Below are 72,089 nucleotides of genomic sequence, written 5' to 3'. Positions count from 1 at the left end.
TCTGGCCGAAGTCGATCCGCTGCGCCAGCTTGGCCAGGTTCTGGGACATGGAGAGCGGGGGGGCGTAGGTCTCCAGGCCATCCAGTGACACCTCCTGCACCTGCCGCTCGCAGGACGACTCGATGCTCACGCGCACCGCTGGAGCCCCCGACATCATGCCCCGGTCTGAGTATGACACACACACACGCAGAAAGATCTGAGTCTACTCCAGTGATGTGTTCACACTGTGTGTTGGACCCCCGAGTCTAACACACACACACACACACACACCTCTACTCCAGTAATGTGACTGTGTGCTGGACCCCCGGCATCATGCCCAGATCTAAGTCTGACACACACAAGCCCCTTTTCCACCAAAGCATTTTGAGAGCTGGTTCGGAGCCGGTGCCTGCGCATAATCATAACACTAGGGCCAGTGTACGGTCTTGTAAAGTGCCCAGTGTTAATTCTGCAGCCAAAAGTTCTTTTTTTTACACAGGAATAAAATTGTGGAATGATTTACCGCTTTCACTCAAAACTGTAAATACTAGAGGGGCTTTTAGATATCAAGTTAAGGCTTATTTATGGATTAGAGTAGCCAATCTTCTTAATTAGAGTTGACTGATTATTCTTGTGTCTTATGTTTTAGAATGTTTTTACTTTGGATGATTTGTGCTCAATGTTTTATTTTTGTCTTATAATAGTTACATGTTTGTATGTCTTTTTTTTTAACACCAAGGACCATGTTGGAAATAAGTGTTTACACTTTATCATGTTATCCTTTGGATTATGGTTGTCTGTCCAATCCATAATAAATCAAATCAAATCAAAAAAACCAGTTCTTTGTGTTTCGACAGCCAAAGAACCGGTTCGCGGCTGGGAAAACTGGTTCCAAAGCGGCACCAACTCTTTGCTGGACTAGAACCGTTCTTTTACCACGTCATGTTTACGTCAGGGGCTGGGGCGGGTTTAGATGTGTTCTAAACATCTTTTCTGACCATCGCAAAGCCAGGAGAAACTGCAGAAACACGCAAGCGTTTTTATTTATTTATTTTTTTTATTTAAAACATAAGCAAATAAGAAAACTGTCACGATATAGAACAAATAAATGGAAAGAAAAAAGGGTACATAACTTATCAGAAAAGATTGCATATCAAACGAAAAGATTAAAAGACTTACATATTTCAATTGTTTTTAAAGTTGTCTTGGTACACGAGTTAGATATAATCCCAAAGCAATCATGTACTTGCAAGCGACGCGTTTCTAGCGATGTGTATAGTGACGTAACGACGTCGTTCCCTGGGCGCTCTAGTCAGTGGAAAAACAAACGGGTTCTGAGCGGGTTCGCAAGTTGAACCAACTCCGAACCAAATTTGAACCAGCACCAGTTCCGAACCAGTTCTTTTTCGGTGGAAAAGGGGTAACAGAGAGAGGGAGAAAGAGGGAAAGACGCAGGAGACACAAGATAGCATAACGTTATATACATTCATGTTGTAAGAGATTAAATGTTCTGCAGCATACTTACATAAATGAAGTGAAAACGTGATCTATTTCTCCGTTTTTTCTTAGTTTGATTGTTTGTGTTGTAGATTTCGAGCTATGCTACACTGCCGTTCTTCTTCGTCTTCTTCTTCTTGTTGTTTTCCGGCGGGTGTCGTCCAGCTTGTCTGCGCATTAGCGCCACCTTCTCCTCCGGAGTGTAAATCGGTTTTGCGATCTCAGTCCCTTGTGGCTTGATCCCACTGTTATTAACTTAAAATGTGTTGTTGTTTTTGTTGCATTTACACTTTTGTTGCATTTCAGCTTGACATCAAAGCTGCGAGGCGTGTGTCAAAAACAAATTAAATGATGCATCTTAAAATTGAGGCATTCAAATTGACTACTGGTCCCTGGAATTATTTTTTATGAATATGCTGGTCCCTGGCACAAAAAAGGTTGGGAACCCCTGGTTTATGTCATCTGAGAATGTGGGGAATGGCAATTCACAACCAGTGGTAGTTAAGAAAAAAAAACTTTGGTCTTTCGACCTTTTGACTTGAGAGCGAAAGGATCTTAGTCCCCGCTCTGGTGCTTTGAGTCTCAATATGCACGTTGTGTATATATGTTTTAACTTACACTATTTTAGGGTATAATACAGGGATAGGTAGTGTAGGCTTCGGGCGATTATGTTGATATGGTGGCTTCCTGAAGTGCATAAGGTGAACAGTACATTTTAAATTCACGTCCCCACCCACCTAATCCTAATAGTTTAAGTGAGACGCCCCTACCCCAAGGTAAGTTCAAAAATAACTAATCAACTGTATTCATTTAAACAATTACTAATTTATTTCCCTTCCCTTAACAAATAATATTTTTGCTGGAAGAGACAGCTCAAAGGAATAAAAATATGCCATAATCCAGTTTTCCTCGGTTTTCCTCCGCTGTAATCTCCACAACCGGAAATGGACGAGCATCCTTGCGTAAAATGCGGGACTTATGCGTGCATATAGCCCATTGACTCTGACTTACAACTGGGTTATATTGGTCACATGGTATACATTGGCTGCCAGTGTATAAAGAGCAAACTAGCACAGTGTAGTCCCACTTTGCCAGTATTCACCCTATATTTGACTACACAATTCCAGGTTTCTCAAAAGCAGGACATCACACTTGTAAACTTGTATAGCAGTAAAAAAAAAAAAAAAGAACCCCCTGGTGGTCTTCGATCACTTTTGATCACTTTTGATCACTTTTTCACTTTTGACTTTTGAAAAGTTTTGTCTTGAATTTTTAAAAAACATAACTTCATCGGAATTGTATGGACGGGATCTAGTGTTTACACCATGAAATTACATGTTTTATTAAAATAGTACAAGAAGTTGATATTTTTATGGACGATCTTATAGTTGAACACCTCCAGAGGGACAATGCAAAAAGAGCCGCAATGTCCTAGACAACCATCAATGTCCTAAAGACTTTTACTTGTTTTTTTATCTTTGCATTTGGAAATTTTTGTCTTTCTATCATACTTCTCAATCATTTGCATATCAAAACCAAATGCGTCCACCATAAATGCTCACATACGTTGATAGAGTAACTCGCGTCTGTGGGCTAGCTGGTTCTTCGTTTGCATCCTACGTAGACCTACATAGTCAAACAGGATTAACTAGTAGACAGTTAGTTTGGTTTTGCACTTTTCCATGGACACTCATAAAAGTAAATGTTTAACTAAACTCTGGTACTTGTGTTGTATTTCATCTGCCTCTGGTAAAGAAAGTGTTAAAGGGTTAGTTCACCCAAAAACGAAAATTAAGTCATTAATTACTCACCCCCATGCTGTACCAACCCCGTAAGACCTTCGTTCATCTTCGGAACACAAATAAAGATATTTTTGATTGAATCTGAGAGCTGGATCACTCCTACATAGACTGCCTAAGGGACTGGCTCTTGACGGCCCATAAAGTCATTAAAGAAAAGGTTTAAATATTCCATGTGCCTACAGCGGCTCAATTATAAGTTTATCAAGCGACGAGAATACTTTTTGTGCGAAAAAAAACATAAATAACGACTTTATTCCACTATTCTATTACTTCCTTATGGGCGCATGCGCGAGAACTGAGACGAGGACGTTCTCCTTCGACTACTTCTTGTTACCGGCTGCTCCGCGTATAAGATGATGTGCTGATATAGCTGGGCAAAACTTTCTGTTTACAAGCAGAGGAAGATGCGCGCTGTACATACGCTTTTCAATTAGCGTATTTTGCGCACTATAAAGAGCCTTTAATCTTCTCAAAAAACGACAGTGTTCCTTATAATCCGGAGCGCCTTATATATGGATCATCATCTTATACGGTAGGGGGCGGTAAAACTCCTAAGCGGTGAGCAGACGGTAACAAAAAGTAGTAGAAGGAGAACGTCCTCGTCTCAGTTCTCGCACATGCGCCCATAAGGAAGTAATAGAATAGTCGAATTAAGTCGTTATTTATGTTTTTTTCGCACAAAAAGTAGTCTCGTCGCTTGATAAACTTATGATTGAGCCGCTGTATGCACATGGAATATTTAAACCTTTTCTTTAATGACTTTATGGGCCGTCAAGAGCCAGTCCCTTAGGCATCCTATGTAGGACTGATCCAGCTCTCAGATTCAATCAAAAATATCTTTATTTGTGTTCCGAAGATGAACGAAGGTCTTACGGGGTTGGAACAGCATGGGGGTGAGTAATTATGACTTAATTTTCATTTTTGGGTGAACTAACCCTTTAAGTAAAACCCTTTCTGCTCTTCCTTGTCAGATATCCTGTTTATCTGTTGTACACACACTTGTGTGTGTGTGTGTGTTTTGGACTGAGTATGTATATACCCCATTCAACTACGCACTACTGAATGCAGATAGAGGAAACCAGCTTTCAGCCATCTGTGCCTTTCATGTAATGCTGATACTTGTTCCTTCCAAATGAGAAAGTCTTTAAAGGGTAACTAAACCCCTGGTCAGAGCCTGACTCCACCCACTAGCAATATTTGAAAAATGCTGAAAAAATGGGCAGACCCCAGCGGGGCCAGGGGGCGTGCACCTGAGACCCGCCGTGAGTGACAGCTGCTGTCAGACTCTAAAATAGAGCGAGACTGGAGTGACGCAAGTAGCTGCCTTTGCAACAGAGCGGACATTTGAAGTCGAGGACTTTTCTCCTTCACCTTCACCTGAAGTGGATGAGGTGAATTGTATGTAGACACAGGGCCAAATCCATTCGAGCCGCTGGCTCAAACTGCGGTCTTAACTCCCGCATCGCGACCGGCATCTGATGAGTTTTGTCGTCGAGTTGATCTCAATAGCGCACGCTCTGTGGGCATATATTCATATTGATATTCTGCCGCTATGTGAAAAAATCCAGCAAAATGCGCCGGCTCGTTTGTCGACCCCAGAGAATTAACTTTATCCTAACCATAAATGGTGATTAAAATATTCATGATCACTCACATCAAGACGCCAATGCGGTGGAGGAGTCCATGCAGGACGAGCAGTGTTTGGCACTGCGTGTGCAGCTGTGTGGAGAAGCCCATGTCCACCTCTATTCCGTTACTATCCTGATCACTGTACTAAACACTGATAAATCTATGCTAACTTGAAGCTATCCTAACTGTACTATGCTACTAGCTACACAAAATAATCTAAATTATCTATATAATGCTATGCTAAATAGATGCAACAATACTCTATCCTGATCGTTTTCAAAAATAATCTAAATAACTATATAAATGCTATGCTAACTAGATGCTAATATATGCTATCCTGATCGTTTTCATTTTCAATACTCATAAATCCAACTCCTGACTCGCTACAGTAGTTTTGACGGAACCAGATGCTTTTATACCAGGGGCTGCCAAGGGCGTGACAGAGTGGTGTTAGAGAGTTCCCTACGTCAGAGAGTACCCCTACAGCAGGAGCTTTCCGTTTAACCTGAAGAGGGCAGCACTCAGACGTTTTTACACCATATATTTGAAAATCAAAACACTTTATACTCAATTGTCAAAAAATGTACTCGAATCAATGAACAGCATTTATGAAGCTCCATTCTTACAAATCATTAACTAAAAAAAGTTGTTTTGGTGTTTAGTTACCCTTTAAACAGATGAACACCTTTAAAACAATGATAGAATAGTAAATTAATAATGGTTATAATAATAATCATCATCCACATCACAAGCAAAATAACAGAGACCTGTTCTTTATACATGGATTACATTGATTAGGATTAGTTAACAGTATTTTACTGTTGATGCTTTGAGATGATCCAGGATCGTTGTGTTCTTCGAAGTCAGCAAACTCAAACTTGCTCAGGAGCAAACAAGATTAGAATAAAGATTCAGTTACTTTCTTAACATAGCACCATACAGAACCAGAGAAATGAATAATTGAAAATACAAATGCACTAGTCTATATTAATACAGCCGATCTTACTCATTAGCCCCTTTCTCACAGCGAGTTGATCCCAGGAATTTGCCGGGAAATTGCCAGAACGCCTTCTGTGTGAACGCAAACAGGACCTGGGATTGATTCTGGGATTGATCCCAGGTTGGGGACCTAGTAACATTGCCGTAATCAGTCCCGGAACGCGCGCTGTGTGAACAAAAGCCAGGACCAATGCCGTAAAGGGTGTGTCACAGTGATGACGCTCGTGCCATCGCGCGACTCTGTTGCTCTTAGAAGAAGGTTTGTGGTCGTCATCAACAAAGAAAGGACAAACAAATACCCGCAAACTGGAGCGAAGTGACCAGAGACCAGGAGCTCCTCACTATCCGTACTGAAGCTGAGATCGTTCACCAGCGCGTGTACGGTATGCGCGTTTACATGTTTTCGACGCGTCCGTTATACGTCTCATCCTGATGTCATGTGTCTTCCCAGGATTTTTACGGGTTGTGTGTGAACGCACTCACAGATCCCGGCAAATCACTGGCAGTGCGAATGAACCAAAATCAAACAATTCCGGGACAAATGCTGGGTCACATTATCCGTGTATTTTCTGGAATCTCTGTGTGAAAGGTGCTATTGAGAGATTTATTCGTGAGGGAATAATTATCCTAATTTTATTGGAGCCTTACACATATTAAATAGTGTAATAAATTTGTTCCTGGTCCTTAAGAAATGAGAATTGCTTATTGATAACAGTAGACTATACTCTTGCCACTGAAAAAATATTGTAATGCCTGTTCAATTACACAAATTTGTGAAAATTTTAAATAATTAGGAATCGTGTAACAGTCACTTATACATATTATTTAGCTATTAGACATTTTATATAATTTTGCCTACTTTGCCATATTCTTTAAGTATCATGTTATGTAGCTGTCTTGATGCCAGCCAATCGCTGCATTGCTGATCATGGTTTAAACTTTTAAAGGTGCAATGTGTAAAAAAGTTGAGTATCTATTAACAGAAATGCAATATGACATCCATAACTATGTTTTCAGTGGTGTATAAAGAACTTACTTAATAAACCGTAATGTTTTTATACCTTAGAATGAGACCTTTATATCTACATAACTGTGGGAATCCCCTTCTATGAAGGTCGCCATATTGTGACGTCATGTTTCTACCGTAGCCAAACGCGAACAGACAGCGCTACAGAACGCGTTTCATCACTACCTTGAAAGAGAAGCAGCAGAAAGCTGGAAGCTAGCCATAAACACCGTGAGTAGTGACTTTTCCCTTGTGAGTGGTGTAAAATAGTTGGATTGTTTCATGTAACTTAGTTCTCCCCTGCTGTGTTATGGGTTTGTTATGTGGGGATAAATGTGCTGTTACATTCCTAAGACAGCTGATTAGTACTCATATCATTGACCGTAAAACAGTATATTACAGGAATCACTCTGTAAGAGTTCCTTAGATCTTGTAAGAGATCTAAGTCGATCGCAAAGAGTTTTCAAAATCAGAGAAAAAGCCTATTGTGTGTAGTAAATGGTGTCTATGGGATGCGGAGGTGCGCGTGCTGTTACAATCATGTCATTTTTGCCGCGCACACCTTTGGGCTCATGCGGACGCATCGCTTGTAAATGTAAACAAGGTTTTACGCTTTAACCAGTTCAGTACTGTCCACAGTAACAGCTCATATTAGCCAGCTAGACTTTTACTACCCTGTAAGAAAAAATATATAGGTACATACTTTCATGTGGTTCTTCTCCCTCGCTGTATTATGTGCAGTGCTGGGGAGTAGTTAACTACAAGTAGCGACGCTACTAACTTCAGAAGCACAGAACGACAGAAGTGGGCTGACAACTTGACACACCCCATGATGGAGCAAGACGTGACGGGAGATTTGGAGGATGGAGAAACTAATGTTAATAATTACCCATGGCCTTATTTGTCCAAGTTCATGTCTCAAAGAAATTACAAGTAAAGGTTACACTTTTGTGTGCAATCTTAGCAAACCAAAGTTTAAAACGCTGTCTACATCGACGACCTCAAGCACAAATTTAAGGACGCACATACAGGTGAGTAACGTTAATGGACATTTTAAATGTATTAATTATCCTGCTTTATTGCTCTCTATGTTACATCAAATTTCTATTTCTGATTTCATTACAATGGCCCGCCATGATCTGTCCGTCAGTTTGGCAATGAACATAAAATACCACTAACGTTTGCGCCATCGTGTTTGTCAGTTGAACAAAAATTATCTTAGTTTGTTTATCTCACGACAAAGGCTTTGATCTAATGAAATAGATGTATAGATTTAGATTTGTTATGACTGGTTTCAGAGCGAACCAAACTGTGCTCACGAGCAGCTTGTGATTTACGTTCTTCTTTCACAGTAAATTCTGCGAGTTCTCAGCTCCTTCACTACATGTGAGCGAGTTTAATGTGCATTTTTCAATTTCCAGTTATGCTGTTTAACGTTTACATAACTTCCAACATTTGTGTGGGCAGCCAGATAATTTGTTTTTAATGTTATAGAAGTGTAAAGGTCACGTCACAGTTTTCCGCCAAAATAAAAGTGTTTAATCCTTTCAAGTGGAGAAATTAAGACAATTGTTATCATTTAGCTACCTTAGTGTAGAACACTGATGGGCAGTAACGCGTTAGAAGTAACGCGTTACTGTAACCCAATTACTTTTTTTCTAGTAATGAGTAAAGTAAGGGATTACAATTGAAAAAACAGTAATTAGATTACCGTTACTTCCCCGTAAACAGCCTGCGTTACTGCGTTATTTAACGTGATTTTGTTTAGTCAGACTGTCTCGGACATGAGTCGTGCGTGAATAACAATGATGTATGAGCGCCACGACATCATCAGAGACGACTAGAGCGCGGGAGAGAGCAGCCGAGCTGCCAACTCTCACACGCTCACACGACACACCCCTGATTTCTCTGAAGTGTCAATCCCGTCGGTCAAATGCCTGAAAGATGAGTTTATCTATAAATCTAACCATTGAACCACATTTGTGATTGACTATAGCGCAAATTAGTTAAAATCTCCCGGAATCTGGAGCGAGCACGCATGGGAGACTGTGTTCCAAAGTCCAAACTTCGTATCGTGCGCACGACGAGGAGAGCAAGAGAGAGACTTGCGTACTATGCAGAGAGCATCCTGATCTAGAAACTGGACCCCCGTTGGAGAATGTCAAAATTCTACCTCAAATCTGAGCAAGCATGTCACAAGACAGTCTCACACGGTTAACTAAAGCAGCAAGCCGGTGTTCAGGAATATGAAACTTACTGAAAAAAAAACCCTGAACCCCCGTCTGACATGACCGCTGCGGCTACATGCTGATGGTACATAACCACTGTTTAACTCCGAAAGAAAAAAAAACCTGAAGCCAAAGTACGGCATGCAACAGCATTTTCTGTTTTGATCAACTAATTTTTACTCCTCTCTGCACTTTACTGTTAAAATACGTAAGTGTTAATGGACCTCGGCAATGCATATAGCAATGACCAGGCATGCCGCATGTTCATCACAGCCATTGGTATGACTTTCATTGATGAGCTTAAAGGGTACATATCATGCTTTTAAATCATTCATTTTTATATATAAATCATACCGTTGTGGTCTATATAAAACAGAACTGCAATGCTTGGGTATGAATTCCTCATTATTATAGCTCCACAGGCCCCTTTTCTACCCATTTTCTGATGTGCATCTTTGAACGACTGGTTTCAATGCGTCCCCTTTAAATTAAAAGGAGATGCGTCATACCCCGCCCGCTCTCCAGGTCGATGAGTTCACGGTCGGTTCAACTCCCCACGTTCGGCCATTATTGTTGTAGTTTGATTAGAGATATACGATTATATACGATACCTTCAAAGAACATTTTTATTTACACTTTAATAAAATGTCAACAGAAGACTTGTCCTTCAAGCCTTACATATTCGAGCCAGAGCGAGCGAGTTGATAAAGACTACGACGAACCTGCAGAACAATGAGAGTTAACTGTTTTGTGTTATTAGTGAAAGTCGACTATTTCTCTTGTTAAAACAAGCACACTGACAACATAAATGACTACGGTCTAATCTTACCACAAAAAAAATCTGTATTGACAATATGATACGTTTAGAAAAGCATCAGAAAACAACGCAGCTAAATGACCATTGATGAAACTCAAAAACAATAATACTGCAGACGTGTAACGTTACTTCAAAACAAAAACAAAGAAAGACAAAGGTACTGCTAAACCATGACCACCATGTGTTTTAAGAAAGTAAAGCACTTTATTATTATTAACGATATTTACAGCTTATCGAAACGCTCTGTTTGTCGTCTCCAAAGATATAAGGAATTTACCCGTCATTCAGACGAAGTCAATCGGCAAACCCTTCTTTATACTAGCGGAGGTTGTTGAAGTGGGAATCCTTGAAGTGCTTCAGGTCACTACATGATCCAACAATCGAACATTTTGACTTGCCCTCTCGTAACTTCTGCATCATTGAGCTCGGACTACAAAATCGGAGCGAGAAATAATAATGGCGGATTGCTCGAAGTGTTGGACCGGTAGTCAATGTCTTTATTTGGCAGTTCCGCTGCAAATACGGCGACGCACTTGCTCAAAAAACGTCATAGACAACAGAAAAATCTGAACAGGTTGAAAAAAATGACCAAAACAGAATATAAAGATATAAACGAAGCACCTGAAAAGAATAATTTCATCTTTTCTGTACTTATAAACACTCCAAATATAGAACAAAATGCATTTAAGGGCTAGAAAAGTGGATTTTGCATGATATGTCCCCTTTAAGGAAAAATTGCGATCAGCCAGGTTCTTTTCTATCGTATCTGACTCTTCAGTTGACCGATCAGTGATGGACCAGGAGCTAATCTACTGCGTCTACCTCCAGGATGGCAAACCAGTGAACCAGCTTATCCAGATTGTTGCCCTGGACCATGCCCATAGCCAGGGCATTTTGGATGCCATTCTAGCTGGACTGTTGAAGGTTGGAGTGGGTGAGGAGGACCTGAAAAAACGTCTTGTTGGCTTTGGGTGTGATGGTGCTGCCGTCATGCTGGGTGTGAACAATGGAGTGACCGCCAGACTTCAGCGTTTGTGCCCGTCCCTTGTCTCAATCTGGTGTGTGGCTCATCGTCTAGAGCTAGCTGCTCTAGACTGTGTCAAACAGGTTCCTCAGCTGCAAGACATTAAACTAACAATACGTGCCATCCACAAGCACTACACCTACTCTGCGAAGGCCTCACGGGAGCTTCAGGAGATCAGCAAGGTGATGGACATCTCCACTGTGAGGCCAGGCAACACTGAAGGTACTCGCTGGCTACCACACATGTCACATGCATTGGAGGCATTGATGAGGAACTACAGGGCCATCTTGGTACACTTTGAGAACCATGCCAGTGACCCTAATGACAGGGAAGCAAGTGCAGCCATGAAGGGGAGAGCAAAGCTTGTGCAGCACACCCTGAAACAGTACAATATGCTGCTATTTATCCACCTCATGCTGGATGTCTTGCAAGAACTAAAGCACCTCAGCCTCCTGTTCCAGCAAGAAGGCCTCACATTGCAGATGGTCTCAGATGGACTGCAGACAACATCCCTGGCTCTCATGGCCATGCAGGTTACAATTTTTTTTAGATTTGGCATTATTAGGTGCTAATTGTTGGGTGGAAAACTTTATTTGTCGTTGACCCATATACATACATATTTAATTATTTTATAATTACATAATTCTATATAATATTGTCACAACTTAACATTTGTATGGGTCCTTTCAGTAATTAAAATTACTAAAATGTTTTTTACCTCTTTTCTATCTGAACTGTAGACAAACCCAGGCCCAAGGCTACACCAGTTCATGGATGAGGTTGGGGCTGGAAGTACCTGGCAGGGTGTCCAGATCAGCAGGACCAATGCTGATGACGACAACTTCAAAAACCTTAAGCTTCGCCTCACCAACAGCTTCTGTGAGTTTGTGTCAGAGTGTTTCAAAAGTCTGGAGACTGGCGTTCTGAAGGCAACCTCCACACTCTTTGACCTGTCCAACTGGCCAGAAGACACTACTGATCTAGCAACAATTGGCACAGCTGAGATGAATGCCTTCATGGAGCATTTCCATCCCATGTGTGAGGACTTTGAATCCATGGAGGCAGCTAGGCGAGAGTGGCTTGACCTTAAGATTCTTGTTTCCCGTCACTACAGGCACCTCAATTCCCAGGTGCTGTGGCAGCGGCTGATTCAGGGTGCCATTGGAAGGGATGGCCAGTTTCAGCACATGAAGGTGGTAGCAGAGATCAGCCTTGTCCTCCCCATGAGCTCCTCCTGCTGTGAGCGTGGCTTCTCCAGCATGAAGAGCATCAAGTCTGACTGGAGGTCTTGTCTGACCAATGAGATGCTCAACAGCCTCCTTCAAATCTCTGTTCTTGGCCCTCCTGCACAACACTATGACTCTGTGAAAGCAGTGACCAAGTGGTGGAGTAATGGCTTCAGGGCACGAAGACCTCAGTTTAAAGACTGATTAATTATTATAATCAGATATCAGAAAGACCTCTGTATTAAGACTGAATTTCCCCAAAATTCTCTGTGTTCTAGAGAAGTCATATTACAGTTTTTTAAAAGGCATTTAACTCCTGTTATTTCTTATTAAATCTGTTTTTTAGATGAAGGTAGCTAAATAAATATAATAATATCAAACATTTTAATGGTGTTTTTATTGTGTGACTAACAATTAACAACTATAGATGATAATAACTAAGTACAGAAAACAACATTATTTTGGGACGGTTGACACTCACTTTAGGACGGTTCAAATTGTTTTTCAGGACGGTTCCAGGACGGAGGTGAAAGAGTTAGTCTGGAGCCCTGTAAGAATTATAATTCATGTAAGTTAAACTTTGAAATCTGAAATCAAATATATATATATATATATATATATATATATATATATATATATGTGGTGATCAGCCACTATTTGGTCAATTCCCAAATGTGGTGTTCCGCGAAGATATAAAATTGCTGCGACGGACATCTAAGCATGCGTGCTATCCCGGGGTCCGGAAGTGACGGCATTTTTGGGGCGCCGGTTTTGGTAGAGAAGGATGGAAAATATGTGGAATGAGCGCTCATCATTGTGAACTGGTTATTTAATACGCCATCGAGTGTGCAGTGTGAGTTACTCCACGCAGCGGTATACGGCGTGGAGGTGTTGCAGCAGGCTTAGCACACTTTTGGAGGCTGCTAAGAGGACGCTGGCGGCTCGCGCTACTTGTTGTAGCTTCCATTTGCGTGTGACATCGACTCCAGACGGATTGGATGGTGTCTCACTGATTGTTCGCCTTCCGCTTCTCGTCTGAGCTGCGTATTTTCTTGTGAACTCGTATGTAAATTCTAACTCGACAGCCCAGGTCTCTATTGAAGGAGGACAGCGTTCCAGCGGATCAAATCACGCGCTCATGTGTAGCCTGCCAGGATCTCTTTGAATTTGTACTGTAACAATGTGCCTCTTCTGACGGATTGAGAAATGTGTGTGTGGGGGGGTAACCTTACAGGACGAAAATCTATTTGTGTTTTCTTAATGTTTATGGTATTCAAAGTGACCGGTTCAATTTTTGTTTTGTATTATTGATTTTGTTTTCTTGTGTTTGGTTTCCTGTTGTGATTTTCGTTTATTTGATTGTCAGAGAGTAGGGGAATGCCTCGTCATCGCTCCCTCAATGTAATCACACTATTGTGTTAATTACATTTCACTAACCCCAGCCTGTTGCTGGTGTGGCTATTGAGAAAAGACGGCCCACCTGGCCGTGCCTGATCATTTCTGCCCGAACTCTTGTGGACTGTATTTGTGTGCTGATTATTGTTGTTGTATTGACCATCTTGTCTTTTCCCTTCAGAATCTGGGGATCCGTGTTCCTGAAGTCTTCTGGGTGTGGTGGTGGTTTGACAGCTTGCAGTGTTCACAGTGGGTGGCGTGATTGTGATTGTCGTGATGAGCACGAGTGATTGCTGTGTCCATCTGATGAGCAAGACAAATTCCCTAGGTTCTGAAGTGGTAGGAGTAGATAAGTATTGTGTGTGTGTGTGTGTGTGTGGCGTAGATATGTGGAGTCCATGTATACAATTTTAGGATTTATTACCAGAGACTGTGTTGTATTTTATTAAATGTTGATTCTGAATAAACTGCTTTATACTATCATCATTGCCTGGTTTCTGACGCAGCCACAACGTATCTGTGTGCCTTGTATTGAATTGGGGGGGGTTCCCGGACAGTTCCGGGTGGCGTAGTCGGATTCATTAAAAAAAATATCATCTTGCCACACACATATATATATATATACATACACACATAACGACATAAGAATATCTAATGCATAAGAAATATAAATATAAATATATTAAAACTATATAAACATTTACAGATTGTGAGCCCTACAACCTACTGCCACCTGAATGGCGCTGTGCCAATTCTTCGGCTGTATTTTGAAGATGGAGCTGACCTCCGCCCCAACCTCCGACTTTCACGGCAGTCCATCCAGTCCCTGATTGCTGCGGTGAAACCGGATTGCGACCATGGCTGGGAAAAGGATGTGGAGGTGCTGGTGTTCCTTTACTGGCTGGCCCATGCAGCATCATACCGGGTAGTCTCACTAGCCTTTGACATCCCATAGTCTACTGTGCACGACATTGAGCACAGAATGAGCAAGGCGGTCATCGGCATTCTGAGGCAGCTTATCGCTTTCCCCAGCGCAGATAACCTGGAGGCAGTGGGAGCAGGTTTCGCCCAGCTGGCAGGGTCTCCAGCTTTCAATGTTGTAGTTGGAGCAACAGATGGCTGTCACGTCCGCATCAAACCACCAGTGAGTGACGGCCAGTGCTATTTCAACAGGAAGCTGTTTAGTTCTGTACAGCTGCAGGCCATCACTGACCACCAGGGGAAGTTCTTCGACATTTTTGTTGGGTATCCAGGGTCGGTGCACGATGCCAGGGTGCTGAAGAACAGCCCTGTTTCCCCCTGCAGGAAAGTGTATCCTTGGGGATGGTGGGTATCCTTGCCTGAGTGCGCCCATCTGCCTCATGACCCCATACAGAGAGCCTGTACAGAATGCTGTACAGGGGCGGTACAACAAGAAGCATTCTCGTGCACGGAACATCGTCGAGAGGGCCGTCGGGATGCTGAAGACACGCTGGCGTTACATTTTTTTCAAGGCCCTGGAAGTCAGCCCTGCTTTTGTGCCAGATGTTGTTGCATGCTGCACGGTGCTCCACAACCTCTGTCTTCTCAAGGGGGACATAGTTGATCCAGAAGTTGCGGAGGATGACGATGACCCACCTGAACCATGCAACACAGAAGCCAGCGCAGGAGAGCACGTGCGGGACAACTGGGACAACTTAGCTCCAGCAGTGTCTGCACCAGACAACTCTGTGCCTGCTCTTCATGAGAACGATTACCTGTAAAAGGTTAAGACAGTAAAAATCAGTTCTTGTTCTCAGATTGACAGTGTTCCAGTTTGTCTATGTTAGTTATTATGTAAATAGTTAGGTGTGTGTGTGTGTGTGTGCCCACAGGGTGCTGTGATGCGTACGGTGCAGTAGTAGTAGTTAGAGAGGTGCATGGCTATCTGTGTGCACCCCTCTGTCTTACAACTCACTGCCGCTGGACAAAGCCTCTCCATCACCAAGACTCCTGTCGGGCCTCCTCGCGGCTGCACATGGTAACTGAGGATATTGCAGACCCAGGCTAATCGACAGGGGATCTCGGAGCTACAGTGGTGACACCCACCAACCACTGGCACACTGCCTTAGGCATACCAAAATTATACCATTGTATACCAAATCTTTGAAAGTGCTCTTCAATTGTTCTTCATACAGAGAAGACATTACATTGCAGAAGGCAGTAAAAATTAAGAAAGCAATCGTATCAAAGCTGCTAAACGCCAACAAGCTTCTAAACACACAAAAATATTATCATTATATTTTATTTAGACAACCCTCGGCTGGGAGTGCAAAAAAGTAAGTTTTATTTGTGTTTTATAGTGCTAATTAATTTTCATCATTATAGGAAAAACATTGACACTTTCTTGCCTATAGTGATGAAAAGATTGATAGTGAGGCTGTGATCAAATTTGTAGTAAACTTCATTCTGAGTTTTCATATCAGAATTATTATGATTTTTATGGACATTTTTCCATATTACATTTTGAATCCATAAAGTGCTAGATTTTTTTCCATCTTATTACCATGGTCTTAATAAGTTAGGAAAACCAGTTTTAAGTTAAAACGGGCAAACGTATGCCACATATCAACTCACATACCTAAATTCTTTTTCTTTTTAAAGAATCTATCCGACAGAATCGGAATACTGCCAGTGCTCTGGATGGAGAAGCAGAAAAATTCATCAAAATATGTCTACAGCTGGCATCTGATAGGGATGGGGGAAGGAGAGAGCGGGCCCTAAAACAAAAAAATTCCTCTTAAGGTATGTTTCAAAGGTTGTTTTACATTTACTTTTGAGATCCATCTTTAACTGACTAACCATGTGTCATTCAGTGTACCCTCTTAATTTCTTTTTTTCTGTCATTCTGTACCCCTTTTAGGATATCCGTGAGCCTGAGGGTTCATCTTATTTCTCGTTTTATGCATTTTTTCTTATCAATTTTATTTTTATCTTGTCAAAATGTTTAAATATAAATTCAATTTTTTTCGGAAATTTACTTGGTGTCATTTTTATTTGGGGCGCAACCTCTTGGAAGGATTAAAATAATTATATCTTTGCAGTAAAGTGAAATAGATTATATATTTTATACATTTTGAGGTGTGTTGATATTTGTTAAATGTTGAATTCATGTGTACATAAAATAAAACGCGTCAGACCGTGACATCATGTGACAACCACTGCTGTTACTGTTCAGTGTTACTAGAAGAATCATTCTCAGTTCTTCTGCTGAAAGTGAAGGTTTAGTCTTCAAAACATTTTAGTATTTTTTTGGTAACCAATAAGTTACAAAAACCTTTAAAACATGTATATAGCCTACTTATTTTAGCAAGCTGATACTACATTTGGCAAAATGCAGAGTAGTTTTATGTAGTTTTGCATTTCATATATTTGACTTGGGAAACCAGACTCGGGCCAGATGACACACGGCAGTGTTTTGAATGAAACTCACGACTCCAGGCAATCTTCCTCGTGCACTCAGCCAAGCTTACAACACTGTTCTCTGTCTGAAGATATAACCGACCGAACTTCAGCTCTAACTGCGGTTCTCGTGTCACACAATGATATGCTAACAAAAATATGTCCCCAGAACGTTCCCTGAACGTCTTCGTATAGGGTTCTTTAAACATTCGCAGCCAGGACGTCTTGAGGGACCTTCACGGGACGTTTAGAAAACTTTCGGGGACCTTTACGGAACGTTCACTAGAAGTCCTTTTAACATCTTAACACCCTTTTGAAGTGTAGCATTAGTCTGATAACACAAAACTGAACAACCAAGGAACAAACACATAGCCTAACATCAAAGGACCGTAGTCGCTGCAATGACCAAAATAGAATACCAAGTAAAAAACAAAAAGACCACATTTAATCAGCATTTAAAATAACATTCAGTGTGTTACCTGTGTGTAGCACCGCATGCATCAATGTGGCACACACGTCCCAGACAGCAAACTGACATTGAATCAACGTGGAAACGACATCTCTCATGACATTGAAACTACGTTGATTTTGCTCATCGAATTAACGTTGAACCAACGTCAGACGCGGCATTCTTCAAAGCTAAATGAAAATCGAAAATTGGTTTGCTTTCATAACGTTGAAACAACACGTTGATTTAAAGTTGATTTTCCGTTAGTTTTGAAAGAATGACGCGTCTGACGTTGGTTCAACGTTAATTCGATGAGCAAAACAATGTCAGATCAACGTTGTTTCGATGTCATATTTCCACGTTGATTCAATGTCAGTTTGCTATCTGGGGTGCCTCAATCAATCAACTATAAAACATTTATATAATTTATTAATCAGCAGTTAGTTAGTTAATTACATTTTCCACAGCAAGATAATAAAAAAACATATAATTTTTTAACACACAAACACATTTTAAGTTATTTTACAAAGTTATTGAGACATGAAAATTTGGCAATTAAAGGCTATACATTCATTTTAATAATCTGATTTTACTTTAAGGAAAAAAATGAAAACCAATGAAAATGTTTTATTTAATTTAATATAAAATAATATTTAATTAATCAAAAAAGTCTTATTCTTCTTCAAAAACGATGAGTGTTTCGTCGTCGTCTTGCACACCTTTTCTCTGTTCCTGCTGCTGCAAAATGAAAAGTATATTTCAGTGTCATACAATTAATTGCACATAATTTTTTCATTGACTTTTACATTTGTTGAAATTAAATGTTAGATTCAGCTGGTCAATATTCTTTCTTTAATATAGGATGATTTCAATAATGTAAGATAACTAAATAGGCTATAGCCTACTATAAATATAGTAATTGTATTTACTAAATGCAGGAAACAAATAGGCCTAAATGCAATAGTGAGTTTATTAGGATTAGTGGATTAAAAAATCATTTTACGTGAGAAAACCAGTTCTCTTCACACTCCATCACAGTAAGCCTGTTGGTTCGCTCGCAACCCGCATTAAACCACATGAAGAAGAACGGCGGCTGTTCGGCAATTGTTGAACGATAAGTGTGAGTATAACCATGAATCATTTTAATATTTTATTGTTTTATTTTATTGATGTTCTTAGGTAAATCAAACCAGTGATTAAATGGTCAACTTAACTTTTTTTTTTTTGTTGCTTTTACTAAGTTAACTGAACATGTCATCTCCCTTTTTTAAATTGTAAATTCACTTTAAAGAAAGGCTTTCTATCAAACAGGCTAATGAGTCTAAATCAACCCACTTCATGTCTTTAGAAAGTCTATAATTGCAAATCCTATCTTACTCGTGCTGTTCACTTTTCATAATCAACATGGGGAAAAAAGCATATAATATTTCAACAAATATGAAACTAAATGCGCTTTTTTAATGATATTTTAATGTTGTAAAGGTAACTAATCGTTCATTGCAAATATAATAAATTAAGACAAATAAATATACATAACACTCTCGAGTGTTACTCTTTTAAAAATAAGCCTACTTATATTGTGAGATTTTGGACAAAATCCTCTTACCTGAACATTTTTCTTTATTTTCTCACGATGTGGAGCATGCTTAAGGGTCACGGCTATCATGTCTTCCACACTCTGGGTCTTGTGGTGTGGATACACCTTACTGCAGGCACTTTCAAGTAATAGTTCACAGTAAATATAACTAAATCACAGACACATGTAGAAAGTATTATTCTTGATAGTATTAAAAATCCATCATGTTCTTATAACCATAGACCATTTTCCACTTATATATTTATATGCTAAGTTTGAATGAATATTTCAATCAAAGAGAATGAATCTATCACATTCAACTTGTGCATTTTGCAATCTTGGAGACAGGATCTCTTGAGTAATGTTTTGAACTTGCGTATGATCGCATCATTGATCAGCAGTTGCTGAAATGCCCGTTTTCCTTTTCTCCCTTTGTAGCTGTATTCAGCCCAAAGGGAATTCTCTCCTATTTTTTTAAGCATTCTTCTAATGCCACCCCCCAAACTGCCCGCACTCTGAAGACAAAGATATCAAATCTACATACAAACAACAATCAGTAATCAAAGAACAGTGCCAAGAAATTGCAGCATAATATAAAACAGCATTTGTTTCAGCACATACAATCTTTTTTTGCGAAACTCAACAGCCTTTAGCTTTTTGCAGAGCTCTTCCAATTCCTCCACTGATTTGCAAGGCTCCTCTAGCACCTCGAATAGGTCCGAAGCAGAGGTGTTTTGCTGTTTCACTGACTGCAGGCCAATAGCTGTTTTAATATCGGCATGGATTTGCTCAAGTTTCAGCAGTATTCTCCTCTTCAAGCCGTCAAATAGCTCTATGAAAACATTGTGAAAACTTTGTCTCTCTCTGATTTTTTTTCCTCAATTTTAGTAATTATAGCCATTCAGCATTACAGTATAATTAAAATCTACCAATTTTAACATTTATTTAATTAATGCTTCAAATAACATTATTGTAATCAATGCAACAAAAAAGGCCTATGCCCTTCAATATATATATATATATATATATATATATATATATGTATATATATATATCAAAAAGACAGATTAAACAGAGGTGATTCATACGTCATCTGTATACATTAGTCTTTCTTCGTACCTTGAATCTGCTGGGTTGTAGAACTGGACTGTGGTAGTGTTGAAGCAGATGGAACTGTAAACACATCAATCAAAAAGTTTCAATGTTACAATGCAGAAGTTTTCTGTTATCCTGCTCAACTAGGCTGCATTTATTTGATCAATGTGACCCAGCTGGCATTTTAACGTTGATTCACCGGTGAAACAACGTCAGGGACCAAGGTTGGATCAACATTGGATTATGTTTCGATTTTGCAAATCTAGTCAACGTTGATTTTGCAACGTTGTTTCACCGTTGACATCATGAATGTTGTTTCACTGTTGATGTCGCGACGTTGTTTCATGGTCTCCCCTTTCAATATGGGTGAGTAAAGGTTGTATGTCGAAGTTAAACCAACATTTAATTATGCTTCGGTTTTGCAAATTAAAACGTTGCTATCGTGACGTTGTTTCAGTCTTACCTTTCAACATGAGGGAATACAATTAGGCTATACATGTACTTTGAATTTGGAACACGATCATGACAATGCTAACTGATTTAGTGATTAACTGTATATTCTGTACCCTACACTAAAAAAAATATTAATGTCAAATGACTGACAGCAATGGCTTAATTACAAACACATTTAATAAAGGGTGCACATGCTCAGGATTGTAAAACAAGTTTTATTTTGGAAAACAAAAACAAGTCTAAAAATACTTTCTACATCTGAAAACTTTAACTTGCAGTGTTTTCAAAGTAAAGTAAAGTACAAATCTGAATCGAATACTTAAAAGACAGTTTTTGTTCAATTACAGTAAAACATTTAATATTTAAAATGTACAGTAACAGTAGAAAAAAAACTTAGCATCTCAATAAAATGCGACAGTCGTGTGCATTGCTCTAGTAGAGTCCCAGCTCGAGGTCCGTTCTGATGCCATCGCTTCCTCTTTTTCCCTCTTCACTTCTTGTCTGCTCTCTGTACGATCCTGTAGCCCATAAATAAAAGCAAAAACAGTAAAAACTGAATACAAAATAATTTACAAGATTTTCACTTTACTGATCAATAACAGTCGAGTTGAAAAAGTATACAACACTATCCATTCTAAAACACGTTATGTATTCAGATATAAATGTACAATATCAAACTTCACAAGCAGTTCTTCAGAGCCCCAAGGTGGAATTGATTGCTGCTTAATATTAAAGGTCACTTTGAAATTAATTTTTGATATGTTTTAGCTTACCTCAAGGGCATCCAGTGTCTTTGTTTCCACAGTATTTAAAGAGTTCAGATGCAAAAGCCTCTGAGTGCCATTTGAAATTTTCTTCTAAAATGATCATTTTTATCAAGCTTGTATATTTAAGTTCACTAATTTCACTTTAATGGCAATGAAGATTACCTATTAATTGTCATTTAAGTGAAATTACTGAACTTAAATATACAAGTTTGATAAAAATGGTCATTTTAGAAGAAAATTTCAAATGGCACTTAGAGGCTTTTGCATCTGAACTCTTAATTTTCAATTTTGACATTTTTAGGTCAAACCGTTCTTGTCTTTCAGTCATATAATGGAGGTCTATGGTCACCACCTCAAAGAGCAAACAGAGAAGTCCAAATTAAACATGATTTAATGACTCGTAAATGTAAGTACACATTGATGGCCTAAGACACGAAACGAGCGGTTTGTGTGAGAAAATGAACAGTATTTAGGCCTATATCGTTTTTCTTGTAACCACAGCCACGTCCAAGTGATCTGAAGGCATAATCGGTCTGCGCATGCGCCGGAAGTGATTCATTGTTTACATAGAGATTTCGGAAGTTTTAACTTTCACTGTGATTTAAACATATTTAGATATATAGGAAATCGCAATAAAACTTCCGAATCTCTGTGTAAACAATGAGTGTCGTAGACGCGCAAGAGATCACTCCCGGCGCATGCGCAGACCGAAGCGCCCATCCCTTAAGATCAGTCGGACGTGGCTGTGGTTACAAGAGGTAAAAAACGATATACAGTTCGTTTTCTCACACAAACCGCTCGTTTCGTGTCTTAGGCCATCAATGTGTATTTACATTTACGAGTCATTAAATCATGTTTAATTTGGACTTCTCTGAGCATGCTCTTTGAGGTGGGCCCCTTAAATTTCCATTACATGACTGACAGACAAGAACGGTTTGACCTAAAAATGTCAAAATTGAAAATACTGTTGAAACAAAGACACCATCTTGGATGCCCTTGAGGTAAGATAAAACATATCAAAAATTTATTTCAAAGTGAACTATCCCTTTAAACCGTGATTCATTTTTCAGGATTCGTTAAAAGTTCAAGAGAAAAGCAACTAATTTAAAAAAAATTAGATATTTTGCATTACTATAAATGTCTTTACTGTCACTTTTGATCAATTTAATGTGTCCTTTCTGAAGAAAAGTATTTCTATTTTATATATAAAAAAAAATCATATTGACCCCAAACTTTTGAACGGTAATGTACATTTTTATTAAATTGAGTAAAATCATATCATAAAAGGTTGATGAATGCATACCTGAAGTGATAGAAGCTAAAGATAAATCCTCCACCAAATTGCCAGTAATCATATCCTTGGTGAGTCTGGAAGGGGAAACAAGAAATGATTCAATGAAAAGCTCTAAAAAAGCCCTAAAAAAGTAGGACTTTTTTTACCATTCCATAAACAATCTTAAAATGTATTTAATACTACAAACGTTTGCCATTATAACACATTCACACAACATGAACAGAGTACTGTCATCTTTGAGACTGTTAGTTATTACATGATTAAAATGTAAACGCACATTTAAAGCATGGCAATCCCATCAGAAAAATGTGTATCATAGAAAGGGAAGCACACAAAAAAGCCAACTGGTACATCAAAATTAAGCCATAATATAATGTTACCTGCAGACTTTATCCTTTTATGACATGTCTGAGGGTCTTTCCCTTACTGTTTTCCAGGACTGATGTGACATGACCTTTCACTGCGGCACTTCATAGGAAGAAAGACAAAAGTACAAAAAGTTACTCTGACTTTCTATCAGTAAATGTCTTTCTTTGATGATGAGAATCATACTTTATTAATCCCAGTGTAGGTTTTCAAAAGAGTGTGTAAAATTGACAAGAAACAAAACAAAAACAACTTACTGTAGTTGGTGGATTTGTCTCTATTTGGATGTTCTCTCCCCGAAAAAATCGTATTCCAATGCTTGACCTAAAAAATATAAACAAATATAATCATCAGTGTTCTAAGAGGTTATGTACTTCTAACGAATAAATTACGATTTTATCACTTTATTCCGCGACTAATTACTCGTGCATTTGAGCTAACACAAACCACCACCAACAACACACAGCAGTGTCAGATGGTAACGTAAGATAAGTTAACGTTACATGAATAAACTTCATCTCTAACGCGCTTCACTAATGCAATACAAAAAAATCTCATTTGCAGGCTGCATTACTATGTCCGTTACCAGTTTGTAAAAATCTTGTCTACAGACAGTAAAAAAATGAAGATAATGATCTTCATTAACGGGTGATTATCAGCTTAGCATTAATCTAACGTTACCCACAAAGTAAATTTACACTCTATTCAACAGATTTCAATGAAACGTTAATACCTTTTAAACATTTATTGATATTTGTTAACATAATGTATGTATACGTTACCACAGTTTCACTCGTACATACATTACAGGAACATAACGTTTAACGTCCACGTTAGACTGTTAAAGAATGAAAAATGTCGTCTTACCTTAAGTGATTTCGCCCGTATTTTATAGACCACGTTACGACCCCTTCCTCTGTTCACATTCCAGCATTTTGTCCTTCATTGACATATCACAACTCAAATTCGCTCAAAATAAGAATTTAACAAGAATTTATGAAATAATCCGTGTCCGACGGGGTAGTATCAGCAGAGCAGCTGTTCATCTCACACGTCACCGACTCAAACAGTAACGGACGTATTTTCAAACCTAAAATAGGCGCGCATTTTGTCATTGGCCAGTTTCCTGGAAGACAGAAAGATTAACCAATCATGATCAAAGTAAACCGGTGAAACAACCAGTAGTTTCAGCGTGGTGACGTAGTAAAATGTTTAGTGTATTTAGTTTTATTTGCAGTCTGTATTTATTTAATTAATTTGTCAAATGGTGTTTTCATGACAGCATCCCAGTTAACAATTTTTGGTTCCCAGAACGTTCCCAGAACGTTACTTTCAGGTTCCCAGAACGTTCTCAGAACGTTCCCAGAACAAACATTTCTAACGTTCCCTATTGGTTACCTAGGAAAGTTTTCTTTACGTTAATAGAACGTTCCCTTTAGGTTAGGGGAACGTTCCGGGAACTTTTCTGGAACGTTCCCAGAACGTTCCCGGAACATTCCCAGAACGTTCCCGGAACGTTCCCTAAAGGTTCCCGGAACGTTCCGGGAACGTTCCCGGAACGTTCCCTAAAGGTTCCCAGAACGTTCTCCTAACCTCTACATCCCGATATGCCTGTACACAAATAAGTCTACAAAAAATATCTTCTATGTTGTTTATTTTTTCCAAAACATAAGAATCGTATGAAGATTACTACAATAAATGTAATGTATGCACAAAATTTTAATGCCACGAAAAGCCATGCACATATATTTTAAACAACATATTTATAAAAAAAAATTCAAAATTGCAGTTTGAAACCATGAAGATAAAGATTCTAAAACTAAAGAGATTAGCCTGTAATAATTTAATAAATGTAAATAGGACATATATGATCATATACTAATTAAATATCATGAGAAACTGACATTGTTTATTGTTCACATTGACCTGAATAGTAATATTATTTTTAAAAATTAAAACAATTGATTGTATGAATATAAAATCATTACAATAAATTGAATGTATGCAAAAAATGTATCTATATGAAGAGTTCAGATGCAAAAGCCTCTAAGTGCCATTTGAAATTTTGTTCTAGAATGACCATTTTTATCAAGCTTGTGTATTTAAGTTCAGTAATTTCACTTAAATGTCAATTTAATACGTAATCTTCATTGCCATTTAAGTGAAATTACTGAACTTAAATATACAAGCTTGATAAAAATGATCATTTTAGAAGAAAATTTCAAATGACACTTAGAGGCTTTTGCATCTGAACTCTTCATATACAAAAGCCGTGAACATGTATTTTTATAAACAACATGTATTACAAAATTAAATAAAAAATAATAAAAAATAATCATGAACATGAAAACATAAATTCTAAGACTTTAGGAGATTATAAAAATACAAGTTTATAAATGTGAATAAATGTGAATATCTCAAGACAATTATCAATGAGAAACTATATACACTTTTGTTTAGCACACATATTATACATAAATACATAAAAAGCCACAAAAAACGCAGGTATACACGCATGTGTGCGTTTGTGTGTGTGGTGTGCTTTTGTAAAAGTGTATTGTCTCAGTCCTTTGTGTCTCCTTCAGCAGGCATCCTGTTTTGGGATAGAAAAAGATCAAAGATTAGGACAGTGCAAAGCATAGACTGTAAAAAAAAAATATTTGGACGTAGTGTCCATGACGTCACCCCGTAGGTTTCTGGTTTCTGAAAAGCATTTTCGAAGCCTAAAGTTGATGGGGCTTAATAATTAATTCTTATTCATTTGTAATATTATTATGTCATTAAACGTTTTACGTAAATATGCTATGAAAGCAAAAAATGTTGGCAAACAGCAATGCCGTTTACATCTTGCTTAAACAACTGTATATGACGAGTGATGCGTATCATTTATAAAAAAAACTATTGACAGTTTGTGAATAGATCACAATGTAGACTGAGAATAATCCTCCGACCTCACTCATGTCGGTTTCGCAAATGTAAACAGACACATGGGGATCACACTTGGATGTTGGATCGTCTGAATATTACCTTTCTGCTCGTCTCCTCAGATCTCTTAACTTTTGTGCCATGCAGACCTTGATCTCAGTGCCTCCGATGCCTGGGTGCCTCTTTTTGACAGTCTGTAAGAAATGAGATTACATTAAAATTTGAAAACAAGTTTGTCATGACGTGACATAACTGCCAGATTCAAACTGTGCTTTCCAAGCTATGGCTGTCGCTGACAGACACGCTCAGCGCTTGTCATATAATAACTATTGATAAAAGATATTCATATAGATATATTTGCTTACCAATTATTAGCTGCACCTTTTGTAGGTCAAGACTCTTTTTTCACCAACAACCCCTTTTTTCCCGTTCATGTTGCCATCTCTTTGAAGACAAGATGGAGTCCATAAGAGTTCTGGTTAACTCCAAACTTGTTCTGCAAAGCAAAAAATAAGATAGAAAATTTTCGTCAGGACAGAAACTGTGATCTTTTCAACATTATTGCATATTAGATGAAGTTTTCACGTTGGAGCTGTGAGTGTAAATTTTAGCATACAAGTATTTATTGTTTGTGCTCGAGTCTTGTTACTCTTTTACCTTCATAGGTATTCCAGAGTTTAGGGGTAAAATGCGAGAAATCTCCTTTAGTGGACTTTTATGCTGCGGGCACTACTCACTGATCTATATAAATGACTTGATTGCTCACGACGTCATGTAAATTGAAGTCACCATATTCAATTGAATTAATAGGAAATCATCTGACTTGAATGAGAAACATGACCTAAAAAGTCAGTGTTTTTTATATTTGAATACTATACATTCTTACAATGTAAACATCTAACCCTAACCCTAAACATTTCTGATTATTATCAATGTTAAAAACAGTTATACTGATTAATGCGTTTGTGTAAACCATTGTAACAGTTTAAACCATTTTTCCCCTCCAGGATTCATTGTTAAATAGACCACAAACATATGAAGGGTAGTTTACACTAATGTTCAAACATTTGGGGTCAATGATAGATTTAAAAATTAATAGAACAAAAAAAGAAGAAATACATATTTTTACTCAGCAAGGATGCATTACATTAACAAATATATTCAAATAAATGCTGTTATTTAAACCTTTCTATTCATCAAATAATCCTGAACAACACAAAGCAGCACAACTGTTTTCAACACTGATAATAATCATAAATGTTTTTTATTTATTGAGCTTCCTCGGCTCACCTGTGTCCTAACGTAAACGTTACTTCTCCGACAGCAGCTTTCTTCAGAAATGTTGAAGTAACTTAGTGGAGCTTTCTCTCTGCTATGGGTTATTTCGTTACTACTGAAATCACAGAACATTTAATCAAAATGTGTTTAACGTTACCATTGAGCTAACGTTAGTTTCGGCCAATTGCTCCTAAAAGTCCTGAAACATCACCGATACGTTACGTTTACGTTTGTGTTAAATAAATTAGCTCACTTCCCAGTAAAACCCTTACAAAACCTCTCATTTACACATAAGAGGTGATTAAAAGAAACTTTAATAAATAAAAGTTCAACCGAGTTAACGTGGATGTTAGCCTTGCTAACGTTAGCTGCTACCTCTTTAGCCTTGCTAAGTTACCTCTAACGGACTTTTTCCGAAGACTACACCATGTTGATAAAGTACATTTTTAACAGAATCCTGTCAATTACAAGTAGAAGAAATGTCAAAAACAGTTGTGAGTATTATTCGTGTGCTTTTAGAGAGTAATCTCACCTGAAAAAAGCCGTGAAAAGTTGAAACAACAGCGAGACGAGAGGGAGTTTTGTTGTTTACCAGTAGCAGTGGTCCCGCGCCGTTTCCATGGCAACTCTGCGCGCCGGCCGCTCCAGTGTTTGAGAGACTCGAAAGTTCACGTGCACGGCATTGATGATAAACCACGTCAAAATCAAGCAGCACGTATATGTACATACAATAAAGATGTCCTGAAAGTGCTTTGTAAATAGAATATGAAAGCAGTAGCCTATTGATTATTTCAAATAACATTATTGTCGTTGAATATTCAACTGTAAACCTGGACTTTCACAGAGAGCTTTATAGGTTATTAAATTAAACCTATAAATAACCTGCAGGGAACGTTCTGGGAAGGTTCTCTTTAGGTTACAAAATTAAACCTAAAAATAACCAGCAGGGAACGTTCCCGGAACGTTCTCTTTAGGTTATAAAATTAAACCTAAAAATAACCTGCAGGGAACGTTCTGGGAAGGTTCTCTTTAGGTTACAAAATTAAACCTAAAAATAACCTACAGGGAACGTTCCCGGAACGTTCTCTTTAGGTTATAAAAATTAAACCTAAAAATAACCTGCAGGGAACGTTCTGGGAAGGTTCTCTTTAGGCTACAAAATTAAACCTAAAAATAACCTGCAGGGAACGTTCCCGGAACGTTCTCTTTAGGTTATAAAATTAAATCTAAAAATAACCTGCAGGGAACGTTCCCGGAACGTTCTCTTTAGGTTATTAAAAAAAAACCTACAGAGAACGTTCTTAGAACGTTCTTATTTGGTTCCCAAAAAAATAACCAAATGGGAACCATATGGGAACGTTATGGGAACGTTCTGTGTTTACTGGGATGGTTGGGTAAGCACACTTGTAAATCCACACAAAATCACATAAAGCAAAAAGTTTCTGCTCTTGAGGTTTAAATTATTGGAGAGTTGTCTATAATGATAATAATCATATTTTAACATATCTATTGAAAGGTTGTATTATCGGAATATCATTATGCTAATAATGATCATAATAATACTTTATAAGGCAGATATTTCTGTTGTATGTTGTTGAAAACATTACGTTGTTTCAACGTACCTTCAACGTTGATTAAGAAGTGTTTTGTCAACATTTTTCAACCATTTAGCATTAAACGTTATATCAACGTTGTTTCACTGTTGAAACAACAACTGACATTATTTCAACCATATTTCAACGTTGAAGGTCGGTCATATGCCAGCTGGGGAAAGTTGAAACCGTTATAATGTGAATTATTACTACATTTCATTTTTTGTACTGTAAATGTAAATTACTAAATGCAGTTTAATTACTAGCTGAATTAGGATAGTCTTCATGATCCTTCAGAAATCATTAATATGCTGATTAGCTGCTCAAAAAGCATTTATTATTATGAATGTTCTAAAGAGATGTGTTGCTGTTAAGTCCCAATCTCAAACTTCTTTCTATAATTACTCAGTTACTGAAAAATTATCGCAAAATGTACTCACAGGAAGGAGCATTGGGCAACATCAAATGAGATTGTCTTTGTTTTTTTCTTTTTGGCTGCAGCTTCTCATGTAATGTAAAAAATAAAAAAAGAACTGAGTGAAAAAGACTTAACATTGTTTAAACCTATAAAAGCTAAAGAACAGTGGTCTTACCTTCGTCAGTCTCAACAGCTGAAAACAGTGACAGCAATCATGTAGGCAATATTGACTTCTCTTTATATATATATATTTTAAGTGACATTCATTTTCTACTTACACTCAAGTGTAGTTTCTGCTAATGTTGATCTGTTTTTTGATTTTGTTTTCCTTTTCTTTCCTTGTAAGCTGGTAATTTCGTCTTCCAGGCCAAATGGAATAATGAAAATAAAGAATTAGGTTATATAGTTAAATAAATTCTCTTTTTAAAAATTCTCACTGATATTTAAAACCAACATAAACACCACCTTGAGACGACCCACCATTCTCATGAACTGCAAAACAAAATTTAATTAAACATTAATAGAGAACACAAATTTTGGCTTTTCATAATCATTCTCATTTCAGTTATAGTTTATATGCTTACAGCTTTGAGCCTGTTTTGCCCCTCTGGGCTGGCTGGGCAAGACTTCTTTCTCTGCAAAAAAAAAAAAAAAAAAAAATTTTAAAAATTACCTTTCATAATAAATTTGTCACGGTGTGTGGGTTGAAGGACTCACAGGCAAAAATCTCTAAATAGCAACAATTTACTCACAATAATAATAATAATAACAATAGGCAGGTACAAACAGAAGGGTTCAGACAGGCAGATCACACGACTATAGGCTATGTGCACAACCGTAGTTTCAAACTTCCGCTTTTGTCAGAAGTTGGCGTATCAGTTTCCGGTCTACGACTGGTCATCTGCATCCACTAATAAACAAAGAAGATGAGTGCTGCTGTTGTACGAAAAAAAGAGTTCTTAAACGCATCTAAGTTTCTTAGAACTGTAGTGGATCTAACGTCCGTTTCACACCCGTTTGCAGTGTGTTGCGGTGCAGGAGCGTGCTGTTAGTGCGTTCACATATAATGATGCGTTTGCACAGTGAATAACTGATCCGCCGCTGTACAACAAACACATACTTAATATTTTTATTTAAAGTCCAGAAGTTATGCTGCAACTTATTTTTAAAAACAAAAAGTTGTGTCAGCATTGCGATTCTTAGTATGCACGTTTAAACACAATTTAAACAATGTAAGTTACTCCATGCATTACAAGTTGCTCAAGCAAGTGGTCAAATATTTCCTATATTAAAATCGCAAATAATTTAAATTAAAACTTGAAATTGACAAAAGCAGCCGACTTGCCTTTTTGTTTGCATCTTAATTTTAAAACAATAGATCTTGCATGTCACAAAACTTATTTTTCCACCTCCACGATCGAGACGAGTTCATTCTGTCGCCTGGTTGAAGTAAATTGTAGTTTTCCTTAATTAAATGTGCATTAATGGTGAGATTACTACATTTTATTTAATTAAACGCATTTATGGTGAAATTACTACATTTTCAGGTCAATCATTTTGACCACCAGCGTTTGCAGCACAGCAGAAATAGATTCAGTGTGGAAACGATCGCTGTGCTGTTGTTATATGTACCACAAAGCCCTAACCTGTTTACATGGTGCGTTAGGAGACTGCTGTGCGGCACTTTGCTCGGCTTCAAGTCGCTAACAGCCATTTGAGCTTCCACTGCTTCCTGATAAACACCAACCTTCGTGCGCAGTGGCTGCACAAAATAGACATTTTGATTGACGCGCAAAAAATAATAAAAATGTTAAGTATGTGTTTGTTGTACAGCCGCGGATCAGTTATTCACTGTGCAAACGCATCATAATATGTGAACGCACTAACAGCACGCTCCTGCACCGCAACACACACTGCAAACGGGTGTGAAATGGAGGTTAGATCCACTACAGTTCTAAGAAACTTAGATGTGTTTAAGAACTCTTTTTTTCATACAACAGCAGCACTCATCTTGTTTGTTTATTAGTGGATGCGAATGACCAGTCGTAGGCCGGAAACTGATACGCCAACTTCTGACAAAAGCGGAAGTTCGAAACTACGGTTGTGCACATAGCCCATACAAGACTAACTACCGACCCAGACTGACTGAACAGAACAAACTAAATACAGACACTGATGAACATATCCAGGTTATACACATAAAGGTGATAATCAGGTGATGAAGGTAAACTAATGATGGTTGGCATGGAAACAAAAGAGTAGTGGGAAAACAAAAGACATGTGACTAAAACTGAAAACAAAAGATCAAAACAGACACAAACGTGACAAAATTTGGGAAGATCTTCTATGTATTCTACCATATCTAAATACCTCTAAATCGTCTAGGCAGGGGGAATGACTTTTCTCCCCCTATTCTCATCAGAGTCCTCAAGATGCGATGTTTCTTGGGCCTTTCTTGCCCGAAATCTTGCGAGATCATAACTATCTGCTCACAAAGCAGTATAACTTATTATAGAAATGTTTGCTTTTTTTTTTCTTTTTTTTTGTCTTGATTAAAAAGTTTGTAAGGTATTATTTTGCATACTTTACCTGTGTCAGAAAATATTCTGACTTGATGTTTTGACCAAAGCTTCTTGTCTGGGATGGCACATTTCTTTACCATAATCCCAGCGTTCACGTGAGGCCAGTAGCAATACTATACCTTTCAAATATAGATGCATTTGTTTTCATTTGCACATTTACAATAAACCTGTTTAATATTTAACATTTATGTTTATTTATATGGACTTCATCTTATCTCATTATTTAACTCCAACCAGCTGGATGGAGCCACCTCAACTTCATTGTGCTCAATAAAATGAAGCACAACATAGCGCAAATAATCCTCTATTAAACAGAAAAGTTAAAATATAATTTGTTGAAATATTTATAATTAGTAAATAATTGATCCATAGGACATGCTCTAACCTCATGAATAGATAATGATAATGGCTGTTTTGTATCAGATGCATTTGTTGTTATTGTTCATCCTCCTTGTTTTCTTAAGTTCTAGACATTCTCATTTAATTTTTGTAGTTAAAATGTTCTTCTACAGAAAGGCTTGGGTCTTGTGACATATTTGATGATTTGGTTGTAATGCTATGTGTCTTCAAATGAAACTAATAAATAACTATGTACATCTTTCAACAGTCTACAGACTATGAAGGATAGACACGACAATTATGATTCCACGATCTTCCAACATGCCCTCCTCTCAAGTGCCTTTCTGTCAACGCAACGCATTTGTGAGTGCCTAATAATGTTAGCTACATACGCTCCATAAAGACGGGAATCGCATGGTGTCATCAGGTATGGCCAGGGCCGGCGCGTACATATAGGCGAACTAGGTAATTGCCTAGAGCAGCGCTTTCGTAAGGGCGGCAAAATTTGTGCCAACCGGGAAGGAACAATTCACAAACTAGGTTATTTATATGATTTGCTGAGCTGCGGCTGCCCTGCTCTCTAACGCATTCTCTCACGAGTCATGACCATATATAGACAGTAACTGATTTAGCTTCCGCTGCCCCCCAGCGCCGGTGTTGTACCGAATTCCAGCGAGCGGCGAGGCCCTGCACTCAGTCACGAGTCTGGGTAGGAAGTTAATTTTACTGACTCTCTGAGACATTCGAGTCATTTTGTTTATTTAAGTGGCTTTAAATGTTATAATTTTAACAGCCAAATTCCCCGATCACATCCACCAACGCAATGTTGATCATATTCTGAATTAAGAAATCATAATACAGTAAAAATGATTTACAGGGAACATAAATGATTACTTTACCTTCCGAGTCTTACGCTCATTTGCCGCGTGACATACGCAATGAAGTCGTTCATCAATCACCTATCTTGCAGCAGGATGTCGAAACGAAATATGGCGGATTGTTGTTATTATTATGATAATAAAAATATGATAATAAGAGCCCGCCAGGAGCGTTCACAGCCGAGGAGACTGACGATCTTGTCATGGCCGTAAAAGTGACGTTGGGGTAAGTTATGTCCTTATAGTACTGTGTTTTGCCAATCTGTCATTACTACAGTTAGCCTGAAAATTTTGGGTAGCCTAAATGTGTAAGTTAGGAGTGTTAATATTTTTCCTTGTTATAATGTATGATTTGCAAAAATAAAAACTGCTGCATCTGTTTTGGTGAGAGAAGTGTATGCGCGTTGTGCACCCGCTACATCACTACACACCATGCCCTTAAAATAGCATTATTAACAACGTGCAAAGCGCCACTGACTTTAGACTAGGTTTTTTTTGTGTTATATGTATATGGCATGGCATGGGGGGCTGGCCGGCCGGCAAATTTTTTTTCACCTAGAGCGGCAGAAGTGCACGCGCCGGTCCTGAGTATGGCTGTAAATTGGTGAAGACTCTGCATAACATTGTGTTGTCCACACTTTCTGACACCACCTCACAACATTCTTCAGGGCTTAAAACAAATAAATTGTTTGGGCTTTTCAATGACACCACTTTTTCCTTGTTTTCTTGCTTCAGCTTTGATGTTTCCTCCAGATGGCTTTTCAATGACACCACTTTTTCCTTGTTTTCTTGCTTCAGCTTTGATGTTTCCTCCAGATGATTTGCTACTTGAGTTAAAGGGGTCATGAACTGGCTTTTTAAATGTTATTATATTGTTGTCTGAGGTCAACTTATAATGTTCGCTTGGTTTTTGCATTCAAAAACATCAAAATGAACAAGTAATAGGCTATTTTGTACCCTGGTTGTGAGCCGGTTTTTATGGGCGTGTCGCACTGAAGACTTGGAAGTAAACACCCACTGCTGCGAGTGGAGAACAGTTTTGCATATATTATAATGAGTTTAACTCACCCATCGGTGCACACATGGGGGAAAATGTCCAATGTTGTAAAATGGCAACCGGATTCGCCCATACTTGTTCAACCCAGAGTCCGAGTGTTGCACAATATTCCTGTCAGATCCAATATAGATGGCACAGCACCATTCTTTACTCTTAATTGGTCCAGTCTTGTTGACAAAACAATCCTCAGTGAAATGAAGCGAACGTGTTTTACCCTCATCAGCTGGAACGTCATTAAAAATAAATTTTATCTATGAAGTCCTATTGGAATCCACAGGAAGCTTATGCAGCGACTGTCTTCTTCCACAACCAGGCACTGCACAATATTCTGTATTGCTCGGTAGCGATCCAGTTTGTCATCACGAGGTAAGCGTGCATGTATGTTACTATGTGTGTGTACGCGAATCGGTGGGCGGGGCCAAACCTGCCGTGTTGAAGTAGGCGTGGATCTTCTTCTGCGGGGGTGGTGTTTTATCCTCTTTGTCGTCATAGTTCCCCACTTTTAAAAACGAGTCGTTTTCTGAGGCTGGTGTCAATAAAAGCTTTTATTGGACTAACAAGGACGTTTTCAGTTCTGAAACTTACAGGATATTCTTATAATATGATGACCTCTTAGATGTCAAAAGCTCAAGGAAAATTTGATTTCTCAGTTCATCACCCTTTTATGACATTTTTTCCAGAGCGGACCATGTTCTTCATCTGATGTAGATAGTTTACACATTTAAATGCACTGCAGTTGTCAAGGCAGCCACAGTTTTGAGGAAATCTTCTGAAAGGTGCAGCAATGAGTGGACGTTGTACACTAAAAATGTCTCCATATATCTCCCGTCCTTTCTCCACAACGTATTGCAGTAGTTGGCTGGCATAAGGCCCTTGTGCCTTTGTAAGTTCTGGATGCACAGAGCAGTGCTAAAACACAAGAAGTGTTCGTACAGTTGCCCTTGTAGTGCTCCCTTCAGAACTATCTTCCCTGTGTATAATGCAAACTGTCTGAATTCAGTTGCTTTCCAACGCTCAATTTCTTGCAACCCCCTTGGCTTTCTGGCAAATCAGTCAGGAATTGTTTTCTTCAGTGTCTCTAGACTATTGCTTACACGGGCCACGTCCCCTGTTGACATGAGGTACTCGGATCTACTTCTTGTCCACAATAGCAGCAACTTTTTCATGACCCCAAAGCAGCTCTGGTGCATGTAATTGATGGGGAATGATTTGATCATGTCGATTGGGAGAACAGAGAAAGGCGAAATCTTCTCCTCGTGATGGTGTTCTGTTTGCCAACACTCCCTGAAGGTCTGTCCTCAAGGTCAGATTGTCAACATCTGGATACGTCATCCGACCATCCCAGGATCCCTTCTGGGTGCATCTGTCGCACCCATAGTAGCCGGAGAACTGCATGACACGCTTGACCATGGCTCTGGCCAGAGCATCGCAGGTAACGCATCTCAGTTGGATGCTTGCCTTCCCAGGTTAGATTATTCTGCATTAGTTCTGCCAATTCCTGAACTGTGTCACTAATAAAGTCTTGTGTTTTAGGTTTGGATGCAGCAGTGGTGAGGCAGAGGGGGAAAATACATGCTGGTGACAAATTAATGGAACAAAGAACTGGCCAGAGGGACAAGTTTGAGCTTTTAAATAATGGTAGCCCATCAACGTTTAAGGAGAGGTCCAGTGACTGCAGATGGTCTGTCACAGCTGCAGGATATCTGCTCAGATGCTTTGAGACCTGATCTGCCACATTGAACTGTACACTCTCAACAGCATCTTTGGTAGTAAGTTCATAATGCTTCTCATTTGCAAAGAGTGTCCTTGCAGTATAGGGGAGTTCTGCATGCCCATGTATTTTGAGGATTTTTAAGAGAGCATCCACGGCATTATGTTTAACTTGAAACTTGCATGCCCATTTTGAAAGTTCTTCCTTGAGAGTAGTTGCATCTTGTTTGCTATCAGAACTTGACAGGGCTGGATCTATAAACATGCTAAAATTTTCCTCCTCAAAGAGCTGGTTGTGACTGTCACTATCAGCAATGCTGGCCATCTCACTGATCGTTTCCTTGTTGGCTGCTGCCTTTTGTGCCCCTGACACTCTAGCCCAGATTTTATTGTACTGCCTCTTACGCTCTATTGATGTCATCCATCTACTGTACTGGTGTCTCTGCCAATAATTCAATAAATTACAGTACATTCAGTACATTTTCAGATTTAATCTGTTTTTCCCTTAAACTATCAGCCATATAACTTGATTGGTACTGAACTTACCTCTTTGGAGGACATACTGGCCAGAAGTACAAAGGCTGAGAAAACAGAAATAAACAATTAAATAAATATACGTACACACACACACACACACACACATATACATATATATATATATATATATATATATATATGAAGAGTTCAGATGCAGAAGCCTCTAAATGCCATTTGAAATTTTCTTCTTTAATGATGATTTTTATGAAACTTGTATATATAAGTTCAGTAATTTCACTTATATATATTTCACAAATAACAATTAATAGGTAATCTTCATTGCCATTTAAGTGAAATCACTGAACTTAAAATACACAAGCTTGATAAAAATTATCATTCAAAATTTCAAATGGCATTTAGAGGCTTTTGCATCTGAACTCTTCATATATACTATTTCAAACAAGATAAATTAAAAGATGTAGCCACACTCTTGGCTTTTTTAAGCATCATAATACTTAATATTGTTTATATCAAATTTAATTGTTATTTTTTGTGATGTATGGCATAAAAAACATGTTCCCTTTCGTAGTCACTCTGAGTTACGTCGGAATGACGGAGAATGGGGGTTTCGCATAGAAAACTCTTCGAGTATTTAAAAACGAGCCAATGGCATGAAAATGCCTTGGGTCTGTGGAATTTGCATAGCGTATCTCCGCCCCACCTCATGGGTATAAAAGGAGGAAGCGGATGATTAAAAAAGTTCGTCGAGACAAACTTTAAGTTGGCTTGTGAAAGTTTGGAACAGAAAGTTTGAAGAAGTTTAAAGTAGTTTGAATTTTAAAGTAGTTTGAAGTTTAAATTAGTCTAAAGTTTAAATTAATTTAACGTTAGATAGATAGATAGAGTTAGGATAGATAGATTGATTGAGTTAGAAAGAGATAGATAGATAGATAGATAGATAGATAGATAGATAGATAGAAAGATAGATAGAAAGATAGATAGATAGATTTTATTTTATTTTATCAGTGATAATATTTTATATTTTAAAATGTTCATTTTAACTTTTATAGACCTTATGTAGCCCCGTCCCTTTTCAGCGCTAATCTGTCTTTTGACTTCCTCTTGCATACATAGGTATGAATGAACTGCTCATAAAAAAAAAAAATCCCGGTCGACATTTGTTAAGACATCTACTTTACAATGCTTATGATAAACATTACAATGCTCATGATAACTTTTGTTAACTCTACAATAAGTAAATCCACTTCACCAGCTAATTACTCCTTGACAACGTTGCCATAGAAATATACAGAGCGACCGCAAAAACGGAAGTTCAAAGACAATATTCTAAAGAAGACGGCGCCCATGTTTCTCTGGTGCATAATAAGTTCTATAGCAACAACTAGTAATAATAAGGAAATTACACAGCTTATGTGGGGAATGGATGGACGCATTTGCTCCCTCTAAAATGGACAAAACGGCATATTGGACATGGTTAAACAATATCTCCAACACAATCAAAATTAATCTATCATGACTGCACTATTGAGGTGAAATGTGAAGAAAAAAAGTGTTGCGTCATTACAGTTAAGGATGCTCACGTGACATGCAAGATTACTTTTTTCAGTGTTTAGCATTACCACCAATCACAGAAGTCTCTACTGAGCTCATAATGCAATAACCAATCAGGTTAGTATAGATTAGTTACCGATGAAGAAAGGTAATACGCGGGAGTTCCTCGTTCAACACCTCAGTCAGATTGCGAATTCTGTCGTGGGAAAGTGCAGATACGATGTAAGAAAGATTTTGATTTATAATTTTGTTTTTCATGCTACTAAAATGATAATGTCTTGATTTTCTTATGCATAAAAGCAATTAACTACTTCATAAACGGTTCTTGACTGTGCGACACACAAAAGACGTTTACTATATGATTGTAATGACTTTTAATAATTTTATCACGAACAATGTTCGACAATAATGAATGATGCTTTTCACTTACAAGTTAAATTGTTGTTTTGAAAATAGCTTCAATCTTTTGGGGAATGCTGTATGCTAGATGTGTGAATTCTTACATTTAATTAATTAATTAAAACAAATACAGGATTTGGTCTGAGATTGGCTCTGAAAGAAAATTTTTATTTTCTGAATTAAATTCATGATTTGTTTTATGAAGTTATGGAGAAACGACAATAAATTGAATTACAATAAAAAGACAATAGAGCGGATGAAATAAGTGTAGAAATTAAAATGTGCAATGCTAAGGAAAAACAGTTACATCATCTGAAATAGCATTATTTAATGCAGCTCACACGGAATGAGTAATGACTTAATAAGTAAAGGACTTTTTTCATGCTTCGATTTAAACATGAAATGTTTAATACTTTACTTTTGAAATAATTTCAAATTTAACTTAAAATTTAAATGTTATTTGAAATCTATCCTGAAACCTGTAATTATTTCAAGACTATTTGATGTCTGAATAAAAAACAATTTAACAAAATTTAAATGTTATTTAAATATTAAATATTAATGCCACTAGGTGGCAGCAATTCACTTTTATTGAGTGAGTCATTGAGAATCAACCGGTGCTTTTAAAACTCGTGTTTTTGGTATGGGTCTGTGTAATTTATGCAATTTTATTAAAAATGTATGTAATTTTACTCCTAAATTGAAAAAACACGATTCTAAAACTCTTGAGGGGATTTTAATTTCATACCTGTTACCATGTTGTCCTGAGTCGCGAAACACTGGATCACAATGTGATTAAAAGTGCAAGCTTCACTTTTTTACAATCAGGATAGGATTAATATTTGACAGGGACTACATTCTGTTACATGTATGACAAATGTATGACTTTGTTGATAGATCTCAATTAATGTATTTTGCATTATATTTGTGTAATTTCACACTTGTTGTAAGATTTTAACTTTTTTGTTTCAATTCTCCCACAGTGTTGCATTCAAATAGGTGACAAAGGTCCACGAATTTCTCAATCATTATATTGTATCACAACAGGTAAGCAAAACAGTGTTACTATTCTGCAGGTAATTAGAGGGTATGCATTATTGTCAAAAATATACGGATGATAGACAAGACAACACTTTGAAACGTGAAATTATATTTTATTTTCGAACAAACTACAGAACAATAAAATAAACTAAACTAAACAATAACAATTAAATAATTTTCCCCAGAAAACAAACACTTTAAATAAATTTAGAAAAATGGTTGAGGGAGCAGGCTATTCTCCAGGCTATTCTGAGCTCTCCCTGTCGCGGATCTGCAAGACCCGTCTATTAAGGTGCTTCAGCACAAGTTTCATAGGTAATCTTGTAATTAGGTCGTCTGGGTTGCCAGAAAAGACTGTAGATGGTACAATGAACACTTCCGATTTACTGCTGAGGAAGTGGCAGGTCTCATTTACGACAGTGACACCGTCAACCGCAGTATGTTTTCGCTTCGGAGCCAAGAGATTTCTTCCCTCCAGAAGCCATTTTCACTGAGTTCAACTCTTCCAGACGAGCGTCCTCTTCAGTGTTGGTGTGACGGCAGTACCCAGCGAGATTCTGCATTGCCTGCGATCTGTGCAGTGGTCTGGCAGACTTTGCGCTTCTCCCTGGTCGCCTCAGCGCTGAAAGAGTAAATTTCCTCCTCTCTATTGAAAGAGCTGCACGTGGCACGTCTTTTTAAAGATGGTTTGCCCGTGTTCTTCTGTCGTCTTCTGATTCCTGTCGTCCTCTGATGGGCACGATCGCTGCTTTGTGTGTCTGGGCATTCAGCATGCAAAGGCAGCGTTTGTGGATGAGTCATGTTCCTTCTGTGGGAACATGACCATCTCAACACTTCGATCTAGACTCAATGATCTTACAGTGAGAGTCCCTGTGTCCGCTACCCGTTCTGCTTCCTCTTCCAGGGGAAGCTCTTCGGCTCGCGGACAGGGGGATCTGACGGTGACAGTGTGGAACAAACCCCCGACGCTTGTTCCTCGGGCCACACCCATCGCACCAGTGTTGCAGCCAGCGAGCACTGAAACGATTCAGACGTCCGCCTCTTCGCAGGTACCGTCTGTTTCGTTCGGTGCTCCAGAGGATGATGCGATGTTGAACGCAGCATCACAGGGTGGGCTAGACTCCTCGGGAAGTGAGGATGCGGCTGCGTTGCCTCCCTCGGGAGCGCCAGCGTTGCCAGTGTCTGATCCCGAGATGACGGCCATGCTGTCTCGGGCCGCCGTGAGCATCGGGCTAGAGTGGAACCCTTCACCCTGCCCTAATCGCTCTCGGATGGATGATTGGTTTTTGGGCAAGGCTGCCGCCTCACGGCCACAGCCGACCCCAATTCTTTTCTTCCCCGAGCTACATGGGGAACTGACGAAGACTTGGAAGGCTCCTTTGACCTCCCGTGAGCGCTCGTCAGCTTCCCCCGCCTTTCCTCCCCTCGACGGCGCGGCTGCCCGTGGGTACGCATCCTCTCGGGGCACTCCTAAGCACCCTTCCAAAGCCTATAGGTTCTCGTCGTCTATAGTGGCATGATCCTATAGAGTGGCGGGACAGGCGGCCTCCGCCCTGCATGCGATGAGAACCTTGCAGGTTTTTCAAGCAAAGCTTCTCAGAGACATGCACGAGGGTGGCACTGACCAAGGGGCTTTCAACAAACTGCGAGCTGCCACTGACCTCGCTCTCCGGGCGACTAAAGTGGCCGCTCGCTCCCTTGGTCAGGTGATGGCCACCAGTGTGGTCCAGGAGCGTCATCTTTGGCTCAACCTGGCAGATGTGCGGGACGCTAAGCGGACTCGTCTGCTCGACGCCCCCCTCTCCCAGGCTGGCCTCTTCGGTGGTGCGGTCGAGGACTTTGCCCAGCAGTTCTTGACCGCCCAGAAGCAGACTGAAGTGATAAAACTCATCCTGCCCCGACGGCCAGCTGCTGCCTCCACCCAGCCGTCGGTTCAGCTGCCCCAGCCTGCTCGCCACCGAGGACGCCCCCCTGCGGCTCCCCTCCCTCCTACACGACCACAGCAGCAGCCTTCAGTCTTCATCGCGTCGTGGAGGAGATGGGCTGCTCAGTGTTGGCATCAAGTTTTTCTCAGGATGTGGTAGCAGGCCCCCTCCTTCCCCCGGTGGAGGGCCGTGGGAGAATCTTTTGTTCTCAGCTCCCCGCTGCTCACCCAAAAAAAAGGTCGACCGTGCCCCCTTGGTGTGACGGCCCACTCCACTCGGAGTGTGGCTTCCTCTTGGGCTTTAGCGCCTCGCTAACAGACATATGCAGAGCTGCAGGCTGGGCGACACCGAACACATTCGCGAGATTCTATAATCTTCGAGTGGAGCCTGTGTCCTCTCGTGTACTCGCTTCCGCCAGTACAGGACCCGCTCAGGTGTCTTCGCTTGCTCACCATTCCACTCCTCGGACTGGATGAGTGCGATATTCCTCAGTTGAGTCTTCCGCTGAAGTCCTGAGTCCTCCAGCACTTCTGATGCTGGCGCCAGTGCATTTGCTCTGGACGCCGGCTAGGTGCCTCCGTGTGTACGGTTCCCCCCGGTAACTGTCACATGTGTATTCTCCACTGTAAGCCTCTCTGAGCATGTGTCTTCCCTTGGCAAGCCATCTGCCATTCCTGGAGTTAAGCTTCTAGCCACCCTTAGGTTGGTGACTCCAGTGTTCCCCCATATGAAGTCCCCTTGGGCCATATTTGTATTCTTAAGTCCTCCCTATGGTAGGCGTACTGCGGCATATTCCTCCCGGGATGTGCTCCCCAGTGTATCTTGGTACTCCTGTGTTAAAGTAGAACTCCTGGTTCATAAGCTAAGTTGTTAGGAGTCCAGACTTTCGCAGGGCACTGGAAGACAGCTGTGATAGCTGTGACAGCTGTGTGGCGTGATGGCACGGACCCCCATTCTCCGTCATTCTGACAAAACTCGGAGTGACTACGAAAGGGAACGTCTCGGTTACGGATGTAACCCTCATTCCCTGAGTAGGGAACGGAGACGTTACGTCTCCCTGCCACTTCCGCTGTACCGCTGGGTAGACGCCTGAGTTCAGTCTCGGCTCCTCAACGAAGACATACTGCGGTTGCGTCCGCTTCCTCCTTTTATACCTATGAGGTGGGGCGGAGATACGCTATGCAAATTCCACAGACCCAAGGCATTTTCATGCCATTGGCTCGTTTTTAAATACTCGCAGAGGATTGGCTTTCTATGCGAAACCCACATTCTCTGTCATTTCGACGTAACATCTCCGTTCCCTACTCACGAGGGTTACATCCGTAACTGAGACGTTTTCAATTCTAAGTTGATCGTTTTAAAGTGGACATTTCAAGCTTTTGCCTACATAGGCTATATTTTGTTTCAGTTCTCGCGCTTCAGTTCACGGAGATCATGAATGCGCGCCTGGTTGTTTTAGTTTATTTTACAAAAGCACAACGTTTTCTTGTTATTGTGAGTTTACACAAATAAAAGTAGTAGCGAATAATGTATTATTATTTTCTGTATGACCAGAAATGATAGAGTATTTTAAGTTGTTTCCACTGTTGATAGGAAAATGCAAGTGCGTGCCCACGATCCCCTGCTGCCATCCAGTGATCGCTCCACACTCCACACAAACACTGGGATATGCGTGCATATAGCCTAAAAGTAATTGCTAGCCTACATGTTATATTAATGATGATAATTATTATTATTATTATTTGCGGACACGGACACCAAACACACCGTGTCTTCTACACCGCGTTCCAAATTATTATGCAAATTGGAAATAAGTGTCATAAAAATGTAATATTTAGTTTTATAATCAAACTCATGGATAGTATTGTGTCTCCAAGTTCTTTGGATCACGGAAAAAAATCTCAGACACCTGTGATAAGTAGTTTGCAAAGTGAGCCCAATTAAAGGAAAACTACTTAAGAAGGATGTTCCACATTATTAAGCAGGCCACAGGTTTCAAGCAATATGGGAAAGAAAAAGGATCTCTTTGTTGCGGAAAAGAGTTAAATAGTGCAGTGCCTTGGACAAGGTATGAAAACTTTAGATAGTTCACGAAAATGTAAGCATGATCAATGTACTGTGAAGAGATTTGTGGCTGATTCAGAGTACAGATGGGTTTGTACAGAAAAAGGCATAATGAGGAAGGTTACTGCCAGACAAATGCATCGGATTTAGGAGAGCACTGCTATAATGCCATTACAAAGCAGCAAACAGGTATTTGAAGATGCTGGGGCCTCTGGAGTCCCGCAAACCTCAAGGTGTAGGATCCTCCAGGGCTTGCAGTTGTACATAAACCTACTATTCTGCCACCCCTTACCAATGCTTACAAGCCGAAACGTTGCAGTGGGCCCAGAAATACATGAAGACTAATTTTTAAATAGTCTTGCTTACTGATGAGTGCCGTGCAACCCTGGATGGCGCAGATGGATGGAGTAGTGGATGGTTGGTGGATGGCCACTATGTCCCAATAAGGCTGCGACGTCAGCAAGGAGGAGGCGGAGTCATGTTTTGGGTCGGAATCATGGGGAGAGAGCTGGTAGGTCCCTTTAGCGTCCCTGAAGGTGTGAAAATGCCCTCTGCAATGCATCCAGAGTTTCTGACTGTCTTCTTCTCACTTTCTTCCATGGTACAAAAAGAAGAACCATGCCTTCCGTAGCAAAATTATTGTCATTCATGACAATGCACCATCTCATGCAGCAAAAAATAATTCTGTGTTATTGGCTGCTATGGGCAAAAAAGGAGATAAACTCTTGGAGTGGCCCCCACACTGACCTCAACCCTATTGAGAACCTTTGGAGCATCCTCAAGCAAAAGACCTCTGGAAGGCTATTCTGACATCGTGAAAAGATTTTCAAGCAGAAATCTCCATAAACTCCCAACTTCAATGGATACAGGAATTGTGAAGGTCATATCAAAGGAGGGGTCCAAGGTTAACATGTAACTTGCCCTGTTAAGATGAGTTTGATTGAAATAGCTTTTGATTTCATTAAATTTGACCTCCTAATGCTGCAAATTCATCATATTACCATTCTCAGTTCTTTACAACCAATAAAATGTTTTCAAACTCTTTTGTGCATAATAATTTGGAACAGTGCATTTTGAGTTTTTTATTTTTTCAAAAAATACTGTTTTCGTTGGGTGTTTTGTTCTATGAAATTCAACTTATACCCTAGTGGTTGGTGACTGGAAAATTATACTGACTGTCATTTGCATTGACTATTTAGGAAAATCAGTGTAAAATATCATTTGCATAATAATTTGGAACGCGGTGTAATTGTCAGTTGATTGTAAATGCGCAAAACCTGTTTCCATTGCAGTTTTGCACAATATTCCTTTTTCGAATTGCCTGAAAACCCTCATGCGAGCATAAAAACTTCTTTACGAATACGATAAACGAGAGTTTTTGCGAAATAGTGTTTCCATTGTGCGTGTAGGCCTATTCAATTTGCAATTTCAATATGCGCAATTTGAAGGGTAATGGAAATGCGGATAGGTGACACCATTAAGAACTGAACTGAGCTGAACGAAGACATCAGAATGGCTATATAGATTAGGCTACCTGAAATAACTTTTTTTTTTTACAACAGAAACGAATCAACACTGAAATTACTTGGATTATAATACTATTTTGTTCTAGATCTGCAGAGACAAACTTTGTTTAATTATTTTCCTATCCCTGTAAACTTGCTTTGAAACAATCCATATTGTAAAAAGTACGCTAGGCTACTATAATAAATGTGACTAAGTGAGAATAAGTGAGAATTGTGATGAAGGCACTTGGATCGTATCACTTTGTTAGGTTAGGGCCTAGGCCTACTGTACATCATGGTTTGTGATTTAAGTTGTTATTGGTGTAGTAGCCTATCATACAGCATTTGTTAAATTTGACCATGAGAATTGAAATATAGCCTAGCCTATATTTCTCCTATACAGTAGGAGCACACAACGATCTTTTGATATTTCAGAGAAACAAAAACTAATTTTATTTTATTGAATCATTTTTTTCAGTCTATCATATAATTGTTGTGTATGATAAAAATGTTGGTTGAGTATTAAAAATTATTTTCAATTAAATTATAAGTTCAAATGCTCAATCTGTGTTTTCCTTGTTTTTTGTTTTTTTTAGCTGTTCAATTTATATTGTTAATCTTTTAACTCAACAAACCAAATTGATAAAGTATCATTTTAACTTTTGAAAACTCTATTAACATTGTTAATAGTAATATTGTCTTTTGTTAATAGGACAATTCATAATTCTTATATTTTATAGCCTACTATTTAATTAAATACTTTTCAATTAAATCATTTTAAAAAGTCTTTATAATAATGTTGTTTTAAACTTTAAAACATTCCAAAACATGGAAATAGCGCAATGCCTTGCCCCGCCCACTTCCGGCATCAGAATGTCAGGCTGGCGCTGTCGTCCTCACACTGCTATGACGTATGGTTCTGCGGTTAGAACTATCTCAAAACTGAAGGGTAGGCCTAATGGAAACGCAGCTACTGACAGGAAAGGGGCCCAGGCAAAGTACACCCAGCAAACACATTTACGTTGCGGCAACGTCTGTGGCACATTGCATTTCTGCTATGGCAATGTCGCTGTCTACGTGCTACGAGCACCATGGCTGTCAATGAGATATCGCTGTCTGTGGTGCTGAAACATTTTACTTGACTGGAAAACTGTTTTCTTTGTTCGTCAATACAAACTTGTAAAAAATGTTTCTTTTCTTTGTGTTTTATGTAACATATACAAGATTACTTGGCACAACAAGTGACACATTCTTACATATGCATTCATCAAATATTTTACTTTTTTTTTTAACGGTTTTAATTTTAAAATGACTTGGTAGCAAAGGGCCCCATAATGAAGTTCCGCCCCCACTGTACTGACAGTCTAGCTCCGCCCCTGGAGACAACCATTTTATGATCATGCACCAGGAGCGCATACCATTTTTCCTGTCGTTCGTCCGTAAGTGGATTCGAACTAAGTGCACTTGCACCATGCATTTAGATCATGCACTTAGATAAAATAGGGCCCTATAATTATGATTTTTCATTGCAACATGCAGATTAAAAAAATAATAATAATATAATGACTGGCTATATTTAAGACGTTTGGTTTAAGAATTCAAGAAGTGTGACTGTGGGTAGTTTTTTTTGTGAATAACACTAAATCACTTACAGCATTATCACTTTGACAGTCCTCAAGGTGACATGGCAGCAACTGTAATGGGACTGATGTGCCACAGGTCATGCAGATGTTTTTGGGCATGCTATTAAATTCAGGTGCATCATATGGTAAAGGGGTTGTATCAATTTCTTCTTGGAGGGAGACGATGTAGATGACATTCTTCCGATTGCTGGAAGAGGCCTTCAAGATTCTTGCTGTGTAGCCCTGGGAACCCTGGGGCAGCGAAGTGGTCTTTCTTTGCCCGCTGCCCCCTTTTAAACAGACACATGAAAAACTATTCCATCAATGTTTGGTAAAAGCATTAAACAATGCATTTGGATATCTGAAACTTACCAGAGGCTTTTTGGAGCAGCCAACCACCTCTTAAACTTACAAGCTTTGGGTACTCCTGAAGTTGTACTCTGGTTATCTGGAAGTTAGAAGGCATATATTTAAGCAAAATACACAATGACAGCATCAAAATCAATACAAATTGTAACTCTTTTCTAAAAATGAACAATAAATTAATATAAAAAATATTTTAGATAATGAATTAAAAATAAAATAAAAACAATTATACATCAAGTTTTACAAGATATCTCACCTCAGTGTGATCAGCATCATCTGAAATGTTTACTGTTCTTCTCCCTAGGCCTGCTTGTAGGAGAATTGTTTCATCCTTGGGAGTTTTTTCTGAGTTTTTGGCCAGCAAACAGAACTGAAGTTCTAAGAACTTTACAGATGTAACTTTTGCCGGTTCAGGTGCCATTTTTCTCAATCTTTTATGGCTTCAACGGTAAAGTGCTGGAAACGTTCTTAAAGACAAAAATAAATAATTGAGTTTGGAAAGTTACAAATAAAGATCTTGTCTGAAGATGCTATATTGAAACAATTATGTTTGATGCTGCTTACTGAGACCAAATGGAGAGGGGACCGACTGTCTGTAATAAGTTTAATATGTGGCACAAAACTAGAGGTTTGCGTGAGTGAAAAGTGGGGCTGTGAAACAAATCTCTTGAAAAACAGAGCAATCTGTTTTCTCTTCCACTGAAAATGATATGATGCTCTGTATTTCGCCCTCACATCCGTTTGTCAATCTAATGTAACACTCCCTTCTTCTCTTAGCACGGCTATAGTCCCTGCTGGTGTAAATCAGACCTTTGTGTACCATCCTATTGTGGATCAGTACAGTTTCCGGCACTTGTCTCTCTGCTGAGATGAAGGCATTTATCTCCACGTCTAGGAGTTGTTTAGTTGTGCCACTATCCAAGACCGTGGTTTCCTGCCACCTCAGACATTTCTGCACTCTTATACTCGCTACATTTTCGGCAGAAGTTTAAAACACGATCACTGATTGAATATTTTGTTGCGAAACATCCCATGGCTTTATGCAACAGAAACTTGTTAACAATCTGAATCGCAACACTTTTGGTTCCATGGACCAACTTCAAAAGGCTGCCGTTTGAGCTTTCAAACACAAAAGCAGAGTGTGCCCAATGTGGACCCCACAGCTTCACTGACTTTGCAAGGTGAGTGAGGAGATGAACATTGAAAGTCATGGCTATCTCTCCATGTAGTAACTGAAATTTAACAACAAACTCAAGCAGCATGATGTCTGCTTTGTTTACCTCTTTATAGGTGATGGACTCCTGTAAAAGGAAAAAGACAGCTGAGACCAGCAGACTGAGATGCTTTATGTACCGAGAATCAAGCACGCCCTCAAGACACGATAAACAATAAAAAAGCAACCAAGTTCTCCATTCTGATGCCTTCCAGTATCTGAACTCCTCAATTGGCCTAGGCAAGCGGGTAATGACATGTGGAGGCTGGATGTTTTTGATGCGATTTTCGATTACCCGTAAAGTGTCTGGTCTGCCAATGTAATAGGGCTGGTCACTACTCTGACGTAAAAGCTCTGTGATCTGTCTGGTTACACCAAGAAGGACAGCATGCATATAATCAGGTACGAAGCCCCATACAATGTCAAAGTAGGGCATGTTCACAAGTTGTGAAGGACCTTTAACATCTCTGACAGGCCTTCCTTCAACCAAAGCTACTTCCATATCTTTTAGCATAGACTTTGAATCTCTGCCATGTCCTGAGGCTATCCACCCGCTTCGAATGTTATCACTCGATTGAATGGGCGTTATCAGTGGTTATCAGCTCATATATATGGGCCAGTAGGGGCCTGCTGCGCCTACTGGTAGGCTCAGAAGGCTGTTATCATCCATCCACATGGTTAATCACCGACAAATACAGGAGAAGACTCCAGCTCCAATCCCAGAGGAATCCAGCTCGCCGGTAATCCGAAGTCTACTGAATGACGCAGCTACGTTGGAATATTTTGCGCTTGATTTTTGATAAGGTAAGAGCATTTAAATGATAAAAAACGAGCATTTAAACGGTAATTAATTAGTCATTAAGGGAAAACAATACATAAACAATACATAAAATGTGTTATAATGTTGCGTGACGTTATGAGATAACCGTATGATATATTGCGCTTGGTATTTTCAGGTAAGAACATTTAATGATAAAACCGATCATTTATACCGTAATAATTAGTCAATAATGGAAAAAATACATAAATTGTGTTTTAATGTTGCGTGACATGAGTGTTGACATAAGTTAAGCGTATTATGATTATTTTGTAAACGTTAAACAGGCTAACCTTAGGCCCTATTACGTTATTACGTTACCCTATCATTACGTCAACTAACTTACTTGTTTAATTGAGCATTAAAGTTGCTAAATAAGCATGTTTTTCCGCATGAGGCTACTGGGGAAATTTAGTTTCTAGTTAAACGTAAAGTTAGCCTGAAAAATTACTTTTTCAACACAGTAATAATGCCTCTATTATGTAATATTATGCCTGTTGTATTGCAAAAAAAAAATTGTACGCTCGTTAACGCCCAGGCCTAACCTTACTCTTGACATGAGTGAAATATTCAAACACATGACGTATTTTATTTCTGTTTGGGAACCTCGGGATCATGACTAGAATGTAAAAACGTTTTGGGGGGTTGAAAAAAGTTTGGAGGGATTTGTTCCCACACGAGGAACAATTACATTCATGCAAAAGACGAATACGTTACTGACAATCTATTAGAAGTATAGACTGTGGTGTCGGTGTGTGTCTCATTTATTGCTGTCCGTGACATTGAACTCGAAAAAAAAAATCTATTCATCTATCTGTCTTCCTGCCTGTGTAACATTAAAATCTATTTACCTAACTTGTTCTCTCCCTTTACAGTTACAGCATCAATTGCCAGTGGATTGCAAGGACTTCTGTGGTAAGTTTGCTTTATTACTTCCATGCTCTGTCTTTGAACAATCCAAAATTTGGATTGGGCCTTTTTAGAGAGAAGGGCCCATTCACAAATCTGTCTTGTGCAAGTTTTTTCTGTTTATGTTTTAGGTTGAAGATGGCCCAGAGAGCCTTGCAGTTGCTAATCTAGAAGCATTAATCAAGTGTGTCTGAGAGCGATAGTATGAACTGCAACACTGTGTTTTTTTTATTACTGATTTATGACTAGCTTTTTCTTTCTTTGTTGTTATTCAGCAAGAGAGAACTCCCATTAATGTGAGGAAACCCTAAAGGAATTAAAGGAAACCCTGAAATCCTTTTTTAAGGATGGAATGACACGAGTTGGGTCAGAATTAATTCCAAGAGCTGCATCTACTGGTTTGGACACCACTGTCATAGAAGTAAGTTTTACTTACTGTAAGTGCCACACTAACAAACAACTTGTCAAATAAATATATCATTCTGCTGCACTGCTTGTATAAATGAAGTGTTTTGTTAACTTTCAGTTTAATTGGTGTAATACTCTTTTGTTATTTTTTTTTTTTTTTTCAGAACTGGATCGGTAATTACAAAAGATCAGAAATTACAAAAGCTTCGTCTGAACCCCGGCAATCAAAGGCCAAAGTTCACATCAGAGAGCTGTCGCCTTACAATCTTTTTTGTAGGGACATATTCAAAAACAAAGGTGAGAGACAAAATATAATGGCTGGATTTAATTATACTAAATGATTCGTTTGTACATAGTAGCCCTGTTGATATCAGGGGTTTACAAGGGACATGAAACAGATTTTCAAGATAGTATTTGGCAAGAACTTCACTCACACAAGTTGCATTCATCAACGCAAGACTGCTGTGTGTATTGAAAAGAATCATCAGGTCATCTACTTTACATGTTATCTGGTTTTTACAAAGTTGTTACAGAGAAATGGGTTTCACAACCCAAGTAAAACAGTGTGTTGGACAGATTTTCGTTTTATGAATTTACTTCAAAAAAGGGAGGCTGAATCTCAAGTGTGAAGCTTTCTACTGTGCATCTATTTTTTTCCTCAGGCACAATGAATGACATTAAGGGCAGGTGGGCATCATTGTGTGAAGATGAAAAGCAAAAATACTTTCAAGAGGCAGCAGCACTGAGGGCACATGGGCAGACACAGGACCTTAGCCCTGAGATTAGGGATGCCCGAATTAAAATGCACCTTAAGAAGCTGAAGTTAGAGGTTTGGAAATCTATTCACATCGAGGTGGTCAATTGAAGCATTAGGAGTCACAAATGACTATTAGAAAAAAAATGATTGCATTTGGACTCTATGTAAACAACTAATTTATAGTTAATGTAACCCTGGGTGGTCTTTGGCCACATATTTGACACATGTGACAACACTGTTTTCATATATTGCCAAGCCCTGTAATGAGTTGTTTCTTCAGTGTGTGTTGAATTTTTAAAAGTAGGTTTTGTGTATAATCAAGTATTTACTATTTTTGTGGTTGTCTTCTTCTTTTAAATATTGTAAAGGTGTCCAAGCTCAACATGACATCATGACTTTTGCGTAAACATATACGCCACTTTCTAGTCAGGTGGCGTGTTATCTCCACGGATTTTGCGCTATCCGCGTGTATGCGTATATGTCTACGCCATTAACGTCCGCGTCATTCCGCGTGTCCGAACACGCCGTCAAATCTCCAGTCATAAATGCCATTAACCCCAGTGACGGTTAAGTTTAGGGATGGGGTTGAGGTAAGTCATATCTTTTTTTTACCTAGGATGGTAAGGGAACAGTCATAAATGCCATTAACCCCAGTGACGGTTAGGTTTAGGGACGGGGTTGAGGTAAGTCATATATTTATATAACGTTAAGTCAACGGCGTTCATAAACACGCTGAAAGGCGATTATGCGTCTTGATAGCACGCCAAAAATGGAAATACGAATTGGCGTGTCATACACACGCTACTTCATGAGATCAGTCTGCCAAGCTTGAGGATTTGGGTGTGGAAACAGCCATTTTATCATTTGACCGCCAAAAGTCCACATTAGAGGTGTTTGAACTGAGCAGCAAAGGAGCCACTGATTTCCTTGATTCAACGGAGACAGTGAACAACTTTGCACTGCATTTCAAAGGTGTTGGTTATATAACAATCCCCCAAAAATGGCTCAGGCCTGTAATAGTGCAAATATACATCATAAAGTTTCTTTCTGTCAACAGTAGAATGGTTTCTTTATTCAGATGTCAGATATCCTCTCTAGGATCATATTCCCAGGATTTTTCTCTTTATTGTCCTTTGTCTCTGTTTCATCCTTTCCAGCTGACCACTCAGAGCACAGAGAGTGTTTAACTAGGGGTGCAACGGTACAGATAGCCCACGGTACGGTCCGTACCTCGGTTTTTGGGCCACGGTCTCGGTTCGGTTTCGGTACATGTTTTGTGCAGAAAGAGACTGCTATTTCATCCCAAAAATATGTTTTATTTTTCTTATGAGCATAAACAGAATGTCACAGTAATAACATCAATGTGTATGGAATAAATTAACACTCTAGTCTGTACTGAACCTCTTCAACTACCACTTATGAAATACAAAATGTAAACGAGGAAACTTTAAAATATTCAAGTGGATCCCAAATCCAAACCTTGATAACTGGTAAATGAAGTGATCAATGTGAAAGAAAAAGTGCACTTTTACCTTTAATATAACTTAGCTTGTGGTTTGAATAAAAAGAGCAGAGCAAAATAATATAATTTAAAAAAAAATACTGCATTCAGGATACAAAGTGCAATGTTATTTACTCATCCACTTTTGAGAGATTCTTGTGCAAAAATATACTGCAGTCAAACGTTTGACTGGGTTTGCGTTATGCATCTGTGCTGGGAATGTAGAGAGTAGGCTACGTGGAGCCGAGGTGAGGCGTTTATTTAGTAAGCGTGAGCGCGCTGGGGCGGGCACGTAACTTACATTCGCAGCCTGACTCATATGAGTATTCAATGTGCGGCGGCTCGCTAACAACAGTGGGTTGTTTTGAATGAGATGACCCGTGAACGGGGAGCGCTTTATGAATGTCTATGACGCGCGAGCAGCGCCGGTCTGTTCGTGTGTCTGTTAGAGTGAGCGCTCGTGAGCGACACACACATTACCTGATTTATACGTGGTTGAACTGGCCGTGTGACAAACAAAGCGGGCATAAGCTGGACACGAGCGCGAGTTCGCGGGCGAATTTAATAATGCGGAGCGTTGTTAACTAATTGATCCATAGCTATATAGTAAGGCGCTCCCGAATATAAGGCACACTGTCGTCTTTTGAGAAGATTAAAGGCTTTTAAGTGCGCCTTTTATAGTGCGGAAAATACGGTAAAAGGATCAGCACGAACTCTATGGCAGTCTTGGCAGAACCGAAGTCCCGCGGGACACGAGGTTAGATTGTCCCGTGCAGGGCTGACCGAACGGTCCGGGATTTTACCGTGTACCGTTGCATCCCTATGTTTAACTATAGACTTTCTCGAGGATGCAGAGTGGTGGAAAATGGGTTTGGTATTCTTGCTAACAGGTGGAGAGTGTTCCGTAGCACAATTATGATCAACCCAGACAAGGTGCTTAAGATTGTCTTACCTTGTGTGTGTCTCCACAACTATTTTTGTGAAGTTCGGTCTGACTCCTACACACCCCCACCCCTAGCTGATAGAGAAGATGCAGACCACAGACTCGTAGAGGGTACCTGGAGAAAGGATGGTCTGGGAGCCATGCTCCCATTTCAACCAGGAAGACCTTTGCTGCGTCCCAATTCGCTTACTTATACTACGCCCTAAAAGTATGTACTCTTTTTGTGAGGAAAAAGTACATACTTTTGAGTGTGTAGCAAAAGAGTAGGCAAGCTTTGGGACATACTATCACGTCATCTTTAACGGACAGCTCTGTCGCGTGCTCCGTGCATCCTGTCACCGTAAACTGCCCTGTCAATCATCTTGTCACAGTTAAAATTCTCCATTCTATCTAATTTTATTTCCTACCGTTTCGGAGAGCACGTTCATCTGCCATTTGTGGGTCTTTCATGCTCTCCTCGTGTTTGCAATTTGAATATCATTTTCGTCATTTTCTTCAGGTTAGATACTGATAATTAATCACTCAAAGCTCTTAATCTAAACCTCTCTACACAACCGCGGGTACTCGCGCATCCTCTGTATCGACTACGTGTCTGTAGTTTTTTAACACTTTTTACTCGTGTTTGTAGTTCTAACCGAATCCTCGTCCAATGGTTTGTGGGCAATATCAGCCGTTAGAGTGTGCATCGATCTACACTTCGGATTCTGACCGGAAAAAGTAGACCATCCGGGTATCTTTGAAACACTCATTTCAACATACTACCATTTGGGATGTACTAATTCTTTTTTCGAATACTATTTAGGACGGATAGTATGCGAATTGGGACGCAGCACCCGAAACAGCTCCATGACTGCCAAACAAATTAGAGACAAATTGAAGAGCTAATTTGTTACACCTGCAGGCCAGGTTCCCTGGCAGGAAAACTACATTTATGCTATGTTTACACGGAAATGATTCTGAAGAGAAAACGCGAAAGTGGCGTTGCGTTATCACTTTTTATTCTACGTTTAGACGAGCGTTTTGGGTGTGAAATCCGCGTGCAGATGGTGACGCAAAAGTCTGTGAAATTTAATGTAGTATGCACTCCAGGCGGCTAAGAGTGCATACTACAACAACACCAAGTCCGCGCGCCTGCGTACAACCTTCACAGTCAAGCAGACTTTTCCGTTTTTACCCTTTACACGGGAACGCGGCGGTGGAGTGTTTTTCAGATTTCCACTCTGGAGGGTGGTTTCACTTTTATGCGTTTTCAAGCCCCAAAATCGCCGTCGCCGTGTAAATGAAAAGCACATCCGAAAAAATATTTTTTACGTTTTCAACCAGAATCGTTCTCGTGTAAACAGGGCCCCAGACTCTTATACACAAATGGGAGGAACCTAATTGTTCTGGGCTGAGTTTCCCAATAACGTTGTCTCTTAGCACGCAACGAAGACTCTAAAGGTCTAACTTAACTGAAGGTATACCATTTCTAGGTGTGTTCCTCAAACCATGCCTTATGAAGTCCCTTATGATATACATTCTTATGTGCGACGTTACCTGGTGCTGTCTATGGCAATGGTGTTGAATTTGTTGATATCGATGGCTCGAGAATCAATTATTCTCTCGTGCAGGGGCTGCTTCACTGTGTTATGTGAGAAAGTGGTGTTCTTTTAAAAAGAAGCACTTCAGAAAAAGTGGAAATTGAATTTATTGGGACTCATGGGATATTATAAAAAAATCAAAAATTACAAATTGCAAACTAAATTAAACCCTGGATATTTTACATAATTTCGGAAAGAGTGCGCGAACGCACAACCTCGTGCTCAAATGTGTCAACCCACTACAGTAACTGTCCGTATGCTTTCCTTTCATTGCATTAGAAAGGGCCACTTATATATACCCAGATAGCAAACTGACATTGAATCAACGTGGAAATATGACATCGAAACAACGTTGATCTGACATTGTTTTGCTCATCGAATTAACGTTGAACCAACGTCAGACGCGTCATTCTTTCAAAACTAACGGAAAATCAACTTGAAATCAACACGTTGTTTCAACGTTATGAAAGCAAACCAATTTTCGATTTTCATTTAGCTTTGAAGAATGCCGCGTCTGACGTTGGTTCAACGATAATTCGATGAGCAAAATCAACGTTGTTTCAATGTCATGAGAGACGTCGTTTCCACGTTGATTCAATGTCAGTTTGCTATCTGGGTATATATATATATATATATATATATATATATATATATATACAGTATATATATATCATAATATATTTGCTATAATTTCTTTATTTACTCCACAACCAGGGTTGTTTTCCCTGCAGCTGAATTACATTATTGGTGTAAATAAAATTTTTCTGTGATTGGATGACCTACTCAATAAAAGCGCAAAAACGCAAAACATTTAATCAATAGCTATGGCAAAGAAAAAAAGAAAGAAATTGGAGAGCCCCCAGCTTTAATCCAACTGAAATGGACATCCTTTTAGACGAGGTGGCACTCCACAAAGACGTGCTTTTTTCGAGTTTTCAGACAACTGTGTCCAACAAAATGAAAAAAGATACCTGGGAACACATTGCCATGAAAATGGATGACGCTGTCTTTGATTTAGCACAACTATTCGCTGTATCGCTGCCATAGTTTGACCAAATTCCCCACCACAGTCATTCTCTTTAAACAGACAAATAAGCCTTTACTTTCAAATGGTTTGCCAGCTGATGTACCTTTGGATAATATAATTAAAAATCTAACAACAATCAGTGTGATGACAATTTTATTATTTGCATAAAAACTTGAATTATCCTATTTGAACACTGGGTGTATTATATTTAAAATAATATTCATATAGACTTAGATGAAAGAAGGTTTTTGCAGTGGTGCCCACTAGCTGAGTGAACTGCCAACAGTGATAAGGTATAGCTAAGAGTGCTCCAGACCAACCTTCCGATCGTATGACTCACAGAAGGTATACTTAATGTTTCGGAAAACACGTATTAACGATTAGGTACAGCTTAAGGTATAACTTAAGAACGACGTAGTGTTAAGAAGTTTTCGGGAAACTCAGCCCTGTTTTATTTACACAGTTTATTGTGCTGTGTTTAACTTTACTATAATTCTAGTGTTACACTTTTTTTCCTACATTGTAAACAAAAAAAATTTCTAGGAGCTAGGTTGCTGATTTTTCAGGCTGTTTTATGATTCATTCTGAGCTCTGTAAAGATGGTATTTTAGTTTGACACAAAATACATTTTTTTAATTTTTTTAAGTTATTTTGCTGGATGACATTACTGTAGTTCCCTTTCGTAGTCACTTCGAGTTACGTCAGAAGTGACGGAGAATGGGGGTTTCGCATAGAAAGCCAATCCTCTTCGAGTATTTAAAAACAAACCAATGGCATGAAAATGCCTTGGGGCTGCGGAGTTTGCATAGCGTATCTCCGCCCCATCCTGTGGGTATAAAAGGAGGAAGTGAACGCAACCGCAGTATGTTTTCACTTCGGAGCCAAGAGACTTCTTCACTCCTAAAGCCATTTCTCACTGACAAGACTCTTCAGCCGACCCCAATTCCTTTTTCCCCGAGTTGCATGCGGAACAGACGCGCACTTGGAAGGCTCCTTTGACCTCCCGAGAGCGCGCTCCAGCTTCCCCCGCCTTTCCTCCCCTCGACGGTGCGGCTGCCCGTGGGTACGCTGAGATTCCTCCGGTGGAGCGCTCTGTTGCGATGCAACTGTGTCCGCAGAGCGCGTCCTCCCGTGGGACTCCTAAGCACCCACCCAAAGCCTGTAGGTTCTCGTCGTCTATGGCGGCGGGTTCCTATAGAGCGGCGGGACAGGCAGCCTCCGCCCTGCATGCAATGAGCACTTTGCAGGTTTTCCAAGCCAAACTGCTCAGAGATATGCACGAGGGGGGGACTGACCCAGCGGCTTTTAACGAGCTGCAAGCTGCCACTGACCTCGCTCTCCGGGCGACGAAAGTGGCCGCTCGCTCCGTTGGGCAGGTGATGGCCACTTCGGTGGACCAGGAGCGCCACCTATGGCTCAACCTGGCAGACACGCGGGAAGCCGAGCGGACTCGTCTGCTCGACGCCACCCTCTCCCAGGTTGGCCTGTTCGGCGGTGCAGTCGAGGACTTCGCCCAGCAGTTCTCGACTGCCCAGAAGCAGTAGAGGCGATCGGTGTCGTGCTTTCCTTCCTGCAAAAAGGGTTGGAGCGCAGGCTGTCGCCCTCCACCCTTAAGGTTTACGTCACGGCCATTGCCGCGTCTCATGACGCAGTTGAAGGTAAGTCCATAGGGAAGCATGACCTGGTCATCAGGTTCCTGAGGGGAGCGAGGAGGCTACATCCGCCTCGTCCTCCCCTCGTGCCCGCTTGGGACCTTTCAGTAGTTCTAAGTGCTCTGCAGAGGCCTCCCTTTGAGCCTTTGCAATCAGTAGAGTTAAAGTTTCTGTCCATGAAGACAGCACTCCTGGTTGCATTGGCCTCCATCAAGAGGGTAGGGGACCTGCACGCATTCTCCGTTGACGAAGCGTGCCTGGAGTTCAGGCCGGCTTACTCTCACGTGATCTTGAGACCCCGGCCTGGATATGTGCCCAAGGTTCCCACCACTTCCTTCCGGGACCAGGTGGTGAACCTGCAAGCGCTGCCCCTGGAGGAGGCAGACCCAGCCTTGGCACTTCTCTGTCCGGTACGTGCACTCCGCACCTACGTTGACAGAACGCGGTGTTTCAGGACCTCAGACCAGCTCTTTGTCTGTCATGGGGGAGCCAGAAGGGAAGGGCTCTCTCAAAGCAACGGCTGTCCCACTGGATAGTGGACGCCATTGCTTTGTCTTACCAGCAGCAAGGCCGACCATGCCCCCTTGGTGAGACGGCCCACTCCACTCGGAGAGTGGCTTCCTCTTGGGCTCTAGCGCATGGCGCCTCGCTAACAGACATTTGCAGAGCTGCAGGCTGGGCGACAACAAACACCTTCGCAAGATTCTATAATCTGCGAATTGAGCCGGTGTCCTCTCACGTACTCGCTTCCGCCAGTACTGGACCTGCTTAGGTGTCTTCGCTTGCTCGCCATTCCACTTCTCGGACTGGATAAGTGCGATATTCCTCAGTAGTCTGCCGTTGAAGCCTTGAGTCCTCCAGCACTTCTGATGCGGGCACCACTGCTGTCGCTCTGGATGCCGGCTAGGTGCCTCCATGTGCACGGTTCCCTATGGTAACTGTCTCATGTGTATTATCCACTGTAAGCCTTTCTGAACATGTGTCTTCCCTTCCCCAAGCCATCTGCTACCCCTGGAGTCAAACTTTAGCCACCTGCGGTTGGTGCTCCAGTGATCTCCATATGTAGACCCTGATACGGCCATATGTGTATTTGTAAGTCCTCCTTCGATAGGCATCTGGTAGCATGTCCCTCCCGGGATATGTTTCCCAGTGTACCTTGGTATTCCTGTGTCAAAGTAGGATCCCTGGTTATAAGCTATGTTCAGGGGTCCAGACTTTCGCAGGGCACTGGAAGACAGCTTGAAGTTGGCGTGATGGCACTGACCCCCATTCTCCGTCACTTCTGACGTAACTCGAAGTGACTACGAAAGGGAACGTCTCTGTTACGGATGTAACCCTCGTTCCCCGAGTAGGGAACGGAGACGTTACGTCTCCCTGCCACTTCGGCTGTACCGCTGGGTAGACGCCTGAGTTCAGTCTTGGCTCCTCAGCGAAGACATACTGCGGTTGCGTTCACTTCCTCCTTTTATACCCACAGGATGGGGCGGAGGTACGCTATGCAAATTCCGCAGACCCAAGGCATTTTCATGCCATTGGCTCGTTTTTAAATACTCGAAGAGGATTGGTTTTCTATGCAAAACCCCCATTCTCCGTCACTTCTGACGTAACGTCTCCGTTCCCTACTCATGGAACGAGGGTTACATCCGTAACCGAGATGTTTTTTATGTAACCTAGGCAATAAATTGACACTGAATTGCCTTTTATTTGCAAACATGTATTTGGGTAGTTGACGTGACGTGGCTTTTTCACCGTCACAGAAGATAAAAAATGATTTATTTCACATTTTCATCATTTAGAATACTGTAAATGCTTAAGCATTTTCTTGTTTTACATGAATTTATTGTTTTAATACCAGAGTTACTTTTTATTTTTTTACAACTTTTAGCCAAATCTCAAAATTGTCCTATGGTGTGACTGGAGATAACATTTTTTCATAAATATTACCTTTAATAAATAAAGAAAATAATGTTTAAAAATCTTAATGGGCACTGCATAATTGTGCAAGTGTCTATTTCAGTGGCCAATCATTTTCCTATACATACATTTCTAAATGTATAGGAATTTCATAAAGTTTGTCACAGAAAAAAATATCCTTTGGTGTTACACAATAACCTGATATTATGTTGGGCAATATCATGGACAACTACATTTAGTAGAAAGACCCCATTCAAGGTCATGTGACTGAAGACCCCTATGAAGCCCATGAGCAATGCACATAGTAATTATTTCTCTCAGAATTGCTCAAATATTTAACTATGTTTTCAGACCACTGAAGTTGTTAAGTTTTTTTTTGTCCTTTAGTGTGACGCCCCTAAATTTATTTTTTTAATTTAAATTTGTATTTTTAACAGCAGGACTATGTTATATTATGCAAATGTATCATGCCAATTGCTAATGACAGTTCAGCTAGCATTAGCATAGTTATTAACATGCCACAAAAAGCTCAAATGTCCTTTGGTGTGACAGGAAATGTCCTTCGGTGTGACACTTTGGGCTGTCACACCATAGGACACAGATGTCACACAATAGGACAAGACCTCCTTAAGAAGCTATTAAAACAAAAAGATAAAGTTTGTTAACATTCTTTTCATTCTTATTTGACCAGTTTTGATGATCTTAAATTCAATAATGACTTAAATTTTAATGTTTATTGCCGTTTTTTCAGAGTGTTACTAAAATAAATATAATGTATAATATAACTATAAACAAATATAAAGTTCATAAATACAGTGCTACTACTTATAATGCTATTTAACTTTTTTTAGAACAAAAAAAAAAAAACTGACGGAGAGATGAGTGCAAAAGAGGGGACCAGACAGTTTAAGGAGCGAATTTAAAAGGATCCTAAGAAAACGACGGAGAAAGAAAATCAAACTGAATGTTTCCATATACTTCATATAGCCTACATCTTAAAATAATTCAGGGATCTTGCTGAGTGACTGAATGACTGCTTATTATTAAGTATCAGTATAGACCTGTGTGAGGTTCAGGTTCAACATAATAAGCTTGTTATTACAGGGTAATAATCTATATTGTGTTTTATAAGAAAGTGGTTACATTTGTTGGGAAAACACAGTAGATCATGATTCATAATTGAGTACTCATTACATTAATTTCTCTGTTGATCCATTCATCTATCATTATTTCAAACAGATATCATGAAAAGAAGGCTCTCAGGGAATTGGAAATTTTATTTTTACCTTTGCAATGGATTTTATTTTCATGTCAGAAGCCAAGTTCCCATACACTTGTCAATCGAATTATCTGAAATTCGGTAAAAAAAAAAAAAAAAAAAAAAAAAACGTATGCGAATAAAGCTGGTGAAAGTGTGTTTCCATCCAACAGCTTTAAAGCGAATAAAAACCTGTGCGTAATGACGTCACCTGCTGTTTTGCGATCAAATTGGTATATCGATTTGGTTTGAGGCATATTTTAAGGTGTTCCCATTCTTTTTCGCTCTGAATCTCTCAACATTCAAGCAAACATTTGAGAACAAAGTTTTGCTAGACAAAATGGATCGCGCCATAATAACGTTTCCACCAGCATTTATCGCATTAGTCGGATATCGATCACAATAAAATCCAATGAGACCGAACGATTTCGAAATCGAAATGATCGATTTCATTTAAGTCGATATTCATGAAATTCAACTGAATTTTACTGTTTCCATAATGTATTTTTCATTCGATATCACTTTATTCGGAAAAAAAAAACACGTGTGGATGGAAACATAACTATTGTTACTGTTTAACTGATGAACAATGACAATGTCATTTTACTGTAGTCTATTTCTCAAAGATATTATGTTTTGATGGATCTATAATTATCAAAGTTGCTTAAGGTGTGATATGTTTTGCACAGTTTATATTGCAGAAAAATAAAAACAAATGTCCTCCTTTATAATTGTTACAATAAACACTATATAGTCTGACTCTTTTTATGAAATGACTATCTTTGTCCTTTGATGTGACGTTTTGTCCTATGGTGTGACAAACATAAAACAACAGAAAAATATACTTATTTCAAAATATGTTTTTAATAAAGAGTCAAGTTTGGCATTAGGGGAGTTTCAATAATATCTCCTCTTACATGGGTACAATTTCAGTAAATTTTGTGAGGTTGGCGAAAAAGTTTTATTGACCTTCGTAGGGAAAAGTTTATCAAGTTAATCTATTCATGGTAAAAATTATTCAAATTTGTACTTTCATATAATATAAATATCACTTTCATAAAAAAATGTTTTTAATAATGTGAAAAATTCTCTCAATTATTTTTTTAAATGTTATTTAATATAATTTTTCAGTACTTTTTAAATGTCACACCATAGGACATATTTACCGTATCGTTGAGTTGAGTGAAAACGTGAAAATAACATGTGAAGTCATTGACAAAATGAGTTACCACTACTATTTTCTGAAACTGCAGTTTTCATACTCCATAAATATATGTATTTTTTCTTAAAAAGTTATGTTTTCCTAAAAAAGTACTTTTTCTTGGCCATTTGTCAACTACCCATTTATATAAATAATAATAATTAAAAAAATCTTCCAGTGCTTTGTATAAAATGTAAACATTTTAAGATGACCTTGAAATTGACATAAAACTTAATATATATATATGAAGAGTTCAGATGCAAAAGCCTCTAAATGCCATTTAAATTTTTTTTCTAGAATGGTCATTTTTATCAAGCTTGTATATTTAAGTTCAGTAATTTCACTTAAATGACAATTAATAGGTAATCTTCATTGCAATTTAAGTGAAATTACTGAACTTAAATATATAGACGAATCCGGCGAAACTACCGGAAGTAAGCGGGCGCCATTACTGAGCTGTTGCTGGGTAGCGTTGCGCCATAGCCTCCTATTGTTTTAGTTGCAACTTGCGTCCACTGGAATAAACAGCCCGCGATTTTCGACTGTCACTAACGTTACAACGTTATCCCTTGTATAATGTCGAGTGGGTAAACAGTTTCCGTTATAAATTGTTTCAATGGTGGCAGTAAAATTTCAATTTTGAAGAGAAAACACTGTGAATACCCCGGGTGGACTGCCCCTGTCTGGTGCCGTACGGTTTACAGATTTCCTGTGCGAGTACAAGACGTGGACATTCGCGTATAATAACAATTATTTAATGACATAAGTTAAAAAAATATAATAAATATGTGATATAGTGATCAGCAAAATCTCTTCTCTTGCTATTTTTTCTATTCAGTTAACATGCTATGGTCATTAAATGGCTTTCCTGAGCTAAATGTAACGTTATGTGACATAATTGTTTTCCTGCTGTTATATTGACCTCTTTCCATGGTTTAAAAACACTAATTGGTCGATATTATGTATAGTTTCTAGCTGTAACGTTACCTTACACTTGCCTGTTGCAATGTGAACATGAGATAAATAATGGACACAAATGAAAAACATGAATTTGATTATTTGAGTTCATTAATTTATTTATTTACTGTTGCCAAATGGACAGATCTTTTTATAGTTTCCTCGTTAGCAAACGTTAGCCTAGCTAGCTTGCCAAGCTATTTTCATAAATAACGTTAATCTGTAAGATCGTTTGTACCTTCATCTGTGACTGGAGGCCACTGCAGTCACAGATCAAACCAACAAGTCATTCTGCCTGGCTGTAGCTGTCATCGAGGGTGAGTTCGCGTTATCACCGAGGTTTGTTTACATACCGGTGCATATGTCTGTATGCCTGTGTAACAGCTCAGTAATGGCGTCGCCACAAGATGGCAGCCTACACAGAACGCTCGTCGGATTCGTCTATAAGCTTGATAAAAATGATCATTTTAGAAGAAAATTTCAAATGGCACTTAGAGGCTTTTGCATCTGAACTCTTCATATATATATATATATATATATATATATATATATATATATATATTATACAAAAACAGTAGAAATATAAGGTTTACACTGGTACACTGTCACGGATACACCAGCTTCAGCGCCAGAAACCTTCACTCCGCCCACTCGATCAGCTTACCCGGATTTCTAATCACCATCACCTGCCTGCAATCCCCTTCCAATTCACCCTCACTATAAAAGACACACAGTTCACTTCTTCAGTTGTCTGGTCTCGTTGATACCATGACTACAGACTTTTACCACTCTGAAACCCATGTACCTGCTACTTACCTTTGCAATACATAAGGGTGATCACACTCCTGAGCCTCATATAAAGCATTCATAATTTTTTTTTAATCAACCTCAACTCCTCTGTCACTTGTGCCCCAAAGGTGCTGTCACCATCAGCAGCTGGCCTGCTTCTACCCATCTGAAAAGCAGTAGACATTCCTTACAAAACTTGAAGTTTCTCCAATTCAATGGAATCAGTAGATTGGCTTTTCTTTCACTCTTGTGTAAGGTTGGGTGGTGTAGGAGAAGAAAGTTCATTTCCACTCTGCAAAGTAGATGGCTGAGACACAGTTGCTGAATGCTCCACAGTCATGTCCTCAGACATCTGAGATACATCATCATCTGGATCACTGGTGGGGTCATTCACTGCGGCTAGGGCATCTTTAATTGATTGATGAAGCTGTGAAAAGTGCATAAGGTGATATATTGATATAGGTCTATGTGATAAATGGATTTAAAAATAAAGTTATTTACCTATAAATATTGCAGGAAACAACAACACAGTAATAGCACCAACACTGCTCTCAGAGGCGTGTGGGGTGACATGTTCTTCAAAAACAGCAGCCACTTTTGCTTGCTTGTGAGTGGCTTTTCCCCACTCCCACTGGGTTTTGCTTTAAGAAGCTTAGAATACTGGGTTCTTAAAGCTATGGCCCTCATCTTTACTTCTTCCACTGTTTAGTGCACACAACAACAACATTTTGTGAACTTCTCAGATAAAGGTTGTGGTAATGCACACACGCTAGCCCCGTCTCTCTCTCCTTGCGAAAATGTACCATGGTTTTATTATAATTAAACCAATAAAACTTTGATATAGTAGTTAAAACATGATAATCACAAATTAATCATGGTTCTGCTAAAAATAAAAAATTCAAACTATATTATTTACTTGGTTATTGAGAATGAGGAGTTGACGTCATTGTACAGAGCCCCTTCCCTTTCCGCCATGTTGGTTGGATTCGCACGGTAAAACAGTATTGTTTACGTGTGTTTTTAGCTCGGTAGTAGAGGAGGTTCTCACAATTCTGCACTGTTTTACCACGTCTGTAAGTAACTGCTGTGTTAAAAACTACTCCAGTTCCTCACACGATGTATATGGAAAACAGGAACAATGGAATACAGTTTTTTAGGTTACCGAAATGGACAGAGCATCAGGAAGAGTCTCTGACCTGACGAGGAGACGCCGGATTTCTTGGTTTGCTTTATTTGCTTTTCTTTTTTTTTTTTGCTTGGTATTGCTTGGATTGCTTTAGCCTTTAGTATACGATTTTCACTGTTTGGTGTGCCTTAACGAACATATGCAAAATTGTTGTTTGAGTGCCTTGTTCATTACTTTTTTATTTCATTGAAATAAATGTTGGAAACAACATGATATGGCTTAACAATATTTATTGAGAACTAAAATATACAGGCTACATATACAGTATATTTGGACAACATACGTTTCATGGACAACATAAGTAATAATAATAAACTAATAATACTGTTATTAGTGCAAAAGAACAAATATATCGATGCTGCTTCTCCAAATACAGCTGTTTTGCACTTTGTGTGAGTTTGTTCCTGTAAGGTCCCTTTTCTTTCGCCTTATCTTTTTCCATTGCTTTACTCTCTTCCTTTTTTCTCGTATTCCTAGATCCGTCTCTGTCCTGCCAAAATAATAAATGCGCGAAAATTAAAGAGCTCTAGAATGTTTAGTCACGTCTATGGGTTCTAAAGGCATTGCTGCTGGTAAGCGATAGCGTCTCCTACCATCATGGCCGACCGGCTCAGACCCCGCCCTGACTCCTCATTCTCAATACAAATGTTCAATCAGCCTGTTCCCACGTAAATGCATCTCTATAACACTCATTGTGTATTGTCGTGTAATTTATATGCGAAAATGAGTCTTTACATGCATATGAGACGCAGTTTCGAGGTTCTAATCCGCACTCGAATAGTTTTTTTTCCCTCATCAAAACCAATAATGTGTATCAGTGGTTGAATTGATATAATGTTTATCAGTGGTTGTTATGTTTTGATGAGGGGAAAAAAATTATACGAGAGCGGATTAGAACCCATGAGAAAAAGGGACACGTTTGTGTGCATTTTGATTTTTGATTTCACCGGAACGAATCTCCGCAACGGATTGAAGCGCGTTTACGAGAGAAGACAACACATTTCAGTGCTAGATTGCCTGTTATTTAACAAACAAATGAAACAAATGCTGTTAACTGGAGATGTTTTATTTGTATTGGTACATCTGTGCCGCGAGATGTTTCAAAAATGGTGGGGACAAAATCGACCCTGGCAAAAAGTGGTGGGGACATGTCCCACCCGTCCCCCCTTTAAATGACACCTATGCCCCACACCACTAATTCTACCCAAACCAATAATACACACACACCCCACACCTAAACCTACCCTAACAAACCAATGCATATCATATGCATGTAAAAACTCACTTTAGCGTATAAATTATATGACAATACACATGCATGTGTGACGGTCTCGTTGTGTATGTGGAGCATCTGCACAAGGGAAACCAAAACGAATCAGGAATGGCATGACATCGCAGACAGAGAATAAAACAGCCCACAGCAGTTACCAGAAGTTCTGCTCTTTTTTATTAAACTGGTTGAAGCGTGATCATATAGTGGAATGATTCTTCTTCTTTTTAACAAAAGTGCAAATATACATGTTTCACAATTCTGTCTTTTCCACAGAAAAATGTAAAATAAATAAAATAAATAAAATCTCTAACTTCTAAAGTATTTCTGCTATATGAAACAGTTTATAAAACAGCAAATTGTTTTCAACAGGCATATTGCTGTTGTAACATACATTTTCACACAACAGAAATAAACATCAAATTCAATATTACCTGCACAAGGGGAAACCAAAACGAATCAGGAATGGCATGACCTCGCAGACAGAGAATAAAACAGCCCTACACAACACACAGTAAATCGGATGGAGGAATATTATTAGCAGCAGCCATGCAATAAGCTACAACATTAAACACTAAAACTAATGACTCACTCGACATCAGACAAACAGCATACATCTCTTAGTTGCATCATAACAAAAATACAGTGAAATAAACATTGTGTAGTGAGATTAGGCTATAATTGTCTCTGCATCGTTTAACATGCGCAGCATTTACCACAGCAGTTACCAGAAGTTCTGTTGTGGATTACCCAGAATTCGCTATTTTCAGCAGCGTGGCGCAATACCAAGTGACGCCAGCAGATGGCACTTACCCCATTTATGCAGGAATTTAACAACTGTATACAACCCGTTACACGTGCTATAAAGACGTATTTAGTGTGATTGGGTTGGTTTAGGGCTGGGCGATAAATCGATTTTAGCGATTTACTCGAATTTGACGTTAAAATTTGGCAATTTTAACGATTTGTTTTAAATGAAAATCGGTTTTCTCTTGAACTTCTACCACCGACGCTCCCCTTATTAGGCTTCCGTAGTTCAGAGTGGGCTCAGCGCGTGCCCCCCACTCTCCTGTCACACAGACAACATCCCAGACAGCAAACTGACATTGAATCAATGTGGAAACGACGTCTCTCATGACATTGAAACAACGTTGATTTTGCTCATCGAATTAACGTTGAACCAACGTCAGACGCGGCATTCTTCTAGGGCTGCAACAACTAATCGATAAAATCGATTATAATTGATTATGAAAATCGTTGTCAACGAATGTCATTATCGATTAGTTGGTCTGATTACGTCACGGGGATTGTTTACATGGAACATGCGCTTCTTACATGCGCTTCATGAGGCGCACATGCAGTCTCTCTCCCTCGCCGCTCTACCCTGTCTCGCGCGCACAACACGGACGGTTTGGAGCACATTATCTTCTGTCTCGCATGCGCACTCTTGATTCCGTGAGTTTGAACTAATTTGCGGGCATCAGGAAACCGCTATCAATATGCAGCATACACGAAAATCATTCACGAAAATCATTCACCTTTCGGCAAATTCGCCGTTTTGAAACCAAAATAGGTGACCTACGTTAATCGTGTATACTTTATGAAGCCATAAAGTAGTATAATGTGAGATAGAAATGTATATTTAAGTCATTAAATTCAAGTTAACGTAAGCTTTTCCCTCCACTGCTGCTGTCAGTCATTCTCTATTCGGTGTTCAAACAGCGCGTCGCGTTACAACAGTTAACATGATGATCTCTTTCCAAGATGATTCAATGTTATTATTATAATTGATCCGTAGATAAAGGTCTATGATGGTTTTTCTATCTTGCTAGACTTTTATTGCTGTAACTTAATCACTTTCTACTGAGTGTCTGTTAGATCACAACACAATAGTAGAGTCGGCGCAGTATAATTGTTCTTCACGTGCACAGTAGCCTAACTGAAATTTAAAACTGTTAAAAGAAAAGGCTTAATAAACTATTGCATAGATACTGTATAATACACAGTCAATATGCCTTTCTCTTTCCTTGGTGCTTTTAACTTTAATGCGGCGGACACTGAAGAGCTGCGCGCCGCCCTGTGACTCCGTGTTGCTTCAAGCGCATCATTCAGCGCTCGCGATACGCATACGCACTTTGTGCAGCTCTTTCATGATCATGTCATAATACTTTTGCGCAATGAAAGCTTATTAATAGCCTTTCTTGTTCTGTCCTATCTATTATATTTTTCTTCCTCACTAAACAGCTGTGCTTTACATTTAAAACAGTTGTGCATCTGATTTTTACGATGTTTTTCATGAATGTATAAGAACAATACAAAGAGCAATGTGTACATTTTACCAGAGTTAGTGCTACACTTATTGTCTCTTATTTGTTCCCCACTAAGGAATGTTTTTTCACTAAATGTTCAGATTTTATAAAATTATATTGTGCACTTGTGATATTTCTAGGCTAAGTTTTGCTGAGTTATCCACTAATCTAGTTTACAATAGCATTTTTGTCATAGGTTATGGTCATATATATATTTTTTATTTGTTGTTTTTCTTTATAATGAAGTTGTCTGTATTAAGTAGATTGTTTAACACACAAAAGAGTGTGGTTTTTAGGGTTTTATTTTGTTATAATAAACAAAAAAATGGAATATAATTGTTTTATCCGATTAATCGAAAAAATAATCGTCCGATTAATCGATTATCAAAATAATCGTTAGTTGCAGCCCTACATTCTTCAAAGCTAAATGAAAATCGAAAATTGGTTTGCTTTCATAACGTTGAAACAACGTTGATTTCAAGTTGATTTTCCGTTAGTTTTGAAAGAATGACGCGGTTGGTTCAACTGACGTTGGTTCAACGTTAATTCAATGAGCAAAACAATGTCAGATCAACGTTGTTTCGATGTCATGTTTCCATGTTGATTCAATGTCAGTTTGCTATCTGGGATGGCAGTTAACAAGGATGAGCTCGTTCCAAAGAAAGGCTCAGTTTCATCGGTTGTTTGGAATTGGTTCGCTTTTTTGGTGTCAGACGCACAACAAATAACGCCACATTGCAAAGTGTGTTTAAAAGCTGTTGCTACCAAAGGTAGCAGCACAACAAATTTATCCCAGCATCTTAAACAGAGGCATGCAGCCGAGTGGGAGGTGTGTACTTCTCAACGTTCAAACACAGACACAAAAAAACAAACTACGGTCTTAGAAAGATTTTCGAACTGTATCCCCTATGACAAGAAAGGACCCCGGTGGAAAACAATCACGGATTCAGTGGCGAAATATATAGCAAGAGATATGGTGCCAATATACACAGTGGAAAAGCCGGGGTTTATTAACTTGCTGAAAGTTGTCGACCCCAGGTATGTGCTACCAAGCCGCAAATATTTTGCCGAAGTTGCCTTGCCTCACCTGTACAACAGTACTCGTGAAAAGATCGCTAGAGAGCTGGAGGGTGTGTCGTTTTACTCCGCCACAACGGACCTGTGGTCCAGTCGAACGATGCAGCCCTATGTGAGTTTGACTGTGCATATTGACGACTGGACTCTGCGAAGCGACTGCCTCCAAACAGCGTACTTCCCTGATGACCATACAGGTGAAATAATTGCGCAGGGGCTAAAAGATGCTTTGACTTTATGGAACCTTGATGAAGAAAGACTCGTCTGTATGACAACAGACAGCGGCACCAACATAATAAAAGCTCTCAGAGACAATGGCCCTCATTTATCAAAAGTGCGTACACCACATTTCCAGCGTACACCTTGCGTACACCCAAAACCACGATGACTTTCAGATTTATCAATATGGACGTTGGCGTACGGCACGCTCAAATCCTACACCCGCTCAGGAGGTGGTGTACGCACGTTTTGAGTTAGTGAGGAAATGCGCAGAAAAATTCCTAACACCCCAAAACGCACTGACAAACTAAAAGATATGATATATTATGACCCACTGTAAAAAACAACAACACAGCATTCCTGGCTAAAAATGCATAAAAGAAGAATGTTGAGACTAAAGTGACGGATGCAAATGTTTCATTTTGTTTTCAAGTTCAGGGATTCAGAACAACTGTTGAAAGTTGTGTTTGCACTTTATGAATACCACGGTTAAAAGTATGTATTTTTTGTAATACATCTCATTTTGTCATTTTTGTTACATTTATTTGACCAAAATTGTTTTATCAAATTTTATTTTTTATTTATATTTTAAGGTATTTTGAAGGTGCATTGTGTCACTGTAAGTTTGAAGTTATTAGAAAACTGATAGGCTAGCTACATTTTCACTGTTTGCAATGGCAGGGCCTGCCATCTTGTTTACAAGCATGTTTTGAGGCTTTTTTCCTGTTACACTTATGCCCCAAGGGGACATTTAGATTAAACTGCATAAGGGAAAATCAGAACGAAATAAAGAGTATATTTGTTTTGAGCAATTTCTTTGTCGGTTGTAGTTTGTTTTTAAATAGAAATAAAAAAAAATCGATTAAAATCGAAAATCGGATTTGGTGTGAAAAAAAGTTTTTTTTTAAGCCATATCGCCCAGCCCTAGGTTGGTTCAATACACCTATAATAAAACCATGTTTTTTTTTACACCTCTCTCTCTCTCACACACACACACACACACACACACACACAAATCATGTATACTGGTACACCTATCCTTTGGTTTTTATACTGACCTAATTACATGTTCTATCCCCCAACCTATCCAACATATCAGCGTTTTTACATTTGAATAAATATGGGTCCTCATAATGTAGGTCAACCCAGTACACAATCACACTCTCTCTCACACACACACACACACACACACACACACACACACACACACACACACACACACACACACACACACACACACACACAATATACTCTGTTGCTATTTGGTCAGCTACCTGGTAAAGACATTGCACAAGCTATTTCTGACCAACTCTTCTCTTTGTCCAGTCTATTGTGGTAAGTTTTACACATTATGTTGAACAAACATTCGTGCTGCAACTCTACAAGTTGATCCTCCATCTCTGCTATCCACATCAACTTCAGTCTGTGCTGCACCATGACTGCATTTGTTATGCTTCCGTCTTCCATCATCTTACTTTCTGATTGGATATTGTTTCCTTTCACTTGATAATCTCCAGAGCGCGCACACATTTGTCCTCGGGGTTCCCACCTCACATCAGAATATTTACGTTTCGTGATCGGGACGGCTCCGACGTCCTTCCGGGCAGGTTCGGACACTCTTAATACACCTCACACCAAGGGAGAATCTGATAAGATAATCTGTAGAACCATAAAGATAATCGAGTCATAGCTAGGATTGTCGGAAGGGGGGAAATTGGCCCAAAATCAGCCTGATTATCTTTTGGTGTGTACCCAGAATTACCTGCTTTGTGAGTAAGAGGGCTGCAAACCTGTTTTATCAGGGACAGCCATACAGATTTTTATAAATAGCTAAATCGAAATCTTTATAATTGATAAAGAATTCTTTCGTTCCTTTTTTGGCCGTGGCATCTCACTCTCTTCATCCTCACTTTCAGACACATCACTACCTACATTACAATTCTCTGCAGAAAAGTGTGTAGAAAATCAGTTGTTTCCATTCACCATATAGAGCTCCTTGTAACTGAACTAAATAGTGTCAATATAATATGTATAAATGCAAACATTTTTATGCCATGTGTTCTTAACGTAAGGCTCAAGGTTAATTTCTCCTTGAAATCTGATACTTTTCCCTGTTCAAGGGCCATTCCTGATCTTTGCAAATTGCTGATCTTTGTTAGTTGTAACGTCCCTTCCGGCAACCGGTAAAACTTTCTATGGACTCTTATCTCTTATATGTCCCATAAAATCTTCTAACTGGTCCATCTCAGTATCTCTCAGATTAAGCACTTTAGATAATGTTGCAATATGTTTCCGCAGCTTTGTGGATGACAAATTTTTGGGATGTTTGGCTCC

General features: G+C 39.3%; 1 protein-coding gene, 1 long non-coding RNA gene and 1 pseudogene across 2 annotated transcripts in view; all 3 read right to left on the bottom strand.

The window, feature by feature from the left end:
* med17 (mediator complex subunit 17) overlaps positions 1-1,671 on the bottom strand; it is a 21,656-nt gene extending 19,985 nt beyond the window's left edge. The window contains exons 1-2 of the mRNA XM_039655405.2: positions 1,505-1,671; positions 1-165 (exon numbers count right to left, since the gene is read on the bottom strand). The exon at positions 1-165 is cut by the window's left edge and continues 75 nt beyond it. Coding sequence (XP_039511339.2) covers positions 1-157 — 157 coding nt within the window. The 5' untranslated portion in view covers positions 158-165; positions 1,505-1,671. The remainder of the gene's footprint in view (positions 166-1,504) is intronic.
* A 23,578-nt stretch (positions 1,672-25,249) lies between these two features.
* On the bottom strand, positions 25,250-28,220 carry LOC120487548 (uncharacterized). Its single transcript, XR_016146792.1, has 4 exons — positions 27,757-28,220; positions 26,312-26,442; positions 26,049-26,140; positions 25,250-25,614 (listed from the first exon to the last, which is right to left on the bottom strand). It is a non-coding gene; the product is annotated as an uncharacterized LOC120487548 (long non-coding RNA).
* Positions 28,221-34,744: 6,524 nt separating this feature from the next.
* Positions 34,745-40,280, bottom strand: LOC148971938 (uncharacterized; annotated as a pseudogene).
* Positions 40,281-72,089: the final 31,809 nt, after the last annotated feature.

The sequence above is a fragment of the Pimephales promelas genome, chromosome 16 (assembly GCF_988280905.1).
Source record: "Pimephales promelas chromosome 16, fPimPro1.hap1.1, whole genome shotgun sequence".
In the NCBI taxonomy this organism is placed as follows: domain Eukaryota; kingdom Metazoa; phylum Chordata; class Actinopteri; order Cypriniformes; family Leuciscidae; genus Pimephales; species Pimephales promelas.
The sequence above is the reverse complement of the archived record's forward strand: the minus strand, read 5'-3'. Positions and strand labels throughout refer to the sequence as shown.